Below are 51,014 nucleotides of genomic sequence, written 5' to 3'. Positions count from 1 at the left end.
CCCCCCGCCCAGTCCCCTGCCCCCCCCCCCGCCCCCCCACCCCCCCCCGCCCAGTCCCCTGCCCCCCCGCCCAGTCCCCTGCCCCCCCCGCCCAGTCCCCTGCCCCCCCCGCCCAGTCCCCTGCCCCCCCCGCCCAGTCCCCTGCCCCCCCCGCCCAGTCCCCTGCCCCCCCCGCCCAGTCCCCTGCCCCCCCGCCCAGTCCCCTGCCCCCCCCCGCCCAGTCCCCTGCCCCCCCCCGCCCAGTCCCCTGCCCCTCTGCCCAGTCCCCTGCCCGCCCAGTCCCCTGCCCCCGCCCAGTCCCCTTCCCCCGCCAGTCCCCTGCCCCCCCAGCCCAGTCCCCTGCCCCCCCCGCCCAGTCCCCTGCCCCCCCGCCCAGTCCCCTGCCCCCCCCACGCCCAGTCCCCTGCCCCCCCCGCCCAGTCCCCTGCCCCCCCCGCCCAGTCCCCTGCCCCCCCCGCCCAGTCCCCTGCCCCCCCCCCGCCCAGTCCCCTGCCGTCCCCTGCCCCCCCCGCCCAGTCCCCTGCCCCCCCCGCCCAGTCCCCTGCCCCCCCCGCCCAGTCCCCTGCCCCCCCCCGCCCAGTCCCCTGCCCCCCCCCGCCCAGTCCCCTGCCCCCCCCCGCCCAGTCCCCTGCCCCCCCCGCCCAGTCCCCTGCCCCCCCCCGCCCAGTCCCCTGCCCCCCCCGCCCAGTCCCCTGCCCCGCCCATTCATCGGTTGAATAACAACGACCTCCTCGCCTCGAGAGACTGCATCGCGATATTAGCAGCAGGCCGACGCACTTCATTTCTGTCATACATGCAACATTAGAAACAGGCCGCAGTCGTCGCGACTGTAGCCATGCGACCCAAGGTTATCGACTAAATAGTAAACCCACTGTCGTATGCGCCCCTTCAACGGCGGATGAACAGCAACACTACACGAACCTCCCTCCTGAAGCCCTCTCATCGTGGCTGAGACATTGACAAATCAGCTCATTCACATATTTCCATAATACGCAAGAATAAGTGCTCAATTTCAGCAGCATTGGTTCAACACAAGCAAACTCTGGAGCTGTGCTTTTTGACACTCGGTGCCTCGTACGCAGTGAGACTTGCTTAAGCCAATAATTATTTCGTGTTAGGGGGGATTTCCCCTTTGTGTAGAATGCAAATCACAGTGTGAGAACTAAGGGGACTTAAGTGAATTATTTTACACAACCGGCCACAGGCTACCTCTGCCTGACCCAACTCCGGCTGACCCCGTTTCTTTCTGTGCCGCGCATTTTAACAATATCTTAGCAAAGGCCCAATGCGTGAAGCGGCCAGACACAAGCAGCACTCTGTGAAGGTTGTAATTGATAGAGTCAACACGTGTTTTTGGCTTTGTTGCGACCTCGAGGTGAGGTCGTTGTTGAAATCGGTGTGGATGAGCCAAACAAAACGTCAGTATCTGGTTCAACGGTGATACATCCAGTCTGCTCCCTCCTGAACATCGGCGAAGGAATCCAATGGATGAAGTTCAGGGAACCATGAGATGCCGTCGCATTTAGATGCCGTATCAATCCACGCGTTATTGTATGTTTTACAGGGAGGAATAATGTTCCACACTGCCCACCAGGGATTATTTAGCTGTCTGTCTGTCTGACTGTCTGTTTGTCTGTCGTACATAATGTATAATACACACAGCTCTTTGATTGGTGGAGGCCTTACAAACAGCTCTTTGATTGGTGGAGACCTACTGCCGGGTACGGAGAGGGGGGGTGCCTAAGGGAGGAGGGTCAGGGGAGGGGCCTAAGGAAGGGGGGAGTCAGGAGAGGGGCCTGAGGGGGGGGGGTCAGGGGAGGGGCCTGAGGGGGGGTCAGCGGAGGGGCCTGAGAGAGGGGGGTCAGGGGAGGGGCTTAAGGATATGGGGGGGGGGTGCTCAGGGGAGGGGCCTAACAGAAGGGGGGTTAGGGGAGGGGCCTAAGGGAAGGGGGGTCAGGGGAGGGGCCTGAGGATATGGGGGGGGGGTGGTCAGGGGAGGGGCCTAAGGGAAAGGGGGTCAGGGGAGGGGCCTAAGGGGGGAGGGGCCTAAGGGAGGGGGGGGGGCGATAGTTCAGGGGGCTGTCTGCCTGGCTACCTAAAGTCAAGTTATCTTGTATACATACAGGTAGGAACAACAGGTTCCACACTGCCCACCAGGGATTATTTGTCTGTCTGTCGTGCACGAATGCGCTGTCCAACCAAGTTCCTACCTGCCCACTCCGAAGGAGCGTGTTATTGCGATACACGACTGAAAAAAAGTGCGATCACCAGACTGATTTGGGTCTCCAGGTGATCGCGAGACGTCCAGGACTCCACGCGAGATTGAATGACTATAAATTATTATAAAGTAGGCATGTCATGCCCAAATAAAGTTACCCTGGGCGTGTGCTTGCTCATATCAGATGTGGAAACAGGAATCGCCAGAATATAAATTTGTATCTGTGCTCAATCCCATGCTATACATTTCCAAGTGATAAGCCACTTTGTTGAGCTCGCATTTGTGGCCAGGTCGCTTCTGAAACATAAGTTTAATACCTTAGTGGGCTTTATCTGGTGATATAAAAAAGACAGTTTTGTTTGATTTGTATATTTTAAGAAAATGTTTTTACCGTTCCTATACTTTGCACTGCTATCGTGTTTTTGTATTGTTGTAACGTACAGTACTTACCTACCCCTACTGGCCATGTGGGGAAAACGCTTTATAGCTCATCGGATTCCCCCAGTATAAATATTCTGATTCTGATGCTCCAACCCATAACAGCTTGACCCCACATACTCATTCTGCCACACCACAGCGCAAATAAAATATAGCCACCATTGCAGAGTCATAGGACTCCTCAACCAGAGGTTGAGTCAGAGCTGTTATGTGGAGCATTGTATATTTACTTGAACAATTTAAAGTTTAAATATTGCAACGTTCTCCTAATTGCTGGAGACAACATTGTCGGCGTTTCTCCATCTTATCGTGGGCCTTCATCAATAAAAGTTGAGCATTCATCTGCAATGCGCATAAACCAGTGATGCTTTCCTTTCCTTATCCAAACACCCCACATTAATCCGCACGTCCTATTATATCAATGATTCTTCCTATCATTCTTAATTTTGAAGCTTTCGTGACTGCAGGAATTATTCTTTGGTTCTTTCGGTAAAGTCACGTATAAAGATAAAATAATAAATTAAATAATAGCATACGACGTTTCGATTGCAACACAAGCAATCATCATCAGGTATAAATGAAATAGCAACAAAAAATCTAACCAGAAAACTATAGACAGACATATAAGCAGACAGATATCACCAAGATACATAGAGAGAGTAACACAGGTACAGTGGGTGGCCTTAAATAGACGGAGGGGGGCGGAGGCAGAAAGAGGGAGGGGTTAGAGAAAAAATTTACATGTCAATAAGTACGAAGAGACGCGTAGTAAAGTAACGCAGGCTTGAACATTAGGAGAGAGGGAGAAAGAACACACTAAATTAAATAACCTAGCAAAATATCGAAATGTTATGTAATACAACACAGAGAGTCGGTCAACACACAATTAACGCATAGCCTGGTCGATTACGTATTTGTAAATTTTTTCTCTAACCTCTCCCTCTCTCTGCCTCCGCCCCCCTCTGTCTATTTAAGGCCACCCCACAGAGACGATCCCCCTCTCTGTAACTGTTACTCTCTCTATGTATCTTGGTGATATCTGTCTGCTTATATGTCTGTCTATAGTTTTCTGGTTAGATTTTTTGTTGCTATTTCATTTATTTCTTCCTATCATCTCTGCGGGAATAAAGTAGCGAAAAGCAGTCGACGAGAGGAGTTGAGCAGCAAACTGATCTTAAAAGCCACACGAGGGTGAGGGTGGCGTGCTGCACAATCGTGATCAGAAGCACGCGTTGTTTGTCTGCAATTAATGCGGTTAAGAGGGGTCCAGTGCGTGGGAAAGCGTGGATAATGGGGTTTGCCAACTGCACCCACTGCTGGAGTCTATAAACTGAGTTGCAGCTGTGGTGACTGTTACATTGGGGAAACGAAACGTCATGTCTCTGATCGTGTCCGCGAGCACAAGTCAGATTTGAAACACGGCAAAATTGAGTCGTCCGCCGTTGCCGATCATTGCTACAACTCGGTGGGCTCTCATGAGATTGTTTTCTCCGAGACTAAGGTGCTCTGCAAGTCTTCTGGCTACCATCAAAGGTTTGTACACGAAGCCATTCAGATATACAAACACAGACATAATTTCAACCGTGATGATGGGTACAAACTTAGTAATCATTGGAAAGATGTTATCAACCATGCAAAAAAGATTGAATTACACACTTTCGGACCATCTTATCTGACAGGCACTATTTTACTTCACCGAGTGTTAACATCCCTAACGTTTAACAGTACTCTTTATTGTCAGCCAACACTGGTATAAACATGGGCATTTCCGCTCCTTTTCTATTATGTACATCCACAGTTACTTGTGCAACACGTCCCTGACCACGAGTCCATTCATCCCACAGTGACTTGCGCACAAACAGCATAACAAAGAGCGGCTTAATCGTATCTAATTCATTTACCCACCCAGCAGTATAACAAAAGCAGTAATTGACCACTTCACAACTCCTCCTCCCCCGCTGCCCTTCCTGGCTCCTCCCCCCTTAACCACTATATAAGGTACAGATATTTTGCTGTGACGGTTTCACCTGAAGACGGAAGCTTGTGTTGCCTCCGAAACGTCGTGATTTTTATTGTTTTATTTTTATTAATTTTAATTTAATTTTTTACCTACGTGACTTTACCGAAAGAACTAAGAGTATGCACCCACTGCATCAGTGAGAATAAGCGTTCCACTGCACTGCTGACCCGCCCCTGCTGGACACCCACGAATAAAAGATCTTCATAGCTCAACGGATTCTTCCAGGAAAAACAAAGATTCCGATTCTGCATTTCCACGTCACTCACGCAACCCGGTGGTCGTCGTGGCAAAGTGAGGGTGTTCAACATGGCCGGTTTCTCCTCGCGTGTGACGACAAAGGTGGTACGAATCTTGACTTAAAGCTTTCGTGACTGCAGGAATTCATATTCCCTGGGTCTTTCGGTAAAGTCCCGTAGATAGGTTCAAAGAAAATAACAAAAAACTACGATTTTTCGAACGCTTGTATTGCGATCGAAATGTCAAATTTTTTTCTTATTTTCTTTGAAGCTATCTACGTGACTTTACCGAAAGACCCAGAAAATAAGAGGTGGTACGCTTTGCAGAGACAACTGGCTCCACAAACGCGGTTCACATTCATTTGTCGCCTTTGTTTTTCAACCGGGTGAACGACCAATGAAGAAAAACGCATTTTCAAAGGACAACTGGGATACAATCTCAAATGCAAGAGTAACAATTGTACAATAAGTGTAAAGTACTGATTCATCGTGAAATTATTAATAGATATAAACTTCAAATTTAAATTATAAGCAAATATTTCGAGGCAAATACATGTTATAAAAAAGTATGTTAAAAAATAAGCAAAAGCATTTGCTCTCTGAATTTGTAAAAAATTAATCCATCTTCTTGGTTCTTTCGGCAAAGTCACGTAGAAGGGAAATAATAAAATAATAAAAACTAAACATAATAAAATACAATTCTCACGACGTTTCGGCTACAATGCAAGCAGCCGTCCTCAGGTGAAGAATGAAACACCACCAAGCTTGGAGCGTATATTTAAGCTGGGTTGGAGGGGGAAGGAGAGCGCCTTGACAAAATAATTTCCATATCAAGAGGAATTTAGCATATTTATGGAAATGCGTAGGAGGTGGGCGGAGGGTTTCAAAGTCATATTATGCCCGTGCATTATGCAGGATTAGCAGCATCAAAGGGAGGGGATGGGGGTAGCATTAACAAAGGGAAGGAATGTTAATAGTATGTAGCTGCAGTTACTAAACCACCACGTAAAAAACTAAAGTATAAACTACATAGTATCATCATTATACTAAATATACTCTCCAATAAGCTGAGCTACTAACAGTAAGTAATACATTACAATTCTATGTCGCAAAAAATATAGTATGCTTCTAGCTAAACTTTTTTTCCTTTACATCACACGGGTCTACCCCGTACTATATACTACCATAGACAAACCCAACATTAAATTATATACTGTATTACTATACACAATCTATACCTTCGACTATAATATTACCCTAAGTATTATTCTACCCACCCTACTGTATACCACACTGCTGTATATTCACTATACAATTACGATACTGTATATTACCTTATACATTGCATTAAACATTACAATTTTATACTATTTATACAATCTGCTATACACTATACCATTGACCGTCGCGTGAAAGATACTAAGAGGAAGCAACGAAATATGTCCAGTTTATCTCTCGCCTCTACAATGACTAATGAACAAAAAGCATTGGGCTAAGTTTGCCTTGAAAGTCTTTATAAAACATGACCACCGAGCCTATCAAATTGTATAATTCTGAAAGTCTTGAAAGTGAGCCCTTGTACCTTGAGATGAAAATGTGTATGCCAAGCCTTTAAATAAATAAAATACACTTTTGGTCTCAAGGCTTTTACCTGGTCTTCAACAAAGGTCTTGTATTGAACAAACAAGACTGTTTTCCTCGTACATAAACTATACTGAATACGCAATAGCAATTACTTTTTTAAGAAAAGTGTATTGTTAGACATCACATCCACAACGACACACACATCCCACGCATTTTTGTAGCATTTGTTACATTGGTAAGAAGTCTGAGCTTATTTTTACATCTGAATGTTTCAATGTTTTAAATTGTATTTTTATCAGAACAAATTATAATTTTACTTGTATCTAAAATATTAGTAGTACTTCATAGTTGAGAGCAATAATCCCAGAATAAGCCATACTTATCAGCACATGGACATTCCTTACAACTGCTTCTCTCTCACTAAGCATCAGGATTCCTTTCATCGGCGATTACTGGAAAGGTGTACGGTTGACTCATTTCTGAAAAGAGAATATTGTACATTTTTGGTAAAGCATTTGCAGTTGGAACATTAAAACGTAACAAAAATCGACTGTTTAATTGCATACATTTTACCAGATTCGGAATCGTTGGTAGACCAACAATAGTCTGATGTGTTGCGCCCGAAACGTCGTAATTTATTTTATTTTATACCTACGTGACTTTACCGAAAGAACCAAAGAGTATGGATTCCTGCAGTCACGAAAGTTTCAAATCACAAGTCTGATTTTAAAAGAGATCAATATGTTTGATATCATGCATGGCTCATGAAGAGAATTGAAGTAAGTTTGGAGTAGAGTTCAAACTTTAAAACTTGGCTCAAATGTCAAAGTAGGTATCTCCCATCTAGAACATGTTGGAGATACTGAACATCTAGAAAACATATTTGACATTGTTTAATTAATGTATCTCTGCTTGCTATTATGCACCTAAAGACTGTATCAAGCAACACTGTCGCGGAACATTTTTTCCAGTTAAAATTCAGCTTGAGTGGAGGCCAAGGCCAATTTTTAGATAACAAATGCCAGTGTTTTATAAGTCAATGATTGGGAATCAAAATGCAGTGCACAAACCACTGTCACACACTTGAGACTGATACTCCTGCCCACCCACAATGTATCACGCTGCCCCCCCCCCCGCACCTCCATTAGCACGAATGGCTACGTATGGTGCGAAAGAAGTTCAACATACACACATACATACAGTGAGGGAAAAAAGTATTTGATCCCCTTCTGATTTTGTATGTTTGCCCACTGACAAAGAAATGATCAGTCTATAATTTTAATGGTAGGTTTATTTGAACAGTGAGAGACAGAATAACAACAACAAAATCCAGAAAAACGCATGTCAAAAATGTTATAAATTGATTTGCATTTTAATGAGGGAAATAAGTATTTGATCCCTCTGCAAAACATGACTTAGTACTTGGTGGAAAAACCCTTGTTGGCAATCACAGAGGTCAGACGTTTCTTGTAGTTGGCCACCAGGTTTGCACACATCTCAGGAGGGATTTTGTCCCACTCCTCTTTGCAGATCTTCTCCAAGTCATTAAGGTTTCGAGGCTGACGTTTGGCAACTCGAACCTTCAGCTCAGTTCACAGATTTTCTATGGGATTAAGGTCTGGAGACTGGCTAGGCCACTCTAGGACCTTAATGTGCTTCTTCTTGAGCCACTCCTTTGTTGCCTTGGCCGTGTGTTTTGGGTCATTGCCATGCTGGAATACCCATCCACAACCATTTTCAATGCCCTGGCTGAGAGAAGGAGGTTCTCACCCAAGATTTGACGGCACATGGCCCCGTCCATCGTCCCTTTGATGCGGTGAAGTTGTCCTGTCCCTCTAGCAGAAAAACACCCCCAAAGCATAATGTTTCCACCTCCATGTTTGACGGTGGGGATGGTGTTCTTGGGGTCATAGGCAGCATTCCTCCTCCTCCAAACACGGCGAGTTGAGTTGATGCCAAAGAGCTCCATTTTGGTCTCATCTGACCACAACACTTTCACCCAGTTGTCCTCTGAATCATTCAGATGTTCATTGGCAAACTTCAGACGGGCATGTATATGTGCTTTCTTGAGCAGGGGGACCTAGCGGGCGCTGCAGGATTTCAGTCCTTCACGGCGTAGTGTGTTACCAACTGTTTTCTTGGTGACTATGGTCCCAGCTGCCTTGAGATCATTGACAAGATCCTCCCGTGTAGTTCTGGGCTGATTCCTCACCGTTCTCATGATCATTGCAACTCCACGAGGTGAGATCTTGCATGGAGCCCCAGGCCGAGGGAGATTGACAGTTCTTTTGTGTTTCTTCCATTTGCGAATAATCGCACCAACTGTTGTCACCTTCTCACCAAGCTGCTTGGCGATGGTCTTGTAGCCCATTCCAGGATTGTGTAGGTCTACAATCTTGTCCCTGACATCCTTGGAGAGCTCTTTGGTCTTGGCCATGGTGGGGAGTTTGGAATCTGATTGATTGATTGCTTCTGTGAACAGGTGTCTTTTATACAGGTGTAGGACTTGAAATATGACGCGCCACGCGTTGTTGTTCTGTTGCTATGCAAGCGAGCAGTGTACAGTGGGGGGTATCTGAGGACGGGGTTGTTGTTGTCGGGCGTGAGGGAGACATCGTTAAGATGGGCGACAGGTGTTAGGAGTAACCGAGGACGCAGGCCGGTGATTGGTTAGGAGGGTGAGTAGTTAATGACCGGCGCCGCTCTGGCGGGAATAACAAGGTCACGTGAGGCTGGGGGCCTGGGGGCGAGTGGCGAAGCGGGGGGTGAGATAATTGATTGGGACTGATTGGTGTGGGGATAAAAGGATAGCGTAACGGAGAGACGGGAGTCTTGGTTGGGATTGGAGCTGGAGCGGTTGGTGCCAGGGAGAGAGATGGAGCAGGAGTGAGTAGTGAAGATACGATAAGGGTAGCAGTGGATAGAGATAGGATAGAGTACGGTAACAGTGGATAGAGATATGACAGAGTACGGTAGCAGTGGATAGAGAGAACGTAGAGAGATAGGACAGAGTACGGTAGCAGTGGAGAGAAAGAACGCAGAGTGCAGCAGCAGTGGTAGCAGTGCATCGGAGGAATACAGAGTAGGGTAGCAGCGGAGTAACGGACCTTGGGAGAGCAGGAGAGCGAACGGACGAGACATAGAGTGTCATTGATGGCGGATAGTGTAACGGAGCGAACGGGGAAACACGGAGCGGTGATGAGGAGAAGGTGTGAACTCTAAAGTGCTAATAAACGGAACGAGAAAGACAACCGGAGTACGAGTCCTACACAGGTAACAAAGTGAGATTAGGAGCACTCCCTTTAAGAGTGTGCTCCTAATCTCAGCTCGTTACCTGTATAAAAGACACATGGGAGCCAGAAATCTTTCTGATTGAGAGGAGGTCAAATACTTATTTCCCTTATTAAAATGCAAATCAATTTATAACATTTTTGACATGCGTTTCTCTGGATTTTTGTTGTTGTTATTCTGTCTCTCACTGTTCAAATAAACCTACCATTAAAATTATAGACTGATCATTTCTTTGTCAGTGGGCAAACTTACAAAATCAGCAGGGGATCAAATACTTTTTTCCCTCACTGTACACTCATAAATACATACCAAGCATGTCTCCTTTCAGCAGCTCCCACTCAATCTTCACCAGGTGATTGTAGCGCGCCACCCTCTCGCCACGGAGAACACCTCCAAGGATCAAGAAAGAGGCCCCCATGCCAAGGGCCTTCGTGCAACAAACGCCGACGCGCATCAAACGTCACTCGGTACCTCCAACTCAGGTAATCATGCTCCAGCTCCCACTTGACCACTCTCTATTAGGCTCAGCTAAGAGAGAGTGGGTCAAGCAGCTTCTGGCTGGCCATCGAACAAAGACGGCCACCGCGTCGCGCACGTTCAGATGCGCTTCTGCGGCCGTCTGGAACGCTCTTCCTTCCGATATGAGGAAGCCACTGGAGCTATGCACTTTTAAAGCTAGATTGAAAAGTAATTTCTTGAAAACTGCTTTTTGTGTTTAGTTTGTAATCTTTTCCCCGCAACTCCGGTTCGCACAGGTAGCTACATATGGTGTGAAAGAAGTTCAATATACATACATACATTACTGCTGATCCCACTGTGCCTGATTTTTAAAAAAACGTAATAAGCAATGCATACGATTGCTATCAGGAAAGGGTCATGGAGGATTCAGGCCAAGTTGAAAAGTACAACAACAAAACATTGAAGATGTGATTAATTGCAACATCAGCTGGCAGAAGTGGAAAATTCCAACAAATGCACACAGTGAGGGAATATTCTCTACATCAAATTAATTTTCAAAGGGAAAACAATGTTGAGTGCTACAGAAAGAGTAACCCTGATGTTGGAAAAATAAAAAAAATCATCGCATTACATACGTGGAATAGACCACAGCATTGACAAGAGTTACATTTTTTAAGAAATGCACCTCTCGTAACGCAGGGAGTAGTGATAAAACCCTCTGTCTGTAGTAAGGACCCGATGTAAAACACACAAACACTGAACCAATTTTATGTCCTTGGAATCCTTGTTTCTGTTAATATTCCTCCACAATCTTACCATGTCCACCAAACTACCATCTGGTGTATCTCCAGAACACGCTCCAAAAGCAACACACAACCCTTTGCCTAATACACACACACACACACAACAAAATGACATCGTTAGGTTGGATACATGAGTAAATGTTGCCAGTGGGCACCTATGAAGGCCAAAAGGGCCCAGAACAGGGTGGTCAAGTACCATGCTCAGATAATAATATTAATTTACACTTATTAAGTGTCTTTCACAAAGTCTCCAGGTGCTGTGCATGAAAAGGACAAAGGTAATAAAGAGAGAACCCTGCGGGAAAATAAGAGCCAGAAAGGACCAAAGCTGATGCGATGAAAGTTGTTTTAAAATTTTGTTTTTCGTCGAAACTTAGTGGTATTTACACTATCGGAGCCTCATCTCCCCTATTAGGGAGACCCACAACTGGGGGGCCACCAGGAAGGAGTTCCAAAACTGGGGGGCCACCACAGTAAGTGCCCGATCACTCCAAGAGCACAGCAGAGATGGAGGTATATGTAGAAGGGCACCACAAGTAGATCTTAAAGATCTTGAAGGGGCACAAGACTGAATTAGCTGCTGAATATAAAGTGGAGACAGTCCTTGTAAGGCCTCACATGGTTCTGTTATCCTTGTGTGGGTTTCGATGTCAAAACCGTTTCGGGACCTTTGACGCCTGCCATGCGGATGCGAGGTGCTATATTAGTTACAATTGATGATAATGAGTTTAACATGGATCACCAGTGATAAAGAAAGTGAGCAAAAAACGATGCCTTCTTACCTTGCAAGTATCTCGAAGCCTGCAGCAAGTCAGAGACGGTCACTTGGTTGGTGTGTTTGATAATCACACCGGTAGCCTTCAGTGTTCCTGTTATGTGTTCCAAATTGTCCAGTTCAGCCAGGCGACAGGAATTTTCATTGAAAATGAAACATTTTCCACCAACAGCTGAGCTGAGCCTACGCCACTGCTCATGGTCCTGGGAAAAGATTCCCACAGGCAAATTGGTAAAAAGGTTTACATTTAGAATGGAAAAAAATTACTTGAAAAAAATTAACATTAGTAAATTTGTGACTTGTACTTGAGACAAACCATGAACGTTTCCACAGAGCTACCACCACACCTACCGTTACTCAAGCACATTCACCGAGAAAGCGATTTAACCGCTGACTGCATCATCAGCCTCCATGTCCAGGTACTGCCTCGTTGGTTGGTAACATCTCTCCATGCCTTCATAGCGTCCCATGTTCTGTCTTACTGAGCATCTCTGCATCTATACCAATACACCTTTCAACATGACATTTTCGTGCCAGCATGCTGCAGTGTTGCTCCCTCCTCTCACTTGCATATTTACCCTTGCATAATTTTGAACTGATAATAAAAAGCCACATACCAACATGTGCAAACGAGACAGTATTCGCAAGAGTATGGGAGATGGCGACAAGGTGGGTTGGCCTTCATCATCGCCCAGTGGATAGATCACGGCTGAGGACGACAACCGTATGAGAACAGCGTTGAGTTCACACCGCTTACTGCTCACAAACGGTACCTCAGGGCACAGGGGGTCGATGAGCGCTACGACAGCTGGGTGCTGGTCCAGCAGCTGTGCGTACAGCTCCACCATGTCGGTAGTGGCTTTGAATGACCCACTGGCAACCTCATAGCGGCTCTTCTCCTGTGTAACACGACAAACACACGCGGCCATGTGCAAACAAGATCAAGACATCATCACGGCCAAAGCTGTCGATGCCACCGCACTACACCAGGGCTTTCAACCCTCCGCTAGACCCTGTGGCTGCTGCACAGTAGGCATGCAGCAGACCTCAAAGATCTGCCCTGACAATCTCCCACCATCTGGCCTTAGGTATACTATTCTCCTTGGTCACCGGACTCATGGAGACCGCGCCAATGCTTGTTTTCAGTAACCGGCCTTACCCCCTCCTGCACATGTACTCCTTAGCAGAACCTATTTTTTTCTGAATCTATCTGGTTCATATCTACCAACATCTTGACCACATGGAGGAGCCATTTCATCTTTGCCAGCAAAAGGCAGATGTGTGAGCTGTGGGAGAAATATTTGTCTTTATGCAATTATGTAGACCAAGAAAGTTAAATTATTAAAGTGAATTATCTTTTTTAAAGTTTGTATCCAGAACACATCAGGGGCTGATTCAAACCATTTAGTCAGGGCCTAATTCAACTGGGTCTACCTGGATCTGCTCACCACATCCAGTATACCTCCTGCTGTGGTTGTGGCTACTCGTCACATGCCTATGCCAGTCTACAGTGACCTGCAAAATAATAAGTGAAACATGAATCTTTGCCTGCAGAAATCAGCGGGTGAAGATCCAGACAAGCTACGCTTTGAGATTGCTGCGCTGTGTGCTGTGTGGCACTCACATAGTCCATGACTTCGTGAGCGGCACAGTTGAGGGCCAAGTGGAAGTCGACGCCTGCTGTGAGACCCAGGCTCCTTGCCACCTCCTCAACGATCTCCAGAGGCCTCTCCAGTTTGTCGCATCCAATCAGCGGGGCCCCCACAGCACCGACCACGTGCACCGTCTCATAGGGAACACAATCCCCCACACCTCCGATTAACACGGTTGGCTACGTACGGTGCGAAAGAAGTTCAAAAGCCATACATACAAACCAAGTTCATCCACCACCATTTCTTACAAGTGATGTGTAGACCGACCATGAGTGAGGATGTCTTAACAATAGTTGTATATAATACTCGTTGCATTGTACTGTACAGATGGGCAAACAGAAATACAACGCAAAGTTACGTGAAGTTACTATGGCAGAACAGGGAACAGGATATGTTTGGAACATTGATTTAGAGTGTTTTTTCTTCGGCTTTTGATTATAGCTCTAGTTTGGAGTTCCCTCGAGTTAGAATGTTTTAGGCTTATTTTCCCAAATATTATCTCTCACCTATGCAAGACTAAAGTCTTGAAAGTAACTAATTAGTAAACAGCTGCATTCCGTAATAGGCTGGTTTTTGTTCATTATTGTTGTAACCATTCCAGCTATTGAGAACTGAATTTATAGTATTCAACTTACCCCTGTTTTGGGAACCACTTCTGCGTGTTTCATGATCTGATGCTGGATTTCAGAAATAATTTTGAGACCCTGAGAAGGCAAACATCAACTTAGTTATGGATGGGCACTGTGCACCAATAAACAAACCCAAGTCAATATTTTAGCTTGATGACATCTTAAGAAAGGTCAATATATACAGAATATTGGCAGTATTCTCTTTATACCAACACCTTACCTTCGATTAGAATGCTTGGCTACGTACGGTGCATAAGAAGTTCAACATACATAAATACAAACAAGAGGGCACACAATTTTACAATGAAAGGCAGCATATAAATATCCATAAAGAAAAACAAATCCATGTAATACGCATATTGAGCTATGACTAATGAATCAGAAACAACGGCAATGACAAACGGTGCAGAGAATGGAGAGGTGCAAACTCGGAATTACACTGCGAGAAATAAAGAGTAAACACGTGATTTAGAGAGCACACACAGGTTAGAGACATCGGTTTGACTACTCTTAGTTTTTTCGGTAAAGTCACGTAGGTAAAAAATGAAATTAAAATTAATAAAAATAAAACAATAAAAATCACGACGTTTCGGAGGCAACACAAGTCTCCGTCATCAGGTGGGACCGTCACAGCCAGATTTGCTGTATCAAGTGAGGCAGGGATTCCAAGATGCAAGTTCTTAAATACAAGTTAAGGGGGAGGAGAGGGGGGGGAGCTTATCAGAATGTTGTAGCCAATGAATGGAACGTATTGGGAGGGGGGGGGCTAAAAGAGAGCACGAGGTCTAAGTAGACGTAGACGTGTTTGAGCGCAAGCCCCTTTTGGTGCACATGCTTACGTATTGGAAGGGGGGCGGGGCTAAAAGAGAGCACGAGGTGTAAGTAGACGTAGACGTGTTTGTGCGCAAGCCCCTGTTGGTGCACATGATAACGTATTGGAAGGGGGGCAGGGCTAAAAGAGAGCACGAGGTGTAAGTAGACGTAGACGTGTTTGTGCGCAAGCCCCTGTTGGTGCACATGATAACGTATTGGAAGGGGGGCGGGGCTAAAAGAGAGCACGAGGTGTAAGTAGACGTAGACGTGTTTGTGCGCAAGCCGCTGTTGGTGCACATGATAACGTATTGGAAGGGGGGCGGGGCTAAAAGAGAGCATGAGGTGTAACTGTACGTGGACCTGTTTGTGCACATGACGTTTCGTTTCCCCAATGTAACAATCACCATAGCTGCAACTCAGTTTATGGACTCCAGGGTATTGCAAGTCAGGGATGACATCCTTCACAGATGGAATTAGATCACGGATTTTATGTACTGTAATGTCTCTGATCGTGTCCGCGAGCACAAGTCATATTTGAAACACGGCAAAATTGAGTCTTCCGCCGTTGCCGATCATTGCTACAACGCGGTGGGCTCTCATGATATTGTTTTTTCCGAGACCAAGGTGCTCTGCAAACCCTCTGGCTACCATCAAAGGTTTGTATACGAAGCCATTCAGATATACAAACACAGGCATAATTTCAACCGTGATGATGGGTACAAACTTAGTAATCATTGAAAAGATGTTATTAACCATGCAAAAAAGATTTAACTACACATTTTTGGACCATCTTATCTGACAGGCACTATTTTACTTTACCGAGTGTTAACATCCCCAACGTTTAACAGTACTCTCCTTTTTCGTATTTGATTGTCAGCCAACACTGGTAAAAACAACATGGGCATTTTCGTTCTCTTCTATCATGTGCACCAACAGGTACTTGTGCACAAACAGGTCCACGTACAGTTACACCTCGTACTCTCTTTTAGCCCCGCCCTCCCCCCTTCCATTACGTTATCATGTGCACCAACAGGGGCTTGCGCACAAACACGTCCACGTCTACGTCTACTTACACCTCGTGCTCTCTTTTAGCCCCCCCCCCCCTCCCAATACGTTCCATTCATTGGCTACCACATTCTGATAAGCTCCCCCCCCCCTTCTCCTCCCCCTTAACTTGTATTTAAGAACTTGCATATTGGAATCCCCGTCTCACTTGATACAGCAAATCTGGCTGTGACGGTCCCATCTGATGACGGAGACTTGTGTTGCCTCCGAAACGTCGTGATTTTTATTATTTTATTTTTATTAATTTTAATTTCATTTTTTACCTACGTGACTTTACCGAAAAAACTAAGAGTATGAATCCTTGCAGTCATGAAAGCTTCAAATCTAGAATCAGTTTGACTGTTAATTAACAAAGGGCTTGGGCAGGACAAACCAGAAAATGGGGATGATAGCCAATGGTTGAGATTAATGATGGAGAGACTGCCAAGAGAGGGGAAAGCTCTCGGGAAGATGTTCACAGCAGAGATGGACATATGCAATCAACTCAATGGATTGTTTACATTGCGAGACGATAATATACAGGGAGGACTTGGGGAGGCCTTCATCCAGTAGTGTGTAGTGCCTTGTAAAATCACTCAGTCGGACACGTTATTACAGGTCACCTGCTTACACTGTATTACTCTATTCTTGCACCAGTTGTAGGCACTCCTGTCTCTGTCTATACGGTCACTTTTGTTAACTAACTTCCCCTATCTACTTTACACCTCGCTAACCTGCCTGCGGCAGCTCTTCCTCTCAGCAGCTCCGCATCACAGCTCAGCACACAGTGCTTGCACACAGCTGCGCTCACACAGAGCTTGCACTCAGCAGCACTCACACAGAGGCTTGCACTCAGCAGCACTCACACAGAGGCTTGCACACAGTAGCACTCACACAGAGGCTTGCACCCAGCAGCGCTCACACAGAGCTTGCACACAGCTTCACTCACTCTGCGCCGCTGCCCATGCCTACGTTCCCTCAGACCCATTCACTCGTCCGATCCGGGCGGGGGGGATCAACCATCACCCGCCCGGCGACTCGTGAGGGTTGAGGTCCATCCCTGGCTTGAGCGGCAGCGGCGAGATCTCTTCACCTTGGTCCCAGCAACCCGAACTCCCGCTCCGCTCTCACGCACCTCCTTATATCCCCCTCCCAATTGTCCAGCTCCTCCCTTGTGTCTCTTTAGGGCCAGAGAGGCTGGCGCCTGTCAGGCCATCAATCACCCCTTATAGCACGTCTCCCTGGCAACACCTCCGGTGTCAGCGTGCAAACCCGGGCCGACCCCGTCTGCACCCAATTCTCCCCTTAATGAGGTGGAGGTTTGCTCGTGCAACCTCACATTGCACACGCGCACCTGCCTGCTATCGGTTGCCCCCGGCCAACAATGCGCACCGCGTATTTTACCACACTACAAGTGGATAGAGCAGGGCTCATGAAGATGATATCCGTTTCACAAATGTGTTAGTACCTGTGAAGCTGTGAGTCCTGGTCTTGGCAGAACCATCACTTCTTTCAGAAGATTTAGCTTTCCTGGTGAGGCTTTTCCACAGCACAGCACCGTTACCATAGTGACTGGAATTTTCAATGTTTGTTGTACCTATTAAACAAGATACAACATGTGCCTATGTCATCACTGCAGTTGTGTCCACCAGGTTTGAGTCACCAAAAGCCACATTCTATGTGCAGTAGCAGCAAGAGCAGCAGCCACGTTGAGAAGGCGTTGTGCTCGCGCACAGTGACTCTCCTGTGCAGCTGCTGTTGCACCAACCCTGCCAGAAACCATAGCTGCTGAAACGAGAGCTGCCGAAAACCAGGGGACGCGGGCTATGTGGAACACCCGTGAACATATTTTGTGAGCCTAAATCACTATGTTCGCCAATGTGAGTTGGAATAAATAAATACCCACCTGACAAAAGAACTCAACCACAAGCATGCACTGTGATACCACGATCACAATTCATGACAGTGTTCATAACAATAACAATCATAAATACTATGCCAGTTAACGCTCCACTAATACTGCATGTGCAGTACGCGACACCAACAATTACTACCATCACCATGTATAATACAATATCATATTAAAATGTAACTTATATTGTACGTTAATATATAATTATAGTGTGATCATTATTTAATTGACTTACACAACGATATTATTAGAATTATGTATGAGAGATTATCCAAATATCCCCTTCATTTGGCTGTAATGGCACCCAAAGAGCCATATTTTATGACAATCACACGGCATCCTCACTCACTCACACACAGCTACAAGAGCAATGAACTCCTACTCCCATAATCACTCTTATTGCAATTTTCGTCACAGCAATACCGCAATTACAGTTTCCTTCCGATTGCAACCGTAAAATATTGCAGGAATGCAATTATATACAGATTCTGTGTTAATTGGTTGCTAATATTGTGCATGCTTACTTTTCAGTTATTTAAATCCGTTATTTTCAGTCGTTGCTTTTGTGTTAGTCCTGAGAATAATGATATCTCTATTCATCTGGATGTTTAATTGCTAATTTGCAGGGTTCAACGATTGGGAATATTTGTTTGTCGGTGGGATGGACACAAATATATTTTGCAAGAAAAAGGTCAACTTTGGATTGCTTCAATTAAACTTTCAGCTTGCATGAATTGCACCATAAATGAGTAAACATGTCTTGGTTAAGTACGAAAACCTATACAATGTATTTAAACACATTGAAGGCGTCTTCACTTACCTCTGTGTGGGAGAGGGAAGCAATGTGCTTGTAAAGTGGGCAGCTTTTAAGTCGGGCTGCGGCCTTGGCGATGGCCATAGATGTTGCCCCGATGGCCACACTTCCGGGAAGTAGTGGGGCTCGCATCTCTTTGTGAAAGAGTGGCTTTTCCAGAGCAGCGCTCTTCTTGCCTGCGCATGGCGAGTGGACACGAAAGAGAGGCACTTGGCAGGAGAAAAGCAAGCGGCAATCGGCAACAAGGCACCAAGTATTCATCGTTAACGTGTAGATATTGCAGGAGGAAATATTTGTGATGTTATCTTAATTCTTACATCGAAATATGCCTCATATCCGGCATACCAGTTTCGGTCAAAACATTGAGATTCTTTTTAAAAACGTCTTTTCCTAAATTTTATTCCAGATGTGCTACTGGTGTCATGTCATACCCAATGTGTCCACGCATACCCTGTGTGTCTGCGCGTACCCGGTGTGTCTACGCGTACCCTTGATGGGCTTTTTGTCACTGTTCACTGTCACAGCAGGTGGTTGCACCACGGGCTCCGAGAACTCTGTTCTTATCACTTCCTCCTGCTCCTGTTGTTGATGCACTTCAAACAGCTTCTCCTTTAGGAACTCCCTGCACCGTGCAGGAAATATGAGTCCATCAGCCCGTGCTCCTTCTATAAAAACTTTTCATTTTAAATTGTGTTACTTACATAAAATTAATACGTAGGTTTTCACAGCCAATATTATGATTCATCATTGTTTAATTGGGTTAGGCCACGTGGTGTTCTTACCTCCGTCACGCGACAGCCAAACAAGTGAATTGTCTTTTGCACACGTGTAAGTTGAATATCAGTTCTCACAACCAAATTTAGCCATTAGATACGACGTCTCGTTTGAAACTGCATCAAGCATCGTTGGCACAATGGTTGCCTTATTATATCCAAAAATCTACTTTTCCGCCGTCAAAGTTGATGATGACAAGGTCAATTATTTCTATTGATAAGATGCTTTGTATAATTTTATTCATCTGTAAGACTGCCAAGGGAAAGATAACATTTGAGTAGAGTACAGGTATCCCTCGATTTACAAACGGGTTGCGTTCTTCAACAAACTTGCATGAAAGAAAAGTTTGTAAATTGGAACGGCTCTTCGCTTTAATTTAATACATTCCAACTGTACTCCTAACCTAAAAACATACACCTATATCAGTTTTAACAATGCAAAAATGATAACATAAATATTAAAACGATTGAATAAGAAATACTTTAAAACAAAAATAATGAACGTTTTCAGGGAACTCCCCAAAAGTTCTACTGCATGTTTGAATGAGTGTGTCGGTGATGTGGAGCCATTACTGGTGCACTGCAGGGACACCGTGACGCTGTCGCGGATGACGACGCAGCCTCTCGGGTGCTTCTTGCTTGATCTCATGGCGCGTGGCGTGTGAAATTTCGTCAACTCGGAAATAAAATTTCATTAATCGAAAAGTGTCCATAATTTGTCAATTGCTTTCAAGCAACATATCGTAAATTGAATGTTCGTAAATTGAGGGATACCTGTATAAGGGATATCGTGGTGAGACATTATTTTATTATTCTATGTACCTCAACAAGCAGTCAAGCTCTGACTGGTTGTATGGCTGCTGACCCGTAAGCAAACCAGACAGAGAGTGGTTGATCCACTGGATGGCCAACTGGGAAGATTCTTTTTTCTTGCTGTACTCCTGATCCTTCAGCCCCAGTGCCATGGTATCTGGTGGTTCACCTTCACTGGCCATCACCAGCGAGCACACACGCTGCAACACATTACCAGGATAACTAATTTCCAGTTTAACATTTTATTTGTTTAACCATGTGAGAACTCAGGAGACCAGGAGAGTCTCAATTGCAAGAGTGACCTGGGTCAAACAAATAATTAAATGACCACAATGAAAAAAACCGACATCAAAACAAAAACAACTGTGTTGCTTGAAAAATATTAAATATAGTGCTCAAACATAACTCAATGTTAATAAACTCTCTGTAGCCCAAGTTGACTCAGGTAGATTGTTTTAGACTAATCATACTAAAATTACAAATTAAGTTACAGAACGATTAAACAGTTCTACGGTGCCTATTGTACAGACAAGCATATACTACTGTACTTAAAATATAACAGCCCGAGTGTAGCTGACTCCATGCCTGACATCTGCAGCAGTGCGTGATGACATAAACCACTCACTGCAGTGTAGGGGAGGAGTGTTTTTATTTGTGTAACCATAACTAATTAGTCAACTCTTAAATTCACACCACACAGGGTGGCCATGCGTCAGAGGGGGGGGATCCGAAGGGGTTGGTAAGCGACAGGGCGCTCAGACCGAGTCAGTGGTCCGAGTTGGCCCATAGGGTCGTCGCTGCGGCCGCAGGATCATCCGCCGTCGTAGGTTCCATTGAGGGGGTTGACGTCCGGATGTTGGTCGACAAGGGAGCGTCGGCGACCATCATCTCGGACCTCATTTACAACATCTTACCCGACAAGTGTCGTCCCCTGCGGAATGTTGATGTGCCGTGCTAATGGGTGTTCATTGGGTATAACTGGTAGGATCGACGTCCAGATCCGCATTGGCGATGTTAAATTGGAAAGGCCTGTTTTGGTTTCGTCAACCCTCGCCGTTCCATGCCTCTTGGGCACGGACTTTTTGGCAAGAATGCCCATCAAAATTCTCATCGACCAAGGGTGTATTGAGCTCCCCTCCAGCCGATGCATGGCTTTTTTGCCCTCACCCACTCGCTTGCGCACGGCGTTCGCCACAGTTCAAGCGTTGGCGTCTCGTACGGTTCGCGTTCCGGCCGAATGTCAAACGCTCGTTCCTCTCCGATTCCGAAAACCTCTTGCGTCGGATGCGCTTTCTGGAGGCGTGCTGCCAGGTCATTCTAACACGGCGGTGCGGGGGTTGGATCTTTTGGGTGCGCAGACACACCCAAAAGGTCCTCAATGCATGGTCAAGGACTACTGTTATTCCCTAAGGTACAGTGCTTGCACACACATCACCGGCCCTTGTGGGGGACTCGTTGGTGGGTCACTTAGAAGATGTGGCCCATTCCATCCCGCATTCACGCCCTGATTCCGAATGTATTGACGCGCTTTGTTCGTGGTGTATGAACTTCTTGCCATCACAGCGTCTTAAATTGCATGCGCTCTTGCGTGACTTCGCTCATGTCTTTAGCAAGGGTAAATTTGACATTGACTGCACCAAGCTACTCAGTCACCACATTGACACGGGTGATGCTGCGCCTATCCGACAGAATCCATTCCGCTTAAGCCCGGCAGAGAAAGAGCACGTACAGATTGCTGTCAATGACATGCTGGCGGCCGATATTATCTCGCCGTCCACCAGTCCGTGGGGAGCGTCCATTGTTTTGGTTAAAAAGCTTGATGGCACCCTTCGCTTCTGTGTAGATTTCCGGAAGCTCAATAAAGTCTCGGTAGCAGATTCTTATCCACTCCCCCACATGGATGAGTCGCTCGACGCCCTAGCGCGCACGCTACTTTTTGACTTTAGACCTGCTATCCGGCTTTTGGCAATTACCGCTCGATGACGCTTCTAAACCAAAGACGGCCTTCCACACTGCGCAAGGCCTCTTTGAGTTTAATCGGCTCCCCATGGGATTGCACTTGGCTCCAGCGACGTTCCAGCACCTGATGGAGCTGGTCCTCGCTGGGCTCCAGTGGGATTTCTGCCTGATTTACCTCGACGATGTCATCGTTTTCAGCCGCACCTTCGATGAGCATCTCGAATGGTTGCGAGCGGTCTTCCTCAAAATGCGAGCAGCAAATTAAAAATTTAAACCTCAAAAATGCCACCTCATGCGCGATTCCGTTCGTTATCTTGGCCACATCGTCAGTCGCTTCGGCATTGCTACAGACCCCGAAAAAACCGACTGCGTCCGCTCTTAACCCATCCCCACCTCTGTTGGGGATGTGCGCAGTTTTGTGGGCTTTGCCTCATATTATTGGTGGTTTGTCGTGGGGTGTGCGTCTATGGCTAAGCCCCTCCATGTGTTGATGGCAAAAGGGACAAAATTCCACTGGGGGGAGGCAGAACAGGCCTCGTTTGATGTCATCCGTAAGGCCCCGATTGAAGCACCTCCCTTGTGGTAACCCGACTTCTCCGTGCCATTCATTTTGGACATGGACGCCAGTAATACGGGCATAGGGAGGGTGTTGTCACAAGTGGTCAATGGTGTGGAGCGCATCGTGGCCTATGGCAGCCGTGTACTATCCCCCGCAGAGCAGCGCTATTGTGTAACCCGTCACGAACTCCTCGCCATTGTCTTCTTCGTCCAGAATTACCGGCCGTACCTGTACAGTAGACACTTTACTGTACGTTCGGACCACGCAGCGCTCCAGTATGCCTTGAAGGTCAATCAGCCATCGGGCCAATTGTCGGGCTGGCTGGAGGTCCTCCAAGACTATTCATTTACGGTTGTCTACCGGAAGGGTATTCGGCACGGTAATGCTGACGGGTTGTCACGGTTACCCCTCGTTGGGAAATGTGCTTTCTTCTTGGGTTCAGGGCGGTGTAAGCCTCCTGCCCAGGGTACGCCTCTGTCCCTCGCTGCCACAGCGGGTCCTGTCATTGACGGCCAGGAGGCGTCCAGCGCGCCCGTTGCACAAGACGCGCTGTTGGGCCTAAGTTCAGACGAATGGGGATCTTCAAATGGAAGACGTCTCCCCCCTCGGCTTATGCCGCCGTGCTAGGGAGTCACTCGAGGATGGTGGCCGGGGTGGCCCCGTTTCATTCGTCATACGGGATGGCCTCCTCATGCAGTGGGATGGCAGCTCGCGAGCGTTTAAACTTGTGGTGCCCACGTCCCTGCGGGGTAAAATTGTTTGGGCTACCCACGAGCACCTTCTTCATTTGGGCGTCCACAAAATGCTTGCTACTGTAATGCGAGCAAGAACAGGGTGCTTGCTGGCCTCCGCGCCGCTCACACGCGCCGGGTTATTGGGAGGCGGAGCGTGTGGGAGGAGCCACTGCTCACCTCGCTCCAATGGGAGTGGGGTGAACGGGGGGGGGGGGGGGGCGGAGGCGGAGGCAGGATAGAAGGTGGAGTTTGGGTCACGTGAGAGAGGGGGATATAAGGAGAGAGACGGAAGGGGAGAGAGGGAGAGAAGAGAGTGAACCACGGAGGGAGCCACGCTGGCGGTGGAGGGAGAAGTGGCGCCATTGCCACGTGGTCGGGGGTCATAGGCGCACTGCAGTCCAGCGTGCGCGGGGTGCGGCCAGGCCAGCGGAGCGTGCGGGATCGCATGGAGATAGAGAGAGCCAGCGGAGTGTGCGGGGTACCCGAAGGGCGGTGTGGCCCGGGGCGGGTGAGGAAAGAGCACACGGAGGGGCCGACGGAGACGGCGTGGCGAGAGCCACACGGAGTGTGCGCGGGGCGCACGGGGACGGAGACGGCGAGGGTTGGAGCGAGGACCAGCGGGCGCGAGGAAAGAACCCAATAAAGGACCAACGGAGAGCAACATCTTGTGAAGGAGTCCTTTATTACACCACTCTCCAACTGGAGTTTTTTTTGGCCGGGTATGGCTAGAGATGTGGCTGACCTCCTTTAAGGCTGCACTGAATGTGCTCGCCGTAAGCCACCCGCGAGGCCGTCTTGCCCACCTTTTGGGCCCATTTCTGGCTACTCCGCGAGGTAATAAGTACCTGTTGATTTGAGTAGAATATTTCACCCGATGGGCCATGGCCTGGCCTCTATCCAACCAATCGGCGGCAGCCATCACGGAGGCCTTTTTCCACGTCTACGTCTTGGATAAGGGTGCTCCCGAACTGCTGACCGATCAAGGGAAAAATTTTCATCCACCCAGTTGCGGGATGTGTGAAACTTGTTGGGCACACATAAGATTCGCACTTCGCAATATCATCCTCAAATGGATGGTATGGTTGAGCGCCTCCACCGGACGCTCACCTCTATGTTGAGCCACCAGGTATGCGAGTCACAGATTGATTGGGACCTCCACATCTCCGGCGTGCTGGCTGCATATAGGATGGCGCCCCATGCGGTGACGAGGTTTTCGCCATTCTACCTCATGTATGGCAGGGAAGTCTGCCCCCCGGTAGATGTGCAGCTGCGTATCAAACAGCCTTCGGCCAAGTCCAAGACGGCCGATCAAGTCCGTGCTAATGCTCACCACTTGGAGGCCCGGGAGGCCGCGAAATCTAACTCAGAGGCACGCCAGCTGGCTAACGAACGCCTGTGTGGCCTTCGTACGTCTCACCATGCATGGGTTGAAGGGGACCGGGCTTGGCTTCATTGCCCTCAGGTACCCCTAGCAACGTTTCCTAAGCTGCTTAAACCCTGGAAGGGCCCCGTCGAGGTTGTCCGCGTGGTCCGACCCCAGTGCGTTAAAATACTGTTCGGGAAACGCTCTTGGTATGTCCACCCCTCGCGCCTCAAACCTTTCATCCCTCCTCACACCTCTACTACACCACACATGGGCCGAGAGCGTGTTGTGTCAGGGAGGACTCCATGTGTAATGCGAGCGTAAATCGGGTTGTTGCTGGGCTCTGGCCCAATCACACGGCCCGGGGTATTGGGGGGCGAAGCCTGGTCTGCAGGGCGTGTGGGAGGGGCCACCGTTCACCTCGGCTCCAATGGGAGGCGAGGTGAATGGGGGCGGAGCCAGCAGGGTAGTATGGGAAGGCTGGATCTGACGATCCGGAAGGGGAGGAGTCAGGGTCACGTGGGGGGAATGGATATATGTGGGAGCCCGGAAGAGATCGGGGCAGTTGGGGAAGTTAAGAGGCTGAGCCACGTTGGGTGGTGAGAGAAGATCCGCGCCATCGGCTACGTGGCCGAAAGACCTCAGCACGCTATTGGCCAGCGATGTGCGGAGTGCGGGAGTGGAGGAGCTAACGGAGGAGCGTGCGTGGCACGTGAGAGGAAACGCTGGTCCCTGATCAGGACCAGCGGGGTGTGAGGAAGAGTGGAGGAGCTGACGAGGGAGCGCGTGCGGGGCACGCGCGAGACGACGCTGGTCTGCGGAGGAGACCAGCGGGGTGCGGTGAAAGAACCTAAATAAAAGACAAACGGAGACCAGCAGTGCTTGACGAAGTCTTTTATTACACATGTACATGGGGCAGGGAGGACTCCATGTACGTATGTTGTTGTCTTTCCTTGTACAGGTGGGCTGGGGTATTTATAGGGGTTCGCGCGGTTTGTTATTGCGTTCCATCGTTCATTGAGGCACACATACACAAGCGTTTTGTGGTTATCATCCAGGGTTGGCTAGGTGCTACGAAAGGGGGGGGGGGGGGTAATGGAGCGATGTCGATGGGCTGTGTACACTTACCTGCAGGGGCAGTCAGGGTCCAGCAGGGGCAGTCGTTATATCCCTAGCCCAAAAGCAGGTGGGGGCTGCGGGGTATCATGGGATCCCCCGGAGCCCCCTCTGGAACTCTCTAGAAGGTAGGCGGGGCCAGGGCTGACGCACCCGTGCTGGGTATAAAAGCCGGATCCCGGGAAGGGTCCGGGGCCAGTCCAAGACAGAAGCCAGAAGACCAGCTAGATAGGACCCTGGGACCCCTAGCCTCACTGCCCTTGTAAGGGCCGGGACTCTGTGTGGCTCAGTGGTGAGACCCTAGAACCCCTGGCCGAACGTCCTTGTGAGGGCCGGGTCCGAGTGGGCCAGTGGTCGGAACCCGCACCCTGGCTAGGTCGGGTTAGAGTAGCCTCCCCTAGGTACCCATAGCCGGAGGACCCAGAGTCGTGGTCCCGTGTTAGGGCACGTTAGCCCGGAGGCAGTACCTCCCCAGGCAGTGGTTATAGAAGGGCCGTTGCCCTGAGTGAGTCTGGGCTGTACTGCCAAGTATTTGTATTAAATAAAGTGTTGCCTCTAAGATCCGTCTCCAACGTCGCTAGAACTCACTACATATTGATACAATTCTGACCAATAAAGCTCCTCACCGGTTACTTAACACTTTTCACGACTGAATTCAACATGATGTACACATTTTGATTTAAAGCTTTCGTGACTGCAGAGATTCATATTCTGTTTTTTTCGGTAAAGTCACGTAGAAGGGAAACAATAAAATAATATATTTTCTTGCTGTGTTTTTCACACCTGATGATGATTGCTTGTGTTGCAGTCGAAACGTCGTGAGAATTTTATTGTTTTATATTTTTATCATTTTATTGTTTCCCTTCTGCGTGACTTTACCAAAAGAACCATAATATGATGTATACATTTATATATTTGAAAACTGTATGCAAATTAAAGTATCTAATGCATGTACATGTTCATGATAACGTAGCCTCAGAGCTGCTTTGTTCGCATGGTGGTCTGCCCATAAATACACTATCCAGGCCCAAAATAGGCCCATTCACACGTAGCTTCTGAAATCTTAAGTCTGGCGCATTGCCGGTGATTTGGTCAGAGACGACTCTGTGTGTGCATAATTGTGAAAACGGAGCTCTAACCTGCTCCATGTTCCTCGTGGTGCAGATGAGCTGCACTGCAATGGTGGGACAGCCCACAGTGTCCAGTGCCTGCCAGGCCTCTATCCGCTTCACTACCGCAGGCTTGCATAGCACAGAAAAGTGGTTCACCTGCAGTGCAAACATCCAGACACCGCTTCCTTTACAATTCCAATGTATGCAAGGCTTATTACAATATGCGCATCCATACATAACATTTTAGAACGTAGTTTTCAACCAATGTCTCCCGATTGTGCTCATGGCATCATGTCACAAGGCAGAGAATCCACTGGCATCTCTTGCAGAACAGCTCAACCCTTCTTGGTAGAGAACAGAATTGAAAGATAGAGAACTGTAAATATAAATGTGTCCATCTTCTTGGTTAAAATTGTCTCCGTGTTTGTATATGTGGATCGCCTCATGAACGAATCTCTCATGGTAGCCAGATGGCTTGCAGAGAACCTCTGTCTTGGAGAAGTCAATGTCATGTGAGCCCACTGAATTGTAACAGTGATCTGCCACGGCTGAGGTGTTTGTCCTACAGTAGGACAAACCCCCTGCCCCCTCCCTTTGGTGCTGCTGATCCTGCATAATGCATGGGCATAATATGACTTTGAAACCCCCCCGCCCACCTCCTACGCATTTCCCATGAATATGCTAAATTCCTCTTGATATGCACATTCTTTTGTTAAGGCGCTCTTCTTCCACCTCCAACCCAGCTTATATATAAGCTCCTAGCTTGGCAGTGTCTCATTCTTCACCTGAAGACGGCCTGCTTGCGTTGTAGCCGAAACGTCGTGAGAATTATTTTATTATGTTTTATTTTTATTATTTTATTACTTCCCTTCTACGTGACTTTACCGAAAAAACCAAGAATATAAATGTGTCGTTAAACCCACCACCTATTAGTAAGATTTGTCACGTAAACAAAACATGCCAATTAGTTACTAGTTCGGCACACCGGTGTGTTGGAGAGTAAACCCACAACATTTACAATTCGAGTATGATGTTTCGCCAGTAATTACAACCAGCCTCATCGGGTGACACCCAGATTTGTGGAGAAATCCTCCTCCTGTTTTGGTCTTAGATGGGTAAATGTGATGTCTTTACTGTGAGTCAATCACGTGCAAAGACCATATTACTACAGATAATATTGGTCGCGAAAGCCTACGTGTTAAACAGATAGAGAACTACTTCTGAAATCCCTTCAAGTGACCTCTGGTCGACACAGCATGGGGCAGTCAAGTACTGTCCCTTCCCTATTTTCAAAGCTGGAGGTGCAGAATCAATGATGGCTTACAACTGTGAGAGGAATGAATGGGTCAAAATATGCTCATACAATTTCGATTTAAAGCTTTCGTGACTGCAGGGATTCATCTTCTTCCTTCTTTCGGTAAAGTCACGTAGAAGGGAAATAATAAAATAATAAAAATAAAACATAATAAAATAATTCTCACGACGTTTCGGCCACAATGCAAGCAGCCGTCCTCAGGTGAAGAACAGGTCTGTCGGAAAGACAGTGTCTGAATGAACACCACCAGGCTTGGAAGCGTATATTTAAGCTGTGGTAGCAGTTACATTGGAGAAACCAAACGACATGTCTCGGACCGCATCCGTGAACATAAAGCAGACCTGAAACACGGTAGGACAAACACCTCAGCCGTGGCAGATCACTGTTACAATTCAGTGGGCTCACATGACATTGACTTTTCCAAGACAGAGGTTCTCTGCAAGCCATCTGGCTACCATGAGAGATTCGTTCATGAGGTGATCCACATATACAAACACAGAGACAAATTCAACCGAGAAGATGGATTCTGGCTCAGCAAACATTGGAAGGACGTAATAAACCATTTCTGATCTTAACTGATTGTGTTCACGTTTATGGTGACTTTCAGACCGCAGTCCACTCACTGGCATTGACTATATATCTTTTATTCTCCGCAGGGAATGGATTCTTTGCTCCGCTGCAAGTCTCCTCTCACCACTCTCCCATTGACATATTTCGTTGCTTCCTCTTAGTACCTTTCACGCGACGGTCAATGGTATAGTGTATAGCAGATTGTATAATAATACATAGTTTAAAAGTGTAATGTTTAATATAATGTATAAGGTAATATATAGTATCGTAATTGTATAGTGAATATACAGCAGTGTGGTATACAGTAGGGTGGGTAGAATAATACATAGTGTAATATTACAATGTATAGTCTAAGGTGGTGTATAGTAATGCAGGTGGTGTATAGTAATGCAGTATATAATTTAATGTTGGGTTTGTCTATGGCAGTATATAGTACGGGGCAGACCCGTGTGATGTAAGAGAAAAAAGTTTAGCTGGAGGCATATTATATTTTTTGCGACATAGAATTGTAATGTATGACTTAATGTTAGTAGCTCAGCTTATTGGAGAGTATATTTAGTATATTGATGATACTGATGCAGTTTATATTTTAGTTTCTTACGTGGTGGTTTAACTGCTGCAGCTCCATACTATTAACATTCCTTCCCTTTATTAATGCTAACCCTATTCCCTCCCTTTGATGCTGCTAATCCTGCATAATGCACGGGCATAATATGACTTTGAAAACCCCCCGCCCTTCTCCTACGCATTTCACAAGTAGTGACTAATCCCATATCTGCATTTTCCATAAATATGCTAAATTCCTCTTGATATGCAAATCCCTTTGTCAAGGCGCTCTTCCCCTCCAACCCAGCTTAAATATACGCTTCCAAGCCTGGTGGTGTTCATTCAGACACTGTCTTTCCGACAGACCTGTTCTTCACCTGAGGACGGCTGCTTGCGTTGTGGCTGAAACGTCGTGAGAAATATTTTATTATTTTTATTTTTTATTATTTTATTATTTCCCTTCTACGTGACTTTACCGAAAGAACCAAGAAGATGCTCATACAAGTTAGGTTTTCAGTCAAATCGCACGGTATAGTGTCAATATGGGGCAGCATTTCACAGCATATTAGAATAATATAAACCAATATAAGTGGGAGCACACCACGAAACACGCAAATACATTTAATCTAAATACCCTTAAAATTAAGCCCGAGTCTAAAATGTAGTCTCTGGTTGAATCAGTCCAGAGTTTGCTTTGTTGAACCAATTCTGCTAAACTCATACACTCCCTGAAGGCCACGTGGTTGGGTGGAATGTGTAACAATCATAAGCCTGTTTATGTAAAGGTGCAGGTATGTCGAGACGTATTACAGCTTATGACCTTTGAAACAAGCAATGAGTGAGGGCTGTTGCATGCGTGCTATGGCGAGTGGGTACCAGCTGCCCATAGATGTCTTCAGGCTGCTGGTGAAAGAGGCTATTGAGGGCCTCTTCCAAGTTCTGTGGGACCCCGTGGGCACGGTAGAACTCCACTGCCGCTTGCTTCAGCTTGTACATTTGCCGGGCGTCATCGGATAGCGAGCGCTCCATCACAGCTTCAGCCAAACCTGCCAAGGTGGATCATTCACAGTTGTTCAACTACGCCTTCTTCTTCTTAACATTTCTCTCATTGCAGGGTCGGCAACCAAAACAACAAAAAGAGCAATTTTTTTCGAACTCGGTAAAAAAAACTATATTTCAAGAGCCACCATACATGTGAATACGAAACGGTGGCCCTGAATAAAGAACGTCACGAAACAGTCCTTTAATGAGCTCCATGGTGAACTGGACTTCCATGGCGAACTGGACTTCCATGGTGAACTGGACTTCCATGGTGAGGGGTCGGCAACCAAAATAAGAGGCATTTTTGTCGAATTTCAAGAGCCGCACTCTGCAGTCCTTAAAGAGCTGCATGCTGCTCCGGAGCCGCAATTTGCCGACCCGTGCTCTAGAGCGTGCTATATTATCGTGCATTGTATCATAAAAGTAACGATAATATATATACGTACTGAATTCATGTAGAATTCTTCTCAAGCTAAGACGGGTTGAGCCTGCATAGTGCATGTATGGGAGACCACTCTACACAACAGGTTGCTATGGTTTGCGAGGCTACATGGTGACCAGCAGAGGGATGTGCAGATACTGTAATTATAGCACTATACATTATTTCCACGTCTACACTTTCCGCCTTCACCAACCCGCACTGACCAGTGTAGAGAAGTATAGCAAATTCACCCCCCGCGACTCGCACGGAGTGGGGAGGTGCGCAATCAGCAGCCGACCGATAAAGAGGGCTGCAATGTTCACATAATGAATGCACGTTGTATAGTCTGTAGGTAATAATATATACAGTATATATACAGCGCCGCATGTCATAAACAGCTTCGGCAATGTAAACAGCTGCTGGTGTAATGGATTTGCAGGTGTAATGGATTTGCAGGTGCAATCTCGAGAGGTCGCCGGTTCGATTGCATCTCCCGGCGCGGCAACTGGATCGTATTCACTGTACAAAATAAAGAAGCAGTCTCCTTCACATAATCTCAATTTAAACTGGAGGAATCCGATAACCGACACAGCTCTTTTTTCCACAGATGTCTAGTTAGGGAGGGGTCAGCAGGTTACATCAGCAATACAGATACAACTATTTATATTTCACGAGGTAAGGCCCACAGAGCTGTATATTTTTCAGAAGCGACCTGGCCACAAATGATAGCTCAACGATGTGGCTTATCATGTGGAACTGTATACGAGTCAAACACTCTAAATGCAAGTGTCTAAATGTGGAGGGAACCCCCAGAGGACCGAATAAAAGTCCGCGCAATCGCGGGGAGAGAGACACGCAAACTCCAAATATACAGCCGCAGGCGTCAGGGTCGGGATCGAACCCATGTCCCCCTGGATACCAGGCGATGGAGTTAACATCTCCTCGCCACCGCGGCGCCCGACATGTCCCTCAAACAACTCTGCCACGAATTTTTTTATTATATTATATTATTTTATTATGTTTTATTTTTATTATTTTATTATTTCCAATCTACGTGACTTTACCGAAAGAACCAAGAAGATGAAACTCTGCCACGACCCGTGCGCCTGCCGGCACAAGCACGAGGAGGCCGTGGGCCGGTTTAAGGCTTTCAGCGGCCCGGCAGCAGCCAGAGGCGACGCTCGAAATCAAATGCCCGCGAACTGCCGAGCTTACAGGCTCGGAGTCTTGTCGCCGATGTAATAACTCTAACCAATGATCTGCGTCGTTGTGGAGAATGAATGTAGTCGACAAAAGCGGCATTAATGAAGCAGCAGACCGCGCGGTGTCGAGGGAGAAAGTGGCCGCCACTCCGCTTCCGGCGTCTCGCGGTTGCCACGCAACGGCGCGCGCCCACGTGACACGCCCATGGCAACGGCCGCTATTCGCCACCGACGCTTCCCGTGACGTGAAGATGCGATGCGTTGTCAACAACAACAAATGCGAACAAAATCGGACGGCCGACGAAAGTCACCGATCAGCGAATGCCTCTGCACGATGGGTGATTCGGTCGCAGATCCGGGGAGGACGAGGGGGGATTATTTTGTTTTACAGCGCCTCGCAAGTGTCGCCCAACGCGCACTGCGCATGCGCGCGCCGTCGTGGAGTGACGTCACGCGATGGCGGCTCCCACTGGCGAGCAACGTGGAGCGGGGCCAGAGTGGGGGGCCGGAGATGTGGGGGGTGAGGGGGGCACGGGGGGTGTGGGGAGCACGGGGGGTGTGGGGGGCACGGAGGACCCGGTGGGCAAGTGTGGCACGGGGGATGCAGGGGAGCCGGGTCTGAGGCTCCGCACCGCGGCGTTGGGAGTCTCAGGGCCCCAGGCGTCAACGCAGGGCAAGATCCGCCGCCTCAGAGACTCGCTTCGCAGGTAACGCGGGGGGTGGCAGCGCGCCTCCAACACCTCAAGTGACCACAATGTGTACCTAGCCTGGCACAAGCAAGCGCTGTGTTGTAACGTCACTGAACAAGTGAGAGAGGCTACGGTGCTCGACCTTGCACCGTCTCTGCGGATTCACGGAGGCAGTGTTGACCCAACTGCGAAATTCCATACAATAGAGTGAAGTCTGCAATGTAGTGTACATTGCAGTGTTGACGAAGACAAATATCCCTCGTGTAGTCGTTACAGGCTTTTGGGGCAAGTGCTGTTAGCGAGCAGCACCTATGAAGGCCGTCACAGCGGCACACGAGGAGGTGGGTGAACAGCACCACGCCCGGCCGCCTTTGTCTCCTTGGTCGCGATGTTTTACACACCGCACCAGGTACTCATTTGAGACTGAGTCGACCTAAGGGCGGTCCAGTTCAGATAATCATCACTGGTGTTGGCCGTGAGCGCGAACTCGGGTTGCCGGGTTTGTAGCGCCACCGCTCTCCATTGCAATATTGACAACCTCCGTGCGAATTACCATAAACACGCAGCGCACCTCCTTGGACAGTCATTTCCCCGCACGTTCGATTACCATCGCTAGCTACTTAGGGTGCGAAAGAAGTTCAAGATATATACATACACACCTGTGCCACATCAATCCATCTTTTCTCTAGCCCGTACCATGCCCGTTTAGCCCCATCCGTCCGGCCGAACATAAGTTGGTTGGGCATGCGGGGGCTGGGGATGCGGGCTACATGACCCAGCCATCGCAGCTTCATTTGCCGGAGCTCACTGATGGGACTGTGTCCAGATTCTTCAAGGACCTGTGAAATCACACAACCCAGTCTGGTTAAACCCAAGATGGATCGTAGGCAAGCTCGCCTGAATATTTCAACCTGGTGCAGATTTTCCTTAAGAAGGCTCCACGTTTTGCAAGCATAGAGAAGGGAGGGCATAACTGTGGCTGAGAAGATAAAGCTTCGTCCAAATTATGGACCAAATTGTAAACAACTGTTGTCTGTGCTCCATCAACGGAGGATGAACAGCAAAACTACACCAACTCTGCTAAAGCCCTCTCGTGGCTGCTATCAGACCTCGAGATTGGCATTTAGCTCCTGAACATATTGCCATCATATGCAAAAATAACTTCATTGACCTGCTGTTTCCCGGTCGGAGGTTTATTCTTTATTTCTGGTAGCGATTACGGCTCCTTCCAAATGCTGGCATACTCAAGTCCAGATCCTAGAGGTTTCAGTACTTGTTGAGTTTAATATTATAACACGATTTATAATGCGCACATATTTTGCGTGTCGGACGCAATATTCAATCGAGAACTGAGAGGTGCGGAGCGATGGCTGTCAAGTCCCTCGTACGTGAGAGCCTGAAGAGGTTAAAGCCTGAAGAGGTGAGAGTCTGAAGGGGTGAGAGTCTGAAGGGGTGAGAGTCTGAAGGGGTGAGAGTCTAGAGGGGTGAGAGTCTGGAGGGGTGAGAGTCTGAAGGGGTGAGAGTCTGAAGGGGTGAGAGTCTGAAGAGGTGAGAGTCTGAAGGGGTGAGAGTCTGAAGAGGTGAGAGTCTGAAGGGGTGAGAGTCTGAAGGGTGAGAGTCTGAAGGGGTGAGAGTCTGAAGGGGTGAGAGTCTGAAGGGGTGAGAGTCTGAAGAGGTGAGAGTCTGAAGGGGTGAGAGTCTGAAGAGGTGAGAGTCTGAAGGGGTGAGCGTCTGGAGGGGTGAGAGTCTGAAGGGGTGAGGGTCTGAAGGGTGAGAGTCTGAAGGGGTGAGAGTCTGGAGGGGTGAGAGTCTGAAGGGGTGAGAGTCTGAAGAGGTGAGAGTCTGAAGGGGTGAGAGTCTGAAGGGGGTGAGAGTCTGAAGGGGGTGAGAGTCTGAAGGGGCGAGAGTCTGGAGGGGTGAGAGTCTGAAGGGGGGTGAGAGTCTGAAGGGGTGAGAGTCTGAATGGGTGAGAGTCTGAAGGGGCGAGCGTCTGGAGGGGTGAGAGTCTGAAGGGGGGTGAGGGTCTGAAGGGTGAGAGTCTGAAGGGGTGAGGGTCTGAAGGGGTGAGAGTCTGGAGGGGTGAGAGTCTGAAGAGGTGAGAGTCTGAAGGGGTGAGAGTCTGAAGGGGGTGAGAGTCTGAAGGGGTGAGAGTCTGAAGGGGTGAGAGTCTGAAGAGGTGAGAGTCTGAAGGGTTGAGAGTCTGAAGAGGTGAGTGTCTGAAGAGGTGAGAGTCTGAAGGGTTGAGAGTCTGAAGGGGTGAGAGTCTGAAGGGGTGTGAGTCTGAGGGGTGAGAGTCTGAAGGGGTGAGAGTCTGAAGGGGTGAGAGTCTGAAGAGGTGAGAGTCTGAAGAGGTGAGAGTCTGAAGGGGTGAGAGTCTGAAGGGGTGAGAGTCTGAAGGGGGGAGAGTCTGAAGGGGTGAGAGTCTGAAGGGGGGTGAGAGTCTGAAGGGTGAGAGTCTGAAGGGGTGAGGGTCTGAAGGGGTGAGAGTCTGGAGGGGTGAGAGTCTGAAGGGGTGAGAGTCTGAATGGGTGAGAGTCTGAAGGGGTGAGAGTCTGAAGGGTGAGAGTCTGAAGGGTGAGAGTCTGAAGGGGTGAGAGTCTGGAGGGGGTGAGAGTCTGAAGGGGCGAGAGTCTGAAGGGGTGAGAGTCTGAAGGGTGAGAGTCTGAAGGGGTGAGAGTCTGGAGGGGTGAGAGTCTGAAGGGGTGAGAGTCTGAAGAGGTGAGAGTCTGAAGGGGTGAGAGTCTGAAGAGGTGAGAGTCTGAAAGGGGTGAGAGTCTGAAGGGGGTGAGAGTCTGAAGGGGCGAGAGTCTGGAGGGGTGAGAGTCTGAAGGGGGGTGAGAGTCTGGAGGGGTGAGAGTCTGAAGGGGGGTGAGAGTCTGAAGGGGTGAGAGTCTGGAGGGGTGAGAGTCTGAAGAGGTGAGAGTCTGAAGGGTGAGAGTCTGAAGGGGTGAGAGTCTGAAGGGGGTGAGAGTCTGAAGGGGGTGAGAGTCTGAAGGGTTGAGAGTCTGAAGAGGTGAGTGTCTGAAGAGGTGAGAGTCTGAAGGGTTGAGAGTCTGAAGGGGTGTGAGTCTGAAGGGGTGTGAGTCTGAGGGGTGAGAGTCTGAAGGGGTGAGAGTCTGAAGGGGTGAGAGTCTGAAGGGGGTGAGAGTCTGAAGGGGGTGAGGGTCTGAAGGGGCGAGAGTCTGGAGGGGTGAGAGTCTGAAGGGGGGTGAGAGTCTGAAGGGGTGAGAGTCTGAATGGGTGAGAGTCTGAAGGGGCGAGCGTCTGGAGGGGTGAGAGGCTGAAGGGGGGTGAGGGTCTGAAGGGTGAGAGTCTGAAGGGGTGAGGGTCTGAAGGGGTGAGAGTCTGGAGGGGTGAGAGTCTGAAGAGGTGAGAGTCTGAAGGGGTGAGAGTCTGAAGGGGGTGAGAGTCTGAAGGGGTGAGAGTCTGAAGGGGTGAGAGTCTGAAGGGTTGAGAGTCTGAAGAGGTGAGTGTCTGAAGAGGTGAGAGTCTGAAGGGTTGAGAGTCTGAAGGGGTGAGAGTCTGAAGGGGTGTGAGTCTGAGGGGTGAGAGTCTGAAGGGGTGAGAGTCTGAAGGGGTGAGAGTCTGAAGAGGTGAGAGTCTGAAGAGGTGAGAGTCTGAAGGGGTGAGAGTCTGAAGGGGTGAGAGTCTGAAGGGGTGAGAGTCTGAAGGGGTGAGAGTCTGAAGGTTGAGAGTCTGAAGGGGGGAGAGTCTGAAGGGGTGAGAGTCTGAAGGGGGGTGAGAGTCTGAAGGGTGAGAGTCTGAAGGGGTGAGGGTCTGAAGGGGTGAGAGTCTGGAGGGGTGAGAGTCTGAAGGGGGGTGAGAGTCTGAAGGGGTGAGAGTCTGGAGGGGTGAAAGTCTGAAGGGGCGAGCGTCTGGAGGGGTGAGAGTCTGAAGGGGGGTGAGGGTCTGAAGGGTGAGAGTCTGAAGGGGTGAGGGTCTGAAGGGGTGAGAGTCTGGAGGGGTGAGAGTCTGAAGAGGTGAGAGTCTGAAGGGGTGAGAGTCTGAAGGGGTGAGTGTCTGAAGAGGTGAGAGTCTGAAGGGTTGAGAGTCTGAAGAGGTGAGTGTCTGAAGAGGTGAGAGTCTGAAGGGTTGAGAGTCTGAAGGGGTGAGAGTCTGAAGGGGTGTGAGTCTGAGGGGTGAGAATCTGAAGGGGTGAGAGTCTGAAGGGGTGAGAGTCTGAAGGGGGTGAGAGTCTGAAGGGGGTGAGAGTCTGAAGGGGCGAGAGTCTGGAGGGGTGAGAGTCTGAAGGGGGGTGAGAGTCTGAAGGGGTGAGAGTCTGAATGGGTGAGAGTCTGAAGGGGCGAGCGTCTGGAGGGGTGAGAGTCTGAAGGGGGGTGAGGGTCTGAAGGGTGAGAGTCTGAAGGGGTGAGGGTCTGAAGGGGTGAGAGTCTGGAGGGGTGAGAGTCTGAAGAGGTGAGAGTCTGAAGGGGTGAGAGTCTGAAGGGGGTGAGAGTCTGAAGGGGTGAGAGTCTGAAGGGGTGAGAGTCTGAAGAGGTGAGAGTCTGAAGGGTTGAGAGTCTGAAGAGGTGAGTGTCTGAAGAGGTGAGAGTCTGAAGGGTTGAGAGTCTGAAGGGGTGAGGGTCTGAAGGGGTGTGAGTCTGAGGGGTGAGAGTTTGAAGGGGTGAGAGTCTGAAGGGGTGAGAGTCTGAAGAGGTGAGAGTCTGAAGAGGTGAGAGTCTGAAGGGGTGAGAGTCTGAAGGGGTGAGAGTCTGAAGGGGTGAGAGTCTGAAGGGTGAGAGTCTGAAGGGGGGAGAGTCTGAAGGGGTGAGAGTCTGAAGGGGGGTGAGAGTCTGAAGGGTGAGAGTCTGAAGGGGTGAGGGTCTGAAGGGGTGATAGTCTGGAGGGGTGAGAGTCTGAAGGGGTGAGAGTCTGAATGGGTGAGAGTCTGGAGGGGTGAGAGTCTGAAGGGGTGAGAGTCTGAAGGTTGAGAGTCTGAAGGGGGGAGAGTCTGAAGGGGTGAGAGTCTGAAGGGGGGTGAGAGTCTGAAGGGTGAGAGTCTGAAGGGGTGAGGGTCTGAAGGGGTGAGAGTCTGGAGGGGTGAGAGTCTGAAGGGGGGTGAGAGTCTGAAGGGGTGAGAGTCTGGAGGGGTGAAAGTCTGAAGGGGCGAGCGTCTGGAGGGGTGAGAGTCTGAAGGGGGGTGAGGGTCTGAAGGGTGAGAGTCTGAAGGGGTGAGGGTCTGAAGGGGTGAGAGTCTGGAGGGGTGAGAGTCTGAAGAGGTGAGAGTCTGAAGGGGTGAGAGTCTGAAGGGGTGAGTGTCTGAAGAGGTGAGAGTCTGACGGGTTGAGAGTCTGAAGAGGTGAGTGTCTGAAGAGGTGAGAGTCTGAAGGGTTGAGAGTCTGAAGGGGTGAGAGTCTGAAGGGGTGTGAGTCTGAGGGGTGAGAATCTGAAGGGGTGAGAGTCTGAAGGGATGAGAGTCTGAAGGGGGTGAGAGTCTGAAGGGGGTGAGAGTCTGAAGGGGCGAGAGTCTGGAGGGGTGAGAGTCTGAAGGGGGGTGAGAGTCTGAAGGGGTGAGAGTCTGAATGGGTGAGAGTCTGAAGGGGCGAGCGTCTGGAGGGGTGAGAGTCTGAAGGGGGGTGAGGGTCTGAAGGGTGAGAGTCTGAAGGGGTGAGGGTCTGAAGGGGTGAGAGTCTGGAGGGGTGAGAGTCTGAAGAGGTGAGAGTCTGAAGGGGTGAGAGTCTGAAGGGGGTGAGAGTCTGAAGGGGTGAGAGTCTGAAGGGGTGAGAGTCTGAAGAGGTGAGAGTCTGAAGGGTTGAGAGTCTGAAGAGGTGAGTGTCTGAAGAGGTGAGAGTCTGAAGGGTTGAGAGTCTGAAGGGGTGAGAGTCTGAAGGGGTGTGAGTCTGAGGGGTGAGAGTTTGAAGGGGTGAGAGTCTGAAGGGGTGAGAGTCTGAAGAGGTGAGAGTCTGAAGGGGTGAGAGTCTGAAGGGGTGAGAGTCTGAAGGGGTGAGAGTCTGAAGGGTGAGAGTCTGAAGGGGGGAGAGTCTGAAGGGGTGAGAGTCTGAAGGGGGTGAGAGTCTGAAGGGTGAGAGTCTGAAGGGGTGAGGGTCTGAAGGGGTGAGAGTCTGGAGGGGTGAGAGTCTGAAGGGGTGAGAGTCTGAATGGGTGAGAGTCTGGAGGGGTGAAAGTCTGAAGAGGTGAGAGTCTGAAGGGGTGAGAGTCTGAAGGGTGAGAGTCTGAAGGGTGAGAGTCTGAAGGGGTGAGAGTCTGGAGGGGGTGAGAGTCTGAAGGGGCGAGAGTCTGGAGGGGTGAGAGTCTGAAGAGGTGAGAGTCTTGAAGGGGTGAGAGTCTGAAGGGGTGAGAGTCTGAAGGGTGAGAGTCTGAAGGGGTGAGAGTCTGGAGGGGTGAGAGTCTGAAGGGGTGAGAGTCTGAAGAGGTGAGAGTCTGAAGGGGTGAGAGTCTGAAGAGGTGAGAGTCTGAAGGGGGTGAGAGTCTGAAGGGGGTGAGAGTCTGAAGGGGCGAGAGTCTGGAGGGGTGAGAGTCTGAAGGGGGGTGAGAGTCTGAAGGGGTGAGAGTCTGAATGGGTGAGAGTCTGAAGGGGCGAGCGTCTGGAGGGGTGAGAGTCTGAAGGGGGGTGAGGGTCTGAAGGGTGAGAGTCTGAAGGGGTGAGGGTCTGAAGGGGTGAGAGTCTGGAGGGGTGAGAGTCTGAAGAGGTGAGAGTCTGAAGGGGTGAGATCTGAAGGGGTAAGAGTCTGAAGGGGGTTAGAGTCTGAAGGGGTGAGAGTCTGAAGGGGTGAGAGTCTGAAGGGGTGAGAGTCTAAAGGGGTGAGGGTCTGAAGGGGTGAAAGTCTGAATGGGTGATTGTCTGAAGAGGTGAGTGTCTGAAGAGGTGAGAGTCTGAACGGTTGAGAGTCTGAAGGGGTATGAGTCTGAGGGGTGAGAGTCTGAAGGGGTGAGAGTCTGAAGGGGTGAGAGTCTGAAGAGGTGAGAGTCTGAAGGGGTGAGAGTCTGAAGGGGTGAGAGTCTGAAGGGGTGAGAGTCTGAAGAGGTGACAGTCTGAAGGGGGGAGAGTCTGAAGGGGTGAGAGTCTGAAGGGTGAGAGTCTGGGTGGGTGAGAGTCTGGAGGGGTGAGAGTCTGAAGGGGTGAGGGTCTGAAGGGTGAGAGTCTGAAGGGGTGAGAGTCTGAAGGGTTGAGAGTCTGAAGGGGTGAGAGTCTGGAGGGGTGAGAGTCTGAACAGGCGAGAGCCTTGAGTTGCTACTTGAAGTTGAATGGTACTGTGAGGCTGCGTATGTTCAGTCGGAGAGTTCCAAATGATCGGTGTGGCCACGGAGAAAAAGTTTCTCAGCCAGGACAGTCCTGTTTCAGGTTACAATCAGCAGATTATTGGACGTATGCCACAGGACACCGCAGTGGTCTGTAGTGGTTGGTAGAGTGAGAAGTGTGGAGAGGCATGGGTGGAGACCTTGATAGAGAGCTCGGTGGCACAGGGTCATGACTTTACACTGTGTGCTAAATTTGATGGGACGTAATGTTAAGAGTTGGTGCGTAATTTACACGTGACCTTGTTTGTCATGCTTCATCCATCTTACCAGGGACAACTGGAAGGAGAATGAGAGCGCGAAGTGCGAGTTCGTGAGGCTCTTGCTGCAGGTGGCGAGGCCACACGTGGGGGCGGCGCTCGTGAGGGAGGCGCTGCTGCCCCCCGCGCTGCTCTTCTCCGATGACTTCGAGCTGGAGAACCAGCTGCTGGGCGTGCGCTGCCTTCACCACGTCGTTCTGAATACGGTGAGCATCCCCAACCGTGAGGAAACAAAACCGCTTGAGGAATGGTGGACGGTTTCGCCACCGCACCGGTTTAAGCCGGGCGCTGGTGGCTACGCACGCGGCCTGAAATCTAGGACTGTGGAGGCGAGGAGTTTTTGACGTTCTAATATTTGCCATATTAAGTCAGCAATGTTACACATCACCTGGGTAATTCCGCGCGATCATCGGTTGAATGTACAGGGATTGCCCGAACAAAAAAAACATTAATGATGCAACAAAACACTCGTCAATGAGGCTATATAAACATTGCTTACCTAAGATATGGGTGAACGCATCGGATGTCCTCTGTTTTTATGGTACCTTACAGTACGCAGTCACTTGAGTCAGAGGTAATAATAGAAGCAGCACGCAAAAGGTCTGAAGGTCTGAATGAGCGTGGTATAGCAGACTCTTTTTTTCCCAAACAGTTTATCCGCAACCTGCATAATCAGATTTGATTTCTATCGTGAAAAATTCTGAATATTTTGTTTTCAGATACTTTACAATGAAGTAAAATGAAAAATAACATATAGCAAGTTATAAACTATAAAACTATAAACTATATTTATTTTACCGCGTAAGGCTCACTGAACTATATAGCTGTTTTTCAGAAGTGACCTGGCTACAAATGATAGCTCCGAAGTGGCTTATCGTGTGGCAATTTATTGCAGCCAAATTCTCTAAACGCGTGTTTCTAAATGTGGGGAAAAACCAGAGAACCCGGAGAAAAATCCACGCGACCATGGGGAGAACATGCAAACTACAAATATACAGCAGGCGTCAGGGTCAGGATCGAACCCACGTATACCAGTTGAGGTAGTTAATATCTCGCCACCGTGTGCAGAGAATCACGGTTCGAATCCAGTATGCCGCCCTGATTAATAGTGTAATAATCATACATTCTGATTAATTCTGTTTAATAACCATACTTTCTTACGCCATATGTTTCACAGTAAATACTATGGTCCACATTTAGAGAAATGACCTGCAAGCTACTAAACTGGGATTGCAGTTATCGCAGGTGAATGACCACTTTCAAGCCAGTGCTGATTCACGTGCCGCACAGAGACATCCGCCACTGGTTGAGATGGGATGTGATGCTTTGAGATGTCAAAGCATATAAATACCATATTGATGCAAAAATTCAGATTACAGTATAATTATTATTCACATTTCTTCCTATTAATGTGGATGGTGAGTAACCCTTTCCAATTACAGACAAGGGTAGCAGGTCTAGTAGTGTTTTACTTCAGAGCACCTCTGATTGATTGGTCCAGATTCCCAAATGCTATCGATTTTTTCAGAAGACATCATTTAAGAGGGTTTTTTCCAGAATGAGAAGTCCTCTAATTAATCCGCTGTACCGCTGTACAGGAAGTTTAGAAAATTGCCGATAAATAAATTGCTATACGTTTTCGCTGCTCATAAAATCATGTGATGTTAAGAATTAAATGTTTAAATTGTGGATGATTCAGTTCATTTTATGAATATTTATCATTTTTACCATCATTCAATTTGTTGTTGTAATTATTCACGTGTGACTAACATTCTGTTTTTGCTTAAGTAGCCGGCAGCAGAATTGAGATGCCACAATCAAGCCCAGGTGATCTACCATGCGCTGTACCGTCACCTCTACTCCAGGGAACACGAGCTTGTGCAGGTACAGGACTCGGTGGATGGTGACACAATTATTACTTCAGCTTCTTTCATCGGGAGATGCTACTCATTTTTTGTTGAAACGTACTCTTTCAATCTACCATATCATCCTATTGTCCACAAACTCTCAGAGAATTGCAGGCAGAAGGTGATTGAGCATGCAGATATTACAAACACGGTGTTTCCAGATTGAAAATTATTCCCCTCCGGTCATCCTCGAAGCAGCGGCTTTTGGCTAACCATCGAACAACGACAATCACTGTATCGCATGCTTTCAGATGCGCTTCTGCGGCTGTCTGGAACGCTCTTGCTTCTAATATTAGGAAGCCACTGGAGCTATGCACTTTTAAATCTTATTAAATTTCTTTAGAACTTCTTTTTTGTGTTTAGCGTGTTGTCCTTACCCTACACCTCGGATAAGCACGATTGGATATGTATGGTGTGAAAGAAGTTCAACATACACATACGTGATCAGTGCAGCTAAAATTCTGGCAGTGTGTATTGTATGCTACGTTTTTACACCCCCCTCCGTGCATACATCTGGCCTATTGTGGTCTGTTCCAGCCATTGTCTGTTCATCTCATTGAAAGCTGTCCATTGTTAATGCTCAGACAGCCATATTCAGGCACACTGAGGATTTCTCGTCATTCAACTGGTATCAAGCTATCATTGGGATATTCGTTAAATGTATTCCGTTTTTTTTTACTTCATGAATCGGCTCGCTTGCCGATGTCTTTTTATTTCACAATACAAGCGGACTTCAATACGCAATACATAATCATTTGGCTTCCCTCTAATTCTGCTTTCATGAAAAGTAACTTTTTTTAATTTTTTTATTTATAAGGCAGTGGTGGTAATAAACACAGTTAACATATTTGTGACTTTGCTGATGTGATTGCACTGTGTCATGCGCTAAGAACCTGGCATCCCGAATTCGGTCCCTGCTCACGGTCAACACCAGTGACGAATATCTGAACCAGTCTTGGGCCTCCCCTAGGTCGACTCAGCCTCAAATGGGTACCTAGTGTGATGTGTAACATCGCCACTGGGGAAACAAAGGCAGCCAGGTGTGGCGTTGGCCACCCGCCCTCTCGTGTGCCGTGCAGGCCTTCATAGGTGCTCGCTAATGGCACTTGCCCCAGCAGTCTGTTCAGGCGATGCGGGGGATCTTTGACTTTGTACTGTGTCAATGCAGGCTGTGCACAGGTGTTTGCTGATTCTGCTGCCGGTGCTGGAAGGACCGTACCTGGCCAATGCGAGCCCTGGTAAAGCCAATCCCATGGCGCTCACCAGCAAGGTGCTGCTGCTCACTCTCTCCCACATGGAGATGGAGGACAGACTGTCCCTCCGGCGTGTTTATGCTGAAGTGCTTCCTGCCTACATTGACAGGTGTGTGTGTGGTACGCATGTGCGCCGATCCGATATCACTCTCACACATATAGCATATACCAGCACTGTGTCTCAATTTTGGTAGGATTCGAGCATATTCCCATTGACATCATCAAATCACGATGCATGGGCAGATAGCCCGTAGGTGTCTAATGCATATTTCGTCAATTGTTTCCACTTTCCTCTGTCTTGTGCTAATATGCTCAGTGCCAAATCTTTCTGGCACCGATCTCCTATGTCGTCGTCATCAAGCCATTCTCTATGAGGTCTTCTCTATCCTGTTCCTTCCATTTTTCCGAATAACACACTTTTAATTTTCCTGTTATTGTCCATCTGTCCAAATAGTTGCAGTTTCTTTCTCATCACTGCCTGCATCAGGTCTCCTTCATTTTGCTGGTCATGTCCGATGTGTCTGCAGCTTTTTACACAATGTGCCTTCCACATCGCGTGGGTGATGGGCAAACGTCATCCGTGGGACTCGTTTAAATGTGGGGGGCTCCAGTGGTTCCTAGTCGTGGGTTGCGAGATCCCCCTGGCATAGCACAAATTCATTTCCCTAAGTTTGGTGGCAGGTTGAGGTGTCGATGCAGTACATTCTGTAAAGTGGATTGGTAACATACGTGGAGAAAGTATTAACCCTCCACGGGGTAGCCGACATCATAGTCATTAAACAACCAATAGAAATGAATTACAGGAAATTATGGAAGTCATGATTTAATAAGTCTGCAATGTTGGATTCAAGATGAATGTTGGAACAAGTTTTCTTAATGAAGAGTTTGTTAGAGTCGCAATTTGACAAAATAGCAGAATATCGTAATTGTACTCGACATGCCTCAATTGTAACTTCATAAAATCTTGACTGATTTGCTAAACCTAAACCAATTTTGAAATTGCCCTTTCCAATACGGTCTTGTTCTCCTAAAACGCGGTAGTTGCGTTCCTGAAGAACACCGCGTTATGGTAAATCGCGTTATAATAAAGAATATATAATATAAGGTTAAAGCACAGTCTGCCATAACACACAAGATGTGTACGCAGGCTGAACAAAGACTCAGGCACGTGGGTAGCGTCTAGAAGCATCCAGCAGCATCCCACTGCCTTGTACAATGCTACACCGAGACAGCCGTACGACCGCTTATTCCTACTCGCGTGACGTAGTTCTGTTCACTCAATCGGGTTCTATCCAATTCGCATCCCGCATTATAGAAAATGTGTTCCCTAATACATTAATCACGCTATATCCAATTCTCATTATGAAAATACGTATTTCCGTAGAACAGGCAAGTATTATGGAAACACTGAAGGTGGCACAAGTGAACTCGTGTGTGTGCGCACACCGGTCAGGTTGGGCATTCTCATCGTGCGACACATGAAGCAGCTGCTGGGTGTTGTGGGCGCCTTCCTGGAGGTGAGCGACGGCCCTAAGGAGGAGGCCCGAGCCTACATCCTCCTTGCCCTCAAGAGCCTCATCAGCTGCGCGTGGCCTCGGTAAGTTGCTACAAAGCTAAACATCTCTCGTACATTCTAGACTTGAAGCTTTCGTGACTGCAAGGAATCATATTCTTAGGTGTTTTCGGTAAAGTTTTCGGTAAAGTCACGTACCGAAAACACCTAAGAATATCTCTCGTACAGCCTTAGCAGACTGTTGGGGCAAGTGCCGGCACGGTACATGAGGGGGTGGGTGGCTACCACCACGGCCGACCGCCTTTGTCTCCCCAGTGGCGATGTTCTTATACATCGCACCAGATACTCATTTGAGGCTGAGTCGACCTAGGTCAGGCCCCAGGACTGGTTCAGATAATCGTCACCGGTGTTGGCCGTGAGTGGGAATCGAACTTGCGTCATCAGGTTCGTAGTGCAGCGTGCTAACCGCGGTACTACTGCTCCCCACATATCGCCACAAAGACAAAGATCCCCCATATAGCCTTAACAGACTGTTGGGGCAAGTGCTGTTCGCGAGCATCTGTTAAGGTCGGCACGGCACACGAGGGGGTGGGTGACCAGCACCACACCCAACCACCTTTGTCTCCCCAGTGGCGGTGTTTATTCACATCACCAATAACTCATTTGAGGCTGAGTCGACCTAGGGCATGACCGGTTCTGATAATCGTCACTGGTGTTCGTGGTCGTGAGCAGGAATCGAACTCGAATCGTCGGGTTTGTAGCGCAGCGTTCTAACCACTACATTACTGCTCCCCATAAGTCGCTACACACATACACGTTCATTTCTCGGGTGCTATGATTACCAATTTGCCCTCGACTCCCAATCAATATTTAAACTTTCCATTTTATACTCTATTTGCATATGGGAGCTTTGAAATTTTCACTGCTCAGGAGTGAACTTTAATGTAGTGCTCCCTATAAAATGCAAAAACTAATATCTACTTTTACACAAGTCTAATGTGAGTGATAGATTGCACTTCGCCAGCCACAATGAGGAGACCTCCGTCATCCCCCACTTGTGGAAGAGGTCGCTCGTGTGCAGTCCCAACTCGACCAAGTGCAGCGCATAGCCAGTCATGCGCGTAACACGGAGATTGTTTGGTGGTCCCTCTTTTTTCCCGAACGCCGTTTGTCTAGGATGGCGGCGCGATGCGGTTTTCTGGTGAAGCTGCTACTGCGGTTTGCGTACGACATCTCAGCCGAACGGACGACGGTACACGGCAGCGTGCAGCGCGCGCTGCTCACTGACGCGGCCGATTGCCTCGTCTCACTCGACCGCTGTTGTGGTGGACAGGTGCAGGTAGGGCCCACGAGGCCGCAGGGCCCCAACAGTGTCATGCTAAATGCATATCTGAGGACTGCTTCACATTTAAAATAATGTCCACCTCCCGTACGGTATCCGCACAAACACAACGACACACGGCCATGCTGAGACATATCACGAGGGGCACGTGAATAAGATGATGTGCACGAACTAGATGCATCGCACTGACTCGAGAATTGTGGACTCGGGCGATGGAACAGTAGCCGGATGCAAATGAGCGAATGTGCACGGGGGGACAAACACCGCGGAGATGGAGCAATCGAATTGGTTCATGGGAAGGACTACTTCGGATTTTGGTATTGCAGAATTGAGGAATTGCGGCGATGTTGGAGCATCCTTCATCCAGTAGTGGATAGAGTTGTGGTGATGATAATAATGATGATAGAAGCATAACAAATAAACACCCCCTGATAGTCATATACACTGGAAAAAAAGTGCTGTTAGGATACACTTATTAAGCCAGGTACAGTGCACAAGCAGGTGGTGTGGACAGTACCATACCCAGCCACCTTTGTCTCTCCAGTGGTGACATTACACACCACTTCCAGGTACTCGCGTAAAGCTAAGTCATCCTAAGAGAGACCCAGAACTGGTTCAGATGTCACTTGCCACTGATATAATTTCGAGCCACGAATTGAACTCGGATGACTTGGCACATTTCAGAGCCCTACCCACTCCATCACCATTTCCCTCACCGTATAGCCTTAACAGACTGTTGGTGCAAGTGCTGTTAGCAAGCACCTACGAAGACCAGCATGACACACATCTTTGCATCCACACACATTCACACACACACTGCAGCAGATGAATCGGCATCTTCAAAAGCAGTAGAATCTGCATATTATTATTAATACTATCGTCAGCAGCAAAGTGTTGGCAGTGTTTGTGGGGAGACTTACTGGCCTCTATCATGGGAATGTGTAATTTCCACCGCTGACTCCAATGTACTTGTTTTGTTTAGGCTTTGCTGAGGGATGTAAAGAAGGCTTCTGACAACCCTGGTGTCCTGCACTGCGTTACAACGGTGTTTAGCGAGTGAACGTGTGCAGAGTGCTGCTGTTATTACAAGGTCATACCGACAGTGATATTAATATATCAATAGCCTTCAGGCACTATTGGAAAATGTGTGTGCTGATCAGATCGTACTCTATTGAGGCGAACGCAGAGATGACAAGGCCGATACATTCCATATCACCATGGAGCCAAGCTAAATTTTATTGTGTTTCTCCTAATAATGTCAAGCTGCTATCATGATATTTTTTTGTTTTTGTGCTAAATTAGCATTACAATAAACATATTTTGTAAAAAGTTAATGATTATATGCATCCCTTTTTATATCACATTTGTTTTTACAAAATTAAGTGAGACAATGTCCTAGCAGCACATGGCTTACCATTTAACACTGGGGTTTTTTAATTACTGCCGAGTATTGGGAATCCATTTGATAAACTTGCCTTGTATAGGGTAAACTCCTGAATAGCAACAGATCTATATACAGTCTGCTCGATAACTCGTGTCTTGGCCTCGCTGTGCGCTGCATTGCACCACTATCTGAGTAGGTAACCTCGCATTCAATAAACCTTCAGAGCCAGGGTGAACATCCGAATCCAATGTATTTAATGATTAGAACGAGGTAAAACTGATGGGAAAACACAGCACAAAATACAGCATCTGTTAATACTTGTGTAGTGACATTTCCTGTCACTATACTGTAGCGCCAGCCCCTAATTCGGGAGTGCTGCTGAGTGCTGGGAACCTCCCTAGGAGGCTGAGGGACACGAGACCGGGAGCCGTGAGCCCCTGTCTTGATACAGCAGGGGCATGGCCGAGGCCGTGGCAAAGCCACGGCCAAGGAAATAAAGGGAGAGCCCCGACACGGATCAGGGCTCGTTTGTGGGGATCGTCCTGGAACTCTTCGCTCTTCGTTCGTCGGTTGAACCTTAGCTGGGAATCATGGGACAGACAGCATTGTGTGCTGGCTGGCCGTTCGCTAGGGTTAACTCGCACGCACATAGCGACAGTATAGCTACACCTAGCTAAAGAACCAAAGTGTTACCGTAGGTTGTGTAATAAAAGTCTTGCCTCCCAGTTAGTGTGTGCGCCTCAATGTATCACACACTACACTTGCAATATCAATACAATCAATGAACACTGCAGTATCATAACATTGTCTTAGATAACATGAAACTCAACAATAGGTCCTGGATGGAGCAGGCACCTCCATCAGCACTGAATAGCTATACAACAAGAGAATAAGCTACTGTATTAAATAAGGTCACTTTGTGTAATCAGCATACTGCAGCCTAAATGTACAGCGCTGCACATAACACTGAACTGTGGATGAGATACTTTTTCATCCTTGCTCTGAAGAACGCATTAAAGTTACATGGGCACAAGTCTGGCTCGACTTGTCCAACTATAAATAACATTCACAAGTGGCAGGCTTCATTGTTAACTAAGCCTCATCATAATTTAACGGCATTATAAAGGCATTTACAGCATTATTACGGCAATCCTAACATAACAGCATTCCCAGTATTATAAGAACATAAATGTTTTAATAACGCAACTTGAATATAATGCAATTAATGTATTAGGGAACACTTTTTTTATAACGCGAAAGCATATTGGATATAATGCTATTGAGCGAATGGAACTTTCGCATGAGTAAGAATAAGCGGTCGTACAGCTACCTCGGCGTAGTATCACACAAGGCGGGATGCTGCTGGATGCTTCTAGATGCTACCCACGTGCCTCAGTCTTTGGTCAGCCTGCATACGCATCTCACGTGTTACCACGGACTGTGCTTTACCCTATATTATTTCTTATAACGCGATTTTCCATCATGCTGTATTCATCGGGAACGCAACTACTAGCGCATTATAGGAGAACAGACTTAACATTTAACTTGCATTGAATCGTCTTTATTAGTTATCATGACCCCCTATGTTGCAGACAGATTGACAGGGCTATGCATGAACACTCAACCTTATTTGGAAAGCGTGGAAAAAAACTACATGCCAAATGTGGAACGTACAATCCAATATCCAGAAAAGTCACACTGAGTTCTAGGACTAATTTTCAGGAGCATCATGCATTTAAAAAAAGTTTTTTCAGCCAATTAATGATGATTTCGTACATGTGGCAGGAAACTCGAGCAACTATGAAAAAAAATCCACATGCGCGAGGGAGCAACACTATCCCCGTACAGATGGAAACAAGTGGCGATCAGCCCGTTTGCTGTACTGCCTTCTGGAAAGCCAGGATATGGCACCACCTCGACGCCCACGCAAAGAGAGTGTGGGGGACGACGTCCACCTCCCTGCTCCCCGTGAGCGGGCGGGACGTAACGTCCACCCCCTCCACTCCGCCCTCTCCTCTTCGGCCGCCTCTCGCCGGGCCCCCGCCGATGGGGTGATCAGCCCCCCCCCCCCCCCCCCCCGTGCCAACGCCCTCTCTCGGCTGGCTCACCACCGCCCGGGGTTATCTCCCCCACGTACCCCACCACACAAACGAATACGGAGGCGTGCACGTGCGTGCCCCTGCAGGCGCGTGTTTCCCTCACAAAGCTGGCGCTGACCAAAAGGGACGGCGGCGGTATGAATAAGCACGCGCCCCTCCGGGTGGTTAAGCCCTAATCCACGTGGCCGCAATGCTAATGCTAATGTAAACTGAAAAGAAACGGCGGCTGTATGAACATCTAAAGGTGCGTGCTTCCCCAACGGCCAGCGCTACGGCCCCCGGAGGACCCGGCAGCGTAATGCAAACGCGGTGTAAACTCGCTGCGTAAAGCGCGCTATGTAAACACGCACGCGATCGCTCACCACCGCCGAGGTTATCCCACACACGCCGAGCGCTAATCAACATAAACGGTGGCGGTATGAATGTGCACATCTACCCCCCCCATGGGGCATGCCTTACCGTTATCGCTATTTCTACTGTGTAAACGCGCCGGGCACCCAGTCTCTCCATGCAGACACGCCACGCACAGATCACAGACGCACGCCGAGGTTCTGCCCACACACACAGACATCACACCACACCGATATTCTGTACCAGAGTCTATTAATGGCTCCAATACGCATTACCCGGAGGATGAATATATCGCGTTGAGAGCCTAGCGTAACTGCCTATGAACCCAGCTACTCAAACGTCATAACACGTACCTTGAAACTGGACTCGTGGCGTCCCACGGACGCTGAGATAGTCGGAGGGAGGAGGACGAGAGAAGACTTGCCCAATCACTGTCTCGCCGCAGCACTCGCTGGCATCACGCGGATGCTGTGAGCGGCTTGAAGAGGCAGGACGGCAGGCAGGGAGTCGGTCTGGACGGCCCGGAGGTTGTAGACAACTGCTCCAATCGTCCCGGGGCTCCCACCTTTATACTCTACTACTGATGCCCTGCCCTCACCTGGAGCGTCCGTTATGCCTCCACCCATCGTTTTCTTAGTTTGTGCCTTGGGTTTTTTTGCTCTTTTCGCCTCTTACCTGTTGTTCTCCCGTGCCCAGTAGTTTGAGCCTTCAGTTTTGCTCTTTACGCCTAATATTCCACCCTCCGTC

The 51,014-nt window shown here is 48.4% G+C and overlaps 2 protein-coding genes across 6 annotated transcripts; one reads left to right on the top strand and one right to left on the bottom strand.

Moving 5' to 3' along the window:
- Positions 1-4,324: 4,324 nt before the first annotated feature.
- On the bottom strand, positions 4,325-32,711 carry ENO4 (enolase 4). 5 transcript variants are annotated; one of them, XM_061569036.1, is made up of 14 exons: positions 32,524-32,711; positions 30,425-30,594; positions 27,145-27,273; positions 20,284-20,474; positions 19,177-19,310; positions 18,695-18,864; positions 17,431-17,559; positions 14,112-14,180; positions 13,449-13,610; positions 12,598-12,723; positions 11,832-12,027; positions 11,063-11,130; positions 10,097-10,214; positions 4,325-6,975 (listed from the first exon to the last, which is right to left on the bottom strand). In XM_061569036.1, exons 2-14 carry the CDS (start codon positions 30,575-30,577, stop codon positions 6,917-6,919), a joined length of 1,704 nt encoding a protein of 567 aa, XP_061425020.1. In that variant the 5' UTR covers positions 30,578-30,594; positions 32,524-32,711; the 3' UTR covers positions 4,325-6,916. The 5 variants fall into 5 exon arrangements, with proteins under 5 accessions (XP_061425020.1, XP_061425016.1, XP_061425017.1 ...); XM_061569032.1 differs by lacking the exon at positions 32,524-32,711 and adding an exon at positions 32,329-32,473; XM_061569033.1 differs by lacking the exon at positions 32,524-32,711 and adding an exon at positions 32,329-32,473 and having other exon boundaries at positions 11,832-12,015.
- Positions 32,712-32,773: 62 nt separating this feature from the next.
- On the top strand, positions 32,774-48,542 carry TTI2 (TELO2 interacting protein 2; the record flags this gene model as incomplete). The annotated part of the gene is made up of 7 exons (XM_061569064.1): positions 32,774-32,919; positions 40,432-40,624; positions 42,210-42,302; positions 43,494-43,687; positions 45,032-45,175; positions 46,268-46,430; positions 47,416-48,542. Coding segments are annotated over 7 exons (1,011 nt in total), but the record flags the coding sequence as incomplete, so codon positions are not given.
- Positions 48,543-51,014: the final 2,472 nt, after the last annotated feature.

The sequence above is a fragment of the Lethenteron reissneri genome, chromosome 42, assembly GCF_015708825.2.
Source record: "Lethenteron reissneri isolate LAM-NWPU_2019-01 chromosome 42, ASM1570882v1, whole genome shotgun sequence".
NCBI classification, from domain to species: Eukaryota; Metazoa; Chordata; class Hyperoartia; order Petromyzontiformes; family Petromyzontidae; genus Lethenteron; species Lethenteron reissneri.
This window is presented reverse-complemented; position numbering and strand designations above follow the sequence as displayed.

Coding starts and splice junctions, on each gene's coding strand:
- ENO4 (XM_061569032.1), bottom strand. CDS start 32,419: ATGGGCGTGTCACGTGGGCGCGCGCCGTTGCGTGGCAACCGCGAGACG. Junction 20,475..27,144: donor CCACGAGGAACATGGAGCAG/GTTAGAGCTCCG, acceptor AATGTGTTGCAG/CGTGTGTGCTCGCTGGTGAT. Junction 12,028..12,597: donor TCGACCCCCTGTGCCCTGAG/GTACCGTTTGTG, acceptor ATCTTTTCCCAG/GACCATGAGCAGTGGCGTAG.